Source organism: Manacus candei, unplaced genomic scaffold, assembly GCF_025592945.1.
Source record: "Manacus candei isolate 608988 ecotype Guabito, Panama unplaced genomic scaffold, ASM2559294v1 h1tg000043l, whole genome shotgun sequence".
Lineage (NCBI taxonomy): Eukaryota > Metazoa > Chordata > Aves > Passeriformes > Pipridae > Manacus > Manacus candei.
Genome location: NW_026138091.1, coordinates 2,658,172 through 2,730,260, shown reverse-complemented (window position 1 = coordinate 2,730,260; position 72,089 = coordinate 2,658,172). Strand labels below are relative to the sequence as shown.

The 72,089-nt window shown below is 41.4% G+C and overlaps 2 protein-coding genes across 3 annotated transcripts; both read right to left on the bottom strand.

Annotated features, from left to right (window-relative positions):
- Window positions 1–15,820: 15,820 nt before the first annotated feature.
- PHLDA1 (pleckstrin homology like domain family A member 1) lies at window positions 15,821–22,633 on the bottom strand. The gene is made up of 2 exons (XM_051795933.1): window positions 21,592–22,633; window positions 15,821–21,493 (listed from the first exon to the last, which is right to left on the bottom strand). The coding sequence occupies exon 1, from the start codon at window positions 22,053–22,055 to the stop codon at window positions 21,597–21,599; it is 459 nt and encodes a 152-aa protein (XP_051651893.1). The 5' UTR covers window positions 22,056–22,633; the 3' UTR covers window positions 15,821–21,493; window positions 21,592–21,596.
- A 7,067-nt stretch (window positions 22,634–29,700) lies between these two features.
- Window positions 29,701–61,125, bottom strand: NAP1L1 (nucleosome assembly protein 1 like 1). Of its 2 annotated transcripts, none has more exons than XM_051795927.1 (15): window positions 60,999–61,125; window positions 44,290–44,324; window positions 43,505–43,593; window positions 42,812–42,914; window positions 39,361–39,502; window positions 38,822–38,902; window positions 38,434–38,562; window positions 37,872–37,943; window positions 37,094–37,233; window positions 35,250–35,395; window positions 35,141–35,160; window positions 33,816–33,938; window positions 32,769–32,801; window positions 32,308–32,358; window positions 29,701–30,424 (listed from the first exon to the last, which is right to left on the bottom strand). In XM_051795927.1, the coding sequence occupies exons 2-15, from the start codon at window positions 44,304–44,306 to the stop codon at window positions 30,389–30,391; spliced, it is 1,182 nt and encodes a 393-aa protein (XP_051651887.1). In that variant the 5' UTR covers window positions 44,307–44,324; window positions 60,999–61,125; the 3' UTR covers window positions 29,701–30,388. The 2 variants fall into 2 exon arrangements, with proteins under 2 accessions (XP_051651887.1, XP_051651889.1); XM_051795929.1 differs by having other exon boundaries at window positions 38,434–38,559.
- Window positions 61,126–72,089: the final 10,964 nt, after the last annotated feature.

The window sequence follows — 72,089 nt, the reverse complement described above, 5'->3', positions numbered from 1 at the left end:
GAAAGGTCTGGCACTAAACCCAGTTGGCCTCATATGAAATGCATCTTCATGGAAGGCAGAGCGATACTGAAATACTCATAGAAGCCCACATCCCATGCTATGAGTGGAAAGAAAATGATTCAAGGCTCGAGAAAAATCATGGCATCTTCTGATTAGAAAGACATGATTCATTTCTTCAGTGCCACAGTATACATATTCTTATTGTCGATGTTTACAGTAGCAAGAGTAAAATTTTTGGCAGAAAAAATAATAGTTTACACCAAAATAGTTATTTGGTTTTTTATTCATTTCTCTGGATAGATAATACACTTGAGGTAAAATGCCAACATCTTTTTCCAAAAAAACCCCAATTTTTTTCCTCACTCTATCCTAGCCTTTTTTCTCCCCATTTCCCCCTCATTCCCCTAGCCTCATAATAAAAAAAATTAATGTGGAAAGTAACAAAAATCAAATTATGCATTTAAATAGATGGAGAACTTCCCAGACCCTTTCACAGCCCAGCCAGGATTTTGGAGTAGGGTGAAGGGGAATGGAAGCAGGTCAGTCCAGGTTACTTGTGTCATGTTATGCTCAGGAATTATTGTTTCTTACTGGAAAACAGTTACTAGGTAAAAGGAATTTCAGGGTATACCCACAGCCCTTACAACCATATATTGTCCTTCATGAATCATTTCCTCTGAAGTTGAGGAGATGAGGTACACAATTGTATCATTGCACACGCTTGCATAAAAGGTACAAAAGGCCTTTTCTTTTGAACTTAATAGCAGGAGAATGAAATAATCTCTTCTTTTTTCACAAGAGAATAGTTTCATTGTTCTGCCCACATACTTTATTTGTTGATCTGACATCTGCAATAGTGAAATGGAAGAGGAAAGGGAAGCGGATGAGAGAAATAAGTGAATTAAAATATTTGGGATAAACTTTTGGAGAACACTATATGACTATGCTAAAGTAAACTTGACGTGATCTAAGTAATAGCACAAACAAGTATACAGTGAAGGAAAAAGTCCACTCTGATCTGGTTGCAAACATTGACCTCTCTCATATCATCATCCTTCCTAGTGTTATTCTAATTTGCTTATAAGGCTGTTCCCTGAAGACCCAATTCCCCTTTGTACATAGACAAAATTTCCACTGCTGCCTCAGAGAGTTGGTTTTTACTATAATGTGTTTGTTTCTGACAGCAGCTCCCTGTGCTGAGTTAACTCCTTCAACTCATATTTAGTTCCTCATTTTTAGATGCCCTGTGGGATTCACACCATACTGCTGTGGACAGTGCCAAAAATATCTCGTCTTGTCTTTATCTCCAACCCAGAGTCCAGGTGAGGGGGCAGCCCCATGGCCTTGCAAGGTATGAACTAACACGTGGGTGAAGAGAGCCTTTACATCTCACTTCTGCCAGAGAGAACCAACACATCTTCAAGCCACCACTGCCAGGGGTTGAGGTCCTGCAACCATAAGCACCCTCATCAGGAGAATAACTCACACAGAACTGGACTGTCTGGAGGGCCAGCAGTCATCTAACTTGGTGGCCCTGCTCCTGCCACCAGGTAGTGGAATTTGTGGTGTAGAGAGGAAGGAGACTGAACTGCAATGAAAAAAAATACTCCAAGTTTTGCAAAGTTCTGCTGATAAAGGCAAAAGTCTTTGCGTTCCTTCCTTGTGCCAAGGACTTGTTGCTGAACCAACAAAACTGAGGACCTTGCATAGCAAGTTAAAAGAATTTGGCACTGTGCAAGCAAGCCCCTCAAATTTTGCCAGTATTCCTCAGCAATGTCTCTGCTTGTTAAATATTCTCTGGGTGTAATGCAAGGGATAGGTTAATTAGCACGTACATTTTTATGTGGACCAGCTGTCTACTCTGTCCACTGTCAGAAATGAAAAGTCTTCTGGGAATTCCTATGAGAAAACACACTTTGTCTTCTAGGAATAGAATGGTTTTCTTTTAATATCCACTTCAACTGTAACTCATTTAGCTTAAAAATGTTGACAACTGATTCTGGCCACTGATATACTGTTTTCTTATCCTAAGCCTTTTTTTTTCCCTTTGTCCTTCCTCCTTAGATACCTTATAGTCTGTGTTTAATGTGAAACACAGCTGTCTCTGCCAGCAGGAATGCACATTATAAAAATCACCAAGATTTACACAACAGGTGTTCTACCAACCCACTGTGATAACATTTTCTCCATGCAATGAAACAATATACTGGGCTGGGATAAAAAAATAAATCAAAGTATAAGAAGAAGAAAATATTTGCTGGCTGGAGATTAGACTTTGTGCAACTTCAGCTTAAGAGCCAAGTCTTTATTTTTCTCTTACAGGAAACCTAAATATCTTCCATATAAGTGGATAGGTGAAATTGGGCAGGCAGAATATACGTAAAGGAGTAACAACCCTGGGACAAAGCTTAGTAGAAGGAGGCTAATTGGGAAGAATTTTCTTTTAAAATATATGCATATCAGTTGCCCCAATGCCACTTAATTGAATAGTCCAGGAACACTTACAAAGCAAGGCCACAGACTAATGCATTTCAACCTCTTGCAACTTTCAGTCCTGTAAGATATTTCCAGTCCATGATGTGCAGAGCACTGGGTAGAGATTTTCAAGTCTACAGTCTTTTGCTTTTTTCTCATAGTCCCTTTTTGAAGATCCTTCAGTTATCCACAGACCACAGGTTTAAAACCATTGCACAGGTCAAACAAGCCTCATGGCTGACAAGAGCTCCTTGCATCCCCCAAAAGCTGAAAGCAGCTACTAATAGTTTTAAAATATATACTGTGTGTATACAGTATATGCATGTATATGGAGTCTATATATAGTGTAGAATGTTATTATATTTAGACACGTGATAATATTATAGCAAAAATGCCCCTGCTGCCAGGCAGTTGCAGAGAGGAACACTTTAAGTGTTTTATTCAGTGCAGTAAAGAAGCATTCAAAATTTCATTTAGTATGTATGTAAGGAACACATTGACACTTGGTACTCAAGCTTTCAACTGGATCAGATTAACTGTCCCTTAGGAGACAGAGTTATGAGCTCAGGAAATGCTTGAGCACTTATCTGCGTGCTTTCTTCTGACAATGTGTTGGGAGGCAGAAAGTGGAAACAGAAAGAGAAGCAACCATTTCACAAGGGAAATGCACAATACGGAAAATGGCACCTACGTTCTGGGAGTGGAGTCCTGATCTTCACACCTAAAAGAAAGATGTATTCATAGATCAAAACCCTTTGCAAAGAGGATTATCACCCTGGGCACGTCTACATATCTCCCCAAGGGCAATGCCAAGTACTTGAAAGGCCTTAATTCACACTCGGGAGGACCACACTCCCCTAAGAGTGTGCAGTTTTAAAGACAGGTGAAGTATTTCACCCTGCCTTCTCTAAAGAGATCTATGACAAGAGATTTCAAGCAAAGAAAGAAGACAAGCCAAAAAGGAAAGCTGAAAAAAAAAATCGTCATTGGCTTACAGACAGATGGTTGATTCAAAGAGTGATCACACAGAATAGACAAGACAGTGCTGATCATGATATGTGTCTCCTCAATACTAGTAACATATTTAAAGTACAAAATCTCAAATATTGTGTTCAAATCAGAAGATTCACTATCAAGTCATGTAAAGAAAGACATGCCAAATAACTGTGACTAGCGAAAAAAAATTAAAATGTGGAAGGACTTTTGAAGTACAGTCATTTCATGTTACTGACTTGTGGATACCCAGTGGAAGATTGTAGTGCCAAGAAACTGGGAACAGTCCAACCTGTGCAACTTCAAAATTATCTCATATCCCTTCCTCAAGTACTGCTGATGGCTTAGTAAGGCAAACCCGCTGCCTTTCAGTAGGCACAAAGGAAGCAAAAGCTCCAAGAGTTACTGTGCACTTGAACAACAGTATCAATAAGCTCCAGAGGGAAATAAAAAGAGCCAGCCAAATGTTGACTGTGAAGATTTAAAACTCTGCTGAAACATGGGTTTCACATTCAAGCTTTTCCTGTGAATTAGTTAGCTGTTCTGAGGATACTGAAGATATATGATAAAGTCTTCAAGTCCTAATCTGAATAGAGGGGTTGTATTTGTTAATACTGTTCCACAGAGCTCTAAATCGCCGTGGATGAACAATACCTTTCTGCATATGTGACAATTGCTGTTGGGATTTGGGATGCCTTTTTGCTAATCCCAGTGCAGTCATCAGCACCAAAAGCATTCAGCACTGCATGTTGCATTATTAAGATAAACTTTGTGTTTCTGTGCTGATCAGTGGTGGCTATGAATTGCTTTCAGAGCAAGTGATCTGGCCTTCTAGATGTGTGAGATGCTGAGACTTCATGCTGCCGGTGTCAGTCACCATCAGCAAGGCGACAGCGAGACCCACTCATCTGGAGGAGCCAAACTGGCACCTTTTGTAGGAGGCCACAGGTAGGTACTTCATTTTGTGCTTTCTGTTCTTAAATAAAGCCTCCTCTCTCCACTACATGACATAGTCAGCCTCTCTGGAGGCTGTCACAGGCAGGATTGGACCACCAGCAACCCATCAGGCAGCTGGAGACTGCCAGCAGCCACGCTTCTCCTGTGGCCACACTGCATTGGTGAGCACCATCCCTGCACAGGGATGTGCTGCAGAAGATGCCCAGCAAAGCTCTGCTGCAGTGGGAAGGGTGTAACACACAAGCACAACTCTTTCCTGGGCAGCCTCCAGCACTGCCCAGGTAGGTGGGATGCCCAGGCAGGTTCAGCTGGCAGCATCCCATCGGTAGCTGTGCAGACCTTCTGCTGCCAGGGTCCTCCTCCTGGCTGACAGCCTTCGGGGTCACTGTAAATGGAAGCTCTTTGGCCAAAGATGAGTTATTTCTACTACAAATGTATTCCTATGCACTGCAAGGGCAGCCAGAGGTGCTGCCAGTTTCCTTCATGCTCACTGCAGCAAGCAATGTGCTTGGAAGCAGCCTGGCAGGAGATCTGAGCCTTCCAGCTCTACCACACCTCAGAATGAGTCCTCCCCTTGCCTGCCTTTTCTGACTATGGAGAGGGAGTGCACCATATGTTATCCCCTTGTAGCTCATCTCCCTTTTAATTAGATTTCCTATCTTAAGCTGACAATTAGTGCTGTAGGGCCATGGACTTGTGGTGGCTCTGCAAAAGGCCAAGCAGAAAGTACCGTGTGGCTCCAGGATGATGTTCAGACAGATGCCCTGTCAGGGAAACAGGTGGGAATATTATTTGGAAGTGGGTCACCCAAGAACCGCCATCAGCTGACATACTCCCCTTCTACTTTTAGCCCCTCAAACCTCTGCCTTCTGACTCGACAGCAGGGAGATATGACTCCAGCTTCTGGGGTGGAGATGGGATGGGCAGGTTTCCCTCTCAGCTGTCTGGCAGCCGAGAGGGACCAGGCATTCGCAGCACAGACAGTTCTAGGACCAGCCAGGCTCTGTTCCACCAAATGTGGCCAGAGCCTGCCGAGCACTGGAGAAAACTCGGCCCCGCTCTCTCCACCTGTCCTGGCACTGCCAGCCCTGTGCATGCCGAGACGAAAGGGCATGCTGGAAACCTCTAAGGGGTCCAGTGAAGAAGGAGCCTGACTCATTGCTGCAGCTCCTAATAGTCATAATGACAGCAATACAGAGTATGGGGGAAACAGGGCAGAGAAAATAAACAGCTCTACTCTGAAGGAAGTTTTGAACATTTTAGAGCTTGCAGGTGGGCAGCTCTTCTGAAGAACATTTTATTACAGCAAACTAAATGTTTTCCCTGAAAGTCTGCACTAAAACTGGATCTCTTGAGTGAGAGGATGGATCCTTTGGGTGGTAATTAGCTGATGCTATTTCAAAAGTGTTGAGGTGGATCACGTACAACTTCTTCCAGCATCTCAGTCCTTCTAGTCTTTATGCTCTGCATTGTGGGGATGGGCTTCTTCCATGTTTTTGCAGCTTGTAACACAGGGGTACCATACTGGCTCCTTCATGTTAATAGATAGACAAAACCCTGCAGCAGGATCACTTCTGCACTAATACAGAAATTTCGTTCCAAGTGGTAATCAGTCCAGCCTCAACTACTCTGTTTTATCAGGTTACTTCCCTTTGGAAAACCTTTCTGCCTCCATAACAAACAGGCGTTTCAAACATAAGCCCATCCTCCTAACAGAGGAAGGCATCCTCTGTTCTAGGCATCCTAGGCTTCCCTCTGTAAGTAATTTTAAGTAACCAAAGATATTTGTGACCAGGGATGTGAAATAATGATGGTAACTTGCCTGCAATGTCTAAGGTCACTAAGGACCTGAAAGTCCTTTGCTTGGAGGTCACCACTTCTCCAGGCTGCTCTTCCATGACTCACTCCACAAACTAACCTCATTGCCACAGCCAGGAGGAAATGATTCACAAATACTGACCTTTCCCCTTGCCACTCCTGCAAAATGAGGTCTGTGTATAAGCACTCACAGAGCTGGAGCCATGGGAATTACAACTAGATAAACCATCCACTGACGGCAACATCACGCAACCACTTCCCTGCCTGTGCTAATGGTGGAGACGTTTGCTGTGAGCCAGGCACACTCATAGAAGAACATATTTGGGGCTAAACAGAAGAATTAGGCAAGGAGAAGTTGACCCAGAACAGGGGAGGTTGGAAGGGAAGGGTAAGAGCTGAATGAAATTCCTTGGTCTCCTCTTTGCAGATACTGTGAAGTCAATGTTTCATAGAAAAATAGGCATACTTACAGTTAATAAAACCGATATCCTTCATGCCAGTCTGTGTGATTCACAGTGTCAGATCAGCAGTCATTAAAGAATAACACTGCTTTGTTATTATTTGTAACTTCCTCAGGACATGGGATGCCCAGCCCCAGGTTTGCAGACTGACATCGATGTGCTGCACAGACATGAGGTGATGAGGGGTTGCGACCCAAAGCCCTTGCTCCTATCTTGGGAGTGAGCGGAGCAGATGGGAGGTAAATGCAAGAGGGAAGGATGTATTCCTCTTGGTCTCCCTTGGGAACCATTCTCATGACCTACAATGTCCTTACTGCTTCCAGACAGACCTCTCATTGAAATGTCTCAGTTTAAACATCCCAGAATTTATTTCAGTCCAAATACAAAGACAATCAAAAGGACCAAGGCTTTCCATTTCTTTGTCACACCCTGTTGGGCTTCAACTCTGTCCAGCAGAGCAGTATTCCCAGGGTTTGCAGCATGCCTCATACAGCTATTGCCAGAAATAGCTAATTAAACTGGCAGAAATGTCACCAGGACCTGGCAAATGAGACTTTCTCCTTATTTTTAAGTCCGTACTTCTACGAGGAGTTGCCACACAGGAAGACAGCAATAGCGAACTGTTCACTCTCCTTTAGTGAGAGTTGCCTCTAATGACATGATGTGGGTACAAGTCACTCCACATACTAGATATAATCACCTTTGGACATGGTGAGTGTGGATGGAGGGTAAAACAGCCAACATGTGCTCACAAGGAAATCATCAGTCTTTAGAGGTGGGAATTTTCTCGCACTAAAAACATTAGGGCTGGTCTCAGCTGTGGCACATAGCTGTGGCCAGCCTGCAGTGGGGTGGGCACCTGGTCCCCAGTGTGGTAGGCTGGCATAGGCACTGCTCTGCTGGAGTTTGGGGTGGCAGTCTCCCATACAGCATTGCCCTGTCTTTCCCTCAGGCAGTCAGCTCCCCAACTGACCAGCCCCACAGCTGCCAGCATGGGAACAGGGACTTGCAGCAAGGCTAGGACATGTAGGACCATGCGGAAATCTCACACCATGCAAAGGCAGATTAAGGAACTGCTCCTGCTTCCAGCATCCTGTGATGAATTTGGACTTTCTCACTTTTTTCCCCCAGCACTGACAATGTCTTTGCAAAGGAGGTGGCGGCTCTGAATCCACTCCAAGTGTGGGGTGCATGGGGTGCTGGCTGCCCAGGTGCAGGCAGCTGCCTGGCAGAGCATCCCTGTGACTGCCATGTGGGAGAAACAGTGTCGCCTCCTCCATGGCCCTACTCCCTCGGAAGCACCCACCCTGCACAGCTCTCCTCACGGGCTGTGTGGGACAGCATATCAGGGTTTGCAGCCGGCCTCAGGGATAGCATAAATACAATTCTGGTTTTGAGTGCTGGATCAGAGGCAGGGTGAGCAACAGAGAAGAAGACAGCTCAGTAATTATTTATACTGCACAGAGAAAAGACTTATTAGGCAGCTGTTGGCAAGCAGGCAAGAGGTACTGAGATGAGCCACATTTTGCAATATGAGAGCAGTTCTGAGGAACCAGTGACCAAAAGCAGTGTTTCAGCTGCTTGGTGCTGTATTGCACCCACCTCTGCCAGTACAATAGAGGTTTACCTTCCTCTCTGCTGCCCTAGAGAAGCACATTCCCAACTGCAGCATCCCGTTGGTAGAGCAGCACCATCAATGCCTGCCACATGAGGAAGGCCAGTGGGGCTGGAGTTCCCACAGCCTGGGGAGCCCATGCACAGACAAATGGGCTGTTTGGGCACAGTGCTTGAGTCACCCAAGGATTCAATGAGACCAGTTCTGGGCTTTGCTCTGGCACGTGTGTTGCTGCATGAGTGCATGGCAGCTTTGCAATGCGGAAGCAAACAGACTCAAGCAGGGACAAAGCTACACTGCAGTCAAGAGGCTGGGGAGACAATTCCCACCCCCAGGACAAATTTTGAGCTTGTGTTTGCACACCAGGATTCACACAGGTTTCACTTAAGAAGGAGCAATGTGGGTTTGTTGTTTCAGACTGCTTGTTCCCTTTGGTACATGCCTGCTCCTAGGATGCTGTCGAATGCTGCCACACTTGTTTTTCCTCACATTTTTATTATCAGTATAATGAGAAACACCTCATAAAGCTCTGTCATTTCTGGGTTGTTGCTGAGAAGAGGCCAATAACTATTCTGCAGAGAAATGTAAGTAAAGAGAAAGACAGCAGAATTTCATCATTAATGAGCAATACCTATTTTTTTACCACTGACAAATTTTGAATTCCCAAAGATAATTGGGAAAGTTGAACTGTGTTGAAATGGCTGCTACAGACTTGGGTTCAGGCTAGTTATCCCTTCAAGAGTACACAACTGGGTGTCATGTGCCAAAGAAGCTCTTTCTTCATCCCTCCAACAAGCACTGGAGCTTCTTCTGGGACCCACAGGACGCGGCTCTCAGAAATCACCCTTTCAGTGGGTGAATACTTGAATACTATTCCCTTTTTGTGCCTACCTCTCCTCTCAATAACTGAGTAGCTAAAGCAAATAAGACAAACACAACTGAATTACTTTAAAATGTCTTTTTCATACTGGCAATTGAATAGGATACCAAATTTCTCATTTTGATCCCAAATTTCCTGAAGTGACAAGTCCTTCAATTAAGTCAATAAAAATCTGTCACAGATTTCAGCAGTGCCATAATTTCACCTCTAGAGTTTTACCCTTTATTTTCCTGAATGCCCCATTCACTTTAGCCATTCCTTCTAAATTTTGTGAAAGGTTTAATCAGTGTCATTACCATTGCAAAGGCAGCTACAGAAGCATGCTTGATCTGGGTGGAAGGAGTCTCCACAAGGCTGGGTGGCACCCATCCGAGGAAAGCCAGGTCTGGTCTTTGCTAAAGCTTCCACCAACGTGTTTTGAAGTCTTTTAGAAAGACTCCCTCAGATATGGGTGCTATCTGATTACGAGGCCAGGGTGGGGCAGGGAGAGGCCTTGGTATCCCGTATCCTCCAGATCTTTCATGGAGCTGCTCCTTTTGAGGTCACTGTGTTCCTTAAGCCGTTTCACCAATGTGTTGCTCACAGCAGAGGACTGAGGCTCTCCCTGTGCTTAGGCTGAAGTGCAAATGTTACGGTATGGCATGCCCTTCCCTCTGGGCCAGCCTGCATGATTAGGGGATCATTTTGCCAAGGAGGCCAAGCTGTTAATCAGAGGAAGAGGTGTGAGTTATGCAGCACCCTCCACTGTCCACTTTCCATCAACGCACCAGCAGCAAATCCATCCTCTGCAGAACAGCCTTGCAGAGTGCCAGGGGACTACAGACGAGGAATCTTGATTCTCCATCAGGGACTTCTCCCCTTTGTGGGCAACTGGGCTCTGGTAGGCCCTCTATTCCACCACTCCCATGATTCACCCTGGGGATGCACACATTTCCACTTTGTGCACGCCTTCATGCACATTGAAGTACAGGCTTTAATTTCTCCAGCGGAGTAGACCCCAGAGCTTTGCAATCATCAAATATGAAAAATTCTAGTAACAAATACTTCCTATGTCCCGAGCGTCAAGATGTAGAAATATGACAGCTTCCCAAGGGTGGGCAGTTACTGAACATCTCTGGCTGCTGAATGAACTGATTTTTCCTCAGTCCTAGCACCTCACTTGCACATACATATGTGAACATGAAGGATCTGAACACTCTGAGTAGATGGTGTGCAAACCCGGGGCTGGAGATCTCTTTGAAGTTGCTGACAAACTTAGGAGCAAGGTTTCTTGGAGAGGGGAGGCCAAGTATACAAAAATTGTATGCCAGTAAAGGATGTGAAGGAAGAACAGTGACAGAGTTTGTAAAATCTGAGGATTTTTATGGGCTGGGAGTGGACAGCAACTAGAACAGCTCACTGCAGCTCTGAGCTATTTAGCTCACTGATATTGTAGCATCTATAGCAACACTGCTAAATAGACCAACACAGTAAATTGCAGATACAGCTTTCCAGTGTCATGTAGTCAACATCTGGGAGCTGAAAACAGCTGTATCCCGATGCCTTCATGCACAGGAACATGGGTGATGCTCGAGGGGCCCTAAATCTGGGCTAGCCCTGCCAGGTCCAGCGAATGCTGTGCTATTAGGAATCACGCTGAACAAGGTGCTGGCCCTCTGATACTTATTTCACCATGAAGTGGGAATTCTTTGTTATAAAAGCATTTTTCTTTTCCAAGTGGTACATACAAACCTTGCCACCCTGACCTCTCCCAGCCTGCAGGTCAGTGAGCTACTGGATTTTACAGCAGCTCTGTGAGGCCAAGGCTAAAGAAAGGCCACACACACGCGATTTAAAGACCCATTAAGAGCATCACATAAATAACCTGTGCTTTCAGACCATTCCTTGCTTTCAGTGCACCTTAACTCTTGCCTGGAGCAGAAACACAGCAATGATGGCAGCAAAGGCAAGCCAGATTTCACCCTAATCAATCACATGTGGAAAGCAGTGTTAGCAGCTGTGAGAGGGGGAGCACAATTCCATCTCCTTAATGTCTGGGAACGATTTTCATCGACTGCAACAAAGGTGTAATAAAAAAAAGACCCCCGTGAAGGACACCAGTGCAGGATTGCTATTGTAGGGCTCTGCCTATCAAGTACCCCTGGGCCATTTCAGGGCGGACTGTGACAGCTGAATTACGAGCAAGCTCCAGCTATGCTGGAGTTTCATTTTACAAGGGCAAATCTCACAGAGGATGGCTGCATACAGACTGAGCAGAGGACGTATCTGTGGCTGCTCAAAGGCTACCATATCTTTACAGGACGCTAGTCTCCTCACTAAGGCACATGTAATGGATGGCAGAACAGCTGCTATTATCATGGTTTGCAAACCTCTCCCACTAAATGCTGCATGCTCAACTCAGAGATGAGGAAAGGAAAAATGAGGGCTGGAGAAAGACTAAGCATAACCAGAGCTCAGCAAAACTAAATTACTTCTCCCAAATTCAGCTTGATTTAAGGTTTCAACTTCAAGTGAAAAAAAATCCTTAAGTGAATACTCTGAAAACCAACCATTAAATCTACTCAGATTCAGTTAAATTAAAACATTAGGAAATCAAAGACAGCAAAATGATCTTTGTAGCCATGACAGATTTGAAAATACACATAAACTTTACTTTTATGCAATCTTTGCATTGTGTTAGATCCCTGCCATTGCCCAGAACAAAAATTAAATACTACATTAAGGCTACCTGTATAAACACTCACCCTTGCTCAGTGCATTTTATCAGCAAAAGAGATTGCTGAGGATTTTCAGCTGACAGGAAAATCGACCAAATTATTTAGAGTTACTTTCGAGAAGAAAATACACTTTGGTAGGTGGCTCTATGGCTGAAATAAGCAGAATTAGGGAAAACCTAGGAAGGAAGGAAGGAAGACCCCAACCCTGCAAGTGAAGGTGCCACCAAGCATGGTTGCCACAGTCCCACCCTGGGATGGCTAGCACCTGGCTCACTGGGCAAGGGAACCTCTGTCCTCGAGGTACGTTTACCACACACCTTCAGCTCAGAGCACCATTTCCCCCCCCAACCCCAAATCAAGACAGGTCACTGGAGCTGTTTCTGAGGTTATTAGCAGCAGAGCTGCAGGGTTAAAGGTGTTCTGGAGAGCCCTTTCAAGCTTTCAGACTTCATTCAACTGGTCATCTTCAATGTTAGAGCTCACAGAACCCTGGCAAGGAACAGCAGCACTGGTGAAGCCACCAGCAAGGCAGTGGCAAGCACAACCCCAGAAGGCCAGTGAGTGCCTTCAATGTCAGTTATGACAAAGCTTGTTCCTCTTCTGTGTGAACCCCCATGGAGCAAAGGTGGCCCAGGAAGGCTTCTCTGATCAGATGTACCCAGCAGCAGGACCACAGAGGTGAGCTCAGAGCCCACAGCCCACCCATCTGCCTGCCCCAGAAGGCAGCTCCTGTCTGGGAAGCACCTCCTCAGCCTCCCTCCCAGATGACTAAGGATGATGGCGAGGAAGGCAGGCAGCTGATTGCCCCATGGCTGCAATTTCACAACTCTAGCCATCTGTGGGCCACAACTGCAAGCTTCTTAAGCCTCAGGAAAACACATAGGAACAATTTCCAGATTGTTTGGGAGTGAGTGCAGCAGCTTCCCTGGGGCAGCAGCAGCTAAGTGCTCCTTTGCAGCTGCTGCTCTCAACTCTCTGGGCTAAATCTTAAGCATGAGAGCAGGCCCACAGAGTAGCCACAGAAATGATCTCAGTTCATCCCAAACACACCCACCCCGTGAGCTATCATCTTCCCCTTTTATGCAAGGTACTCTCTCTTCTCTAACAATGAGGATGGGAGAGAAGGGAGGGAAATGGCTAATTGTTGATAATTATCATCATGTTATTATGTGTTACTGCCATCTCAGCTATCAGATACCTCTCTCTCTTTGCACCCAACAACTCAGGCTGTACCTGCAGAATCATAGCAGTTGCTTTGGGCTCTACAGCTTTATAGGTCTGACTCTACCTCTGCTCAAAAAGAGATCAGCTGACCATCCCTCTCCATTTTTCTCAGCTCTGGAAGGACAGTCTATTTTAGGGGCCCAACCCCCAAACCACCAGCATTTTCCCAGGCCAGCTGGGTGCCCTGGTGAGGAATGCCAACAATCTGCCATCCCAGAGCAGAGCTGTCAGCGTTACTTCCCTACTGCTGAGCCCTCAGTCATCACTCGCATAAGGGATAAGTATGCAGCCCGTTGCCTTGTGACAAGAGCTGTGACTTTGTTTAGGAGCCAAGCACTAGGAAAGAGTACCAGGGAAACATGGCTTAGTGGAACAGGAAATATTAACGATTGGTGATAAAAATAAAAGACAAGCAGCCAGTGAACACCTAACTCAGCTGGAAGCACTGCTCTATGACTGGCTAAGAGTAGCCACAGACTCACAAAAAGCCAATAAAGAAATAGTTTTTCCAGTTCAGGTCTGACTTTTATAAAGAACAGAGTAATTTTTCATGTGTTCATCTGTGTACAAGAAAAGGCTCTAAGCAAAGTCATCTGCATATTGCAGTAGCTGCTGGCACAGGAAAGGGCATGGAGGAGTTTTCAGCTCTACAGATGGTTTAAAGAGCTGTCGTGAAAGCCCACAAAGACAGACAGCTCCGTCACCCTCCAGCAGCAGGTTAGGATAAGCAGGTTGGGTATAAGCTACTATAGCTTTGTGCATCAGTCATTTTTAATTTTTTTTTTTTCTGGTAGAAAAGCACATGATTGGGATGTTTCCAGTTACAAGGATTTCTCTCAAAACTCCTGTTTCTCAGTGAAATGGTTAAATGACAGCAGAATAGTAGAGAGAAGAAAATTATTCCCCCCCACCTTTTTTTTTCTTTGTGTGTTTTGGTCAAGGCAGGTACCAGGCTGGAAAAGCTACATTAACACTGGATTCATATCTACAGAGTCCTTTCAAGTTATGAGACTGATAACCTCTCTTTGTCCTTGCCATCCGCAGTAAACAGAGGAGCTTAATCGCACCGGAAACAGGGAACAACTTGCAGATCCCTTCGTTCATAGTACAGTGTTTGCACAACGCCTGGTGCTGGGAATAATCAGAAACTGATTTAATAATCCGAAGTCATCCAAAGACTCTGCTAAATCCCATGTGAAGGCTAAGTGTTTTTGTCTTGCTCTTGTCTCCAAGGGGTGAGTAGCTGCACCATGATGAATTTTTAAGGCTGAAACTTGGCTGGCAGGGCAGTCGCCCACTGGGGTCTCCATCCAAGGACCCATGGCACTGATGGGGGATTGGACACTGCATGTGCAGGTGGATGTAAGGAAGATGCCTACCAAGCACAGAAAACGAAGCAGCTTCTGCTGTGAGAGGCAGCATTTCTCCACAGGGACAGGGCCCCTGCCTATGGAACGCTGCTCTTCGGCTCCCAAGGCATGACCTTGGGCAGGCGGCATGGGCTCTCCGGTCCCGAGTTTCCTCTTCTCCAAAACAGAGATATGATATACAAGTGGGCTGAGAGCCTTGCAGAGAGGTGCTATCACTGGTACAGGGAGTTATCATCCCCAGGCCCAGGTCCAAAGCACACAGCAACATGGAGAGCTGTTCCCTCAAAGGACCCTGGCTCTGGCACCCAAGCCAAGAACAGGTTATATTTGTTCTCCAAGCTGCAGGTTCACTGCTGTACTTTTACCTTTGTAAAAGGCAGTAGGTGCAAAAGATCCTGAAAGCTGAGCCTCAAAACCCAACAGAAATTACCAGTAATGAAATAATCTTCTCCTAGATGGTATATGACCCAATTCTCAAGCCTCCTGCAAGTTATAATCAAAGCCATATGTACAGGCATAAATATCAGAAATATTTACAAAACACTGACAAGATCTTAAAAACAAAAGTAGTGATTTCTTCATCTCACTGGAAGCCTTACAAAACATGGGGCAAATTGTCTTGATCAAAACATTCTGCTGACCACAGAGCGCTCTATGCTTCATTGTAATGGTTAGTCATTCTATACGTATTTACTTGTTTGGTTAATCTACTATGGCTGCTCACAAACTATTGCAAGGCAAAGATTATGAAGCAGGGTCATTAAAAATTTCATTTATGCAAAATCCACTGTGGTCATAGCACAATACAACACAATGGTAAATCAAACCCCCTACCCAAATGACCATTTCCCCTGCACTGGCAGCTAGCATTGCCAGAGACATCTAATAGAATGACCAGGAAGGGCTGTAAAAGTGGCTAAAGTGCCTGTGATAAATCTATAATGGGGTAAATGCCTCTGCTTTGATGTTTTCCTAAAAACCTGAACAAACCAAGAAAAATCCTATGCACTTAAGCACAGAAGCCTCACTTTGGCTTTTTCTAAAGTCTCTAAGGAAAACTTGTAGGTGTTGCAATCCAACCAGGCTGCTGAGCAGAACACGAGCTTCATGTGGGTGCCAGCTACCAGCATGGGCTCGTTTCCCAGTGCTTCACCCAGAAGCTGACGTCCCTTTCCTTGTAAATTCAGTGTGTAACATTAGGCCAAGACCTACAAATAATCGAGTCCCACTCTGAGGTCCCAAACAGCTCCCAAGTCCTTTGGGTGTTAGAACACCTTGAAGATGTTCAGTTCTTAGCAGGACCAAAGGCACTTCTGCTCTGCTCACCTTCAGTGCAGAAGGCACAAAGAAAAGTTGTAAGGAGTGTGTATGAGGTTCCTTACCTCACACATCAAAAATCCCCCAGTGGAAAGACAGAAAAAACATTATCACAAACACCTAAAGTACTGTTTATAACTTAAAAAAAAAAAAAAAGCTTATTTCAAATTTATAAAGGACTTAAGTTGAAAGTCTTCACAACAGTTAATTTTCAAAAAAAACCTATGTGTAGGTGTGGAAAGTAATTCAGCACTTTCTAGGAAGGGCTAGGATGCTCCTAGTCCTTTGACTGCCAGAAACAAGCAGTCAAAGAAGTAAAGGTTTTCATTTAGTTCTGGTCTGGGTTAAAGTACAAAAAAAATTGTTCCATTTCAGCTGTGCTGTGAATTCAGTGAAATTGCTAGAAACCATTCTGGTCTAGATTTCATTTTGGGGGTGGGGGGAGGGAAGACATTTAGACTGGTCTTCTTTCCTATTTTATTTTGCTCAGAAAGCATAAGCATTATTTCATCTTCCTCTTCCTCTCCCCCTCATTTCATTGGAAAATACGAAAGACCAGAATGTCAGTGCTATCCTAGTCACACACCATTGATACTGGCACAGATCATAGGCAAAGGTCTTGCTCTGGGTTTTCATTCCTGGGTTTTTTAAACTGAAAGAGAAGCAGCCACCATTTGTGAAAAAGGTCGGCATCTGTCCTAGTCTGGAAAAATTCCAGTTGATTTCAATGAATTTTGAATCAGCTCCAGATTTCCTCTCTGTACCCTGCATTGTACTTCAGATCAGAGAAAACTTAAGAGAAAACCCTAGTAAGACAATATTTCCCACTAGGAAAATAATGGCCCAAATTTCTAGGACCATTTCATATGTGAACAGTCTTATTTTACATCCTCCTAATCAAAATTTAAAGCAGAGAAACACTTTTTTTATGCACTTTTATAAAGATGTCACCATTGCTGCAGGAGCAGAAAGAACCACAAATTATTAATTTCTTGTTCTACTACACTTATGCCCTTACAGAGACACTTACTTATCACTGTTACTAAAAGCTCATAAGGGATATCTCTAACAGCTGTAAGCAACAGTGGGTCCTTCACTAGATAATAAATCCAGAGATGTTTAATTGGCTTTTCAAAGCTGCTGAGCACCAGCGCTTGTGAGGTCAGGTCTTTAAACTATCATTTGCGTATCAAATATTAAGTTCAAATGCCTACATTTTAGATGTTTACTACTGGAAAGAGAACTTGTACTTGTTACAGCAAAAGCGTTCTTATGGAAGAGGTTACTGAGACCTCCCCAGTGAAGGCAAACAGCACCAACAAGTCTAGGTCAATGCATACTTTGTCACTGAAATTAGTACACTTTTGGAAGATGCCTGAAAGTGAGGACCTGCTGCAATACAAATACACCTCAGGGGAGTTCAAGGCATCCGAGCAGCTGTAGCTCTTGGAGACGCCCAAACAGCAGAAGTCATCGTATATTTTTCTTGTCATACCTCATTTCTTTTCCCACAAAGCTAGAAAAGAACAGGTCGGAGCTCACGCCGAATGGTGGAAGTGTTCTTTCTGGACTACTTTCAGGTAATTTGAAATTCAAACAGTGCTTAAGATACATAAAAAAGAGCAACAAGGCACATTTAATGCTTCGGTTTAGATTCCTACTGTCACACAGAGCAAGGCATTCACAGGTAAAGATTATGAGTCTGAATTCTGCGTCCCAAAGACCTGCTGTATGAGAACTGTGATGCCGAGTCTTACAGAAATCAGCTGGACTCAGTGTGGGTGCTCACACATCAAGCACAGCAAGGAGCAGAACTGAGGACTGAGACTCATAATTGTGCTATATATATATATATATATATAGATTAAGTGGAGCATCTAAGTGGATCTTTTTTTCAGAGGGTATCTACACAGGTTCAAAGCGTTCCTCTTAGGCCCTTAGATTGAGCTTGACATTGGAAAAGCTTAGATCAGGCTTTAATCACAACAGATAGCCCACCAAACCAACCATTCTTCCAACATATCGAGAGCTCTTTCAATAGATACCTCTTTATTTGAAATGGAATGTATCTTGAAAAATATGAAAAATAAATCACATCTCTCAGAAATCATTTATGAGTCATATTTACACACAAATTTTTTTGACGACACTGATATTTCTTCTCAGAATAGGATATGCTAGAAAACATTTGGTACATCATTGCAGCTATAATTCAGAAGCTGGCGTTTGTATATCATGAACCTTAAAAAGGAGGAATTCCTTCTGGATGTCTTGGTCACCAGAGTTTAGATTTTCTTGCTGAATCTGCCCCTTATTCACTTTCTCTTGGTTTTTGTGGTTTTGGTTTTTTGGTTTTGTTTTTGTTTTTTTTTTTTAGTTAAGACACATAATTTTGACCTTTTTATGAACTGACTGTCCCCACTTCTGGTACCTATATCAAGCATTAACCTGTGCTTTTCAGCATTTTTGTTTATTCTCTAATGAATTTACTTCAGTCATGCGCTGTTAGATTTCTTTTTTTTGGTAAGGGGAATGACAATTTGATTTCTTTACTTTCAAAGCTCTGATAAGATGGAGCATGATCTGCTGGACCTATTTTCATAGCCATTGCTTACAAGGCAGTAACAGACACTATTTAATCCAGAAGTTCAAATGAAGACCATGCAGTAGTAGAGGGACAAGACAAAAAAAAGACCAGAACTACCTTTTATAACATCAAACAATTTCTTGGTCTAAAATTACTATCAGCCCCCCCCAAAAAAAAAACCAACAAAAAACCACCGTGGAATTTAGAGCATGAGAAAGTTGTCAGACTGTCCACAACAGACAATTTAGCCTTATTTATACCAACAGGGCATGAGCCACACAGTCCGACTGTCCCCAGGGGACCCCAGCCAAATTGTTCCCACTCAGTTTTGAGGAGACAGTCCAGAGACACAAGGGGGAGGGATCCTTACACCCATCCCACCAGCTCAAGGGGGATTTTGTGATGTGACCACCTCTCACACTAGGACTCTGGCTGACACCAAGGTTTTTAAACAGGTAACAGAGCAGGCAATGGCAACCAGCAAAAGTCTGTTGGTGAGCTACCTCAGTCCAAAAGCTTTTCAGAGCATCCTTCAGACCAACTTAAAACAAGAAACATAAGGTGAAATGGGACATTGACCTTGAACTGGTGAAAAGGAGCAGCAAATTCAAAATGAAAGCTATTTTCTCATACCTTAATGAAAATTTTATCACTAAAATTTTCATCTTTTGTTTTCAAAGTACAAGTACTTCCAGAAGAATAGTAAAATTTCAGCTTTAGACTACATCCATAGGCTTTTGTGGCATTCAGAGGCATTCACTGAGGACAAGAATATCTGCCTCTCTTGGAGAAATACGTATGTCTCTGATCACACAGGAATTAATTTTCATCAGTTACATTTATTCTTCAGTAGGCTAAAATGTATTTTAGTAGGTGAGATCAGTGATACTTCTATGTATCTGAAAAGGTGGATTAGTTATTCAGTAAACTGTAATTAATTGCTCTAAATAGAGGAGCCAAATTACAAATTACAGTCTATTTTGTAAGTCTTTGACTAGCTCATTAGAGAATCCCCTTGCAGCTCTAACATCCAAGCGTTAGCAGAATGATAATGGCAGATGTACAGAGATGTGGAAATTGACTGTTATGATTGCCAAGACAGCAACTCTAATCCTAGAAGATGTGGGGCACCTTTGATTTTAATTAATCTCAAAATAATAACTTTGTTAGAACAGCCGTAATCTACCACCCCAAGTTCATCATGCAACCTTGTCAAGGGCCATATTGGAAAGAAGCGCTCAGGAGTAACTACAGAGAATCGTCAGGATCCGGGCTTTAATTCTGTTACCATGACGCGCTTTGCATGTCTAGGTATGTGACTCCAAAACCTGGGGGCAAGGGACAAAAGAGGAGGGCTAACACAGATCCCAACTTTTTCCTTACTGACTGAGCTTAAGCTTAGGGTGCAGAGGAAGGGACTGACACGCACAGCAGCCACTTCTAAGATCTTCCTTTGAGTATCACTTCAGCCTTTTGCTTTACAGAAACAGCTTGAACTTACAGAAACAGCTTGAACAGAGAATGTGGGGCTCTTGCTGTTAATTTACACCTCAGTTACACCAAAAAAACAGTCCTGGATGTGAAACTTTAAATGATTCTGTTTACATTCATGTAACTTGTAAAGGGGCCAAAAGTAATTTTCCTCACCACACTAATTAAAATAAATAGCTCCATGGCTCTGACTTTTTATCTTGAACCAGAGATAACTGGCCACATTGTTCTGTTCCACTTACAGCCTCCCCACTTCATTTAAACCAGAGAACCTGCTGTAGGGGCACACAATATGAAGCCACCCATCACTGAAGAGCCCAGTCCTAGAAAGCTCACCGGCCCACGCCCAGCTCCCTCCTCTACACCAGCAAAGAGCTCTGACCCATTACCGCCAGCATCGACAGCCAAACTCCCACTGACTTTTAAGAGACAGAGGAAGACACAACAGCTGTGCAATTAGCCCTTTGTTTTCCAACTTCATTGCTTAGTCAGCGTTTTCAGAGGCAAGATCATACGCCTCTCTCAACATCTGACAGTGCTAAACACCAAAATTAGCCTAGTTCATCTCAGCTAGAGAGCAACCTTATGAAAACTGTGACCAAAATAATCCATTTGCACACCAAGACATATATAAAATGGATTTTAAACTATGGGCTGCTTTAATGCAAGACATTTAAAAACCGCCATGAAAAAGCAATACAGATTGACAGCCCAGATCATTTAAAAAACAAGCGTGCAGAGGGAGCCCTGAACTTGGACAGTAAGAAACCTTCGTGAACGCCTCAGCTCTAGCCCGCCAGCCCAGGAGCAAGCACATCACACTGATAGCTGGAATCCAACTCAGATTCCTGCATCACAAAAGAAGTTGGTCAGGTTCTCCTCTGCTCATACATTAAACAGATGGGTTTTAACCTCAGAATAACAAGCAACATTGCTTTTTGAATAGTCAAGCATGAATAACTTTTTACCATCTTCCACCACGTTTAATATTTTAAAAGGCAATAATTTAAACCTCAGACTACAATTGTTATTCTCATTAGAGAAAACAGATTTCATATGCAGTATAGGTTTCACATTTTCCATGTTAGTGGAATATAGTGTATTTTGGATAAAAAACGGATAACTTTCGTCAAATTGCACACAGCCAAACTACCCAGAACTTTTTTAGTTCCTTCAGGGAGCTAACATGCATATTGTTTTTTCCTTTGCTTTTATGATACAGCCTACATTCAGAAATATCCTGCAAACAAGCCTTAAAAAAAAAAAAAAAAAAAAAAAAAGAGGAAAACAAACCCAAAAGAAAACAACTCTAATAAATAAAATACATTAAAATAAAGTTACAGTACATCATGTCTTCTAGAAATCCCATCGCACCAAAGTATCCTTTCCAAGGTTCATAAATAATAGATTTGAAATGCTTCTCGGCACCGAGGGCGGCAAAGCAGCAGCAGGCTGGGGTTCAGGATTTTGAGCCGCTTCTTTCCGGTCTACCTGCCCCTCCGGCGCTTCCCCAGTTTCAGACCCCCTGGCGCAGGTCCGCCACGAACGCTCTCAGTCCCGCTTCCCCGAAGCGCTCCGTGAACGCAACCTGCAGTGAGACAGAGAGCAGAGGGCAGCCCGTGAGGCGAAGCAGCGGCACCGGGAGCGGGCAGTGCCCGGCGGGAGCGGCGCGGGGCCGGTCCGTACCTGCGCTAGGCGGAGTTGGACGCGCCGCGGAGGCGCGGGCCGTGGGGCGCCGCCAGGTGTTGCTGCTTCTGCCGGGTGGAGCGCACGGCCAGGATGGCCTGGCGGTTCTTGTACTGCACCATCTGCAGCGTGATCGCCGCGTTCCAGCCCTGCTCCTGCGCGCACCGAAAGTCGATCTCCTTGCCCTCGGCCATCACCACCGTGAAGTATACGTACTTGCCCTTCCGCTCCACGCAGTCCACCGTCTTCATGTTGGAGAAGTGAAGCTCCTTGATCTTGGCCGCCGGCTCGGCCGGCAGAGGCGGCTGCTGCTGTTGCTGCGGCGGCGGGGGGTGTTTGGGGGGGATGAGGAGCAGCCCCTCCTCGGTGAGGATGCAGCGCTTCTTCTTCCAGAGCTGCAGCAGCCCGTCGCTCCTCTTCTCCAGCATGCCCTCCTTCACCGCCTTGCAGCCGCCCTCCAGCATCCTTCTGGCAGGGTTAGGCGGCCTCCGTCCGCAGGGGCTGGGCTCGGGGGGCAGCCGGCACCAGCCGAGGACTCTCCGCCGGGCGCCGGCTCCGAGGCGGAGGGCCGGGAGCGCCCCGGCCCGCAGGAAGCGCAGCGGCTGCCGCCCGTGCCGCGGCGTGGCGGGCGGCGGACGCTGCCGGTGCGGGCGGCCGGGGCTGTCGGCGGGCTTTTCCCTGCCCTCCGCTTTTGAACGCGCCTCTCCCACCCCAGAGTGACACCCAGCGGAAACGGCGGCTCCTCCCGCCCGCCGGGCGCGGGGAAGCCCCGCACGGTGCAGAGCGGAGCGGAGCCGAGGGGCGCGGCGGAGCAGCCCCGCCCGCGAAGCGGGGCCGGGGGCTGCGCTCCCAGGCAGGGGGCCCTGCCCGGCTCCCCGCCCCTCCTCCAAGGTGCAGTGGCCACGGCAGAGCTCGGCGGTGCTGAGGCAGGAAGGGTTTCCCCGCCGGTAGACTAATGCAGGGAGGTTAACAGGACAATTCAAATGCTCTATAGCGCTCGTTTGCCTTCCTCGGGGTGTTCCAGCAGCATTTGTTTGAAACAGATTTCCTCAGCCTGACCCCGTGGGGAATAGCAGCAAAGGGCCCTCCTTCTCCGTGTTTTTGATTCAAGCCCAGTATAACCGGTGCCAATTTTTAGCAACACCCTGATATTTAAGGGATCATCGCTCCATTAAACAAAGGAAACAGCCTGACACACACAACCTGGTACAACGGCTTGATCCCTACGCTTCCGAACGGCTTCCCGCTGTGCTGGGGAGAAGCAGTTTCAAATGTGTATATATATATAAAAAAACCTCTACTTCCTGCAGCACTTCCAGTAATATCTAAAGAAAGCAAGTATCCATATCACTTCCCGAAGTAAACAGTAGAACCTCGGCACTTGGAAATTGTAAAAGCAGACTAGGGAAAACAAACAAATAAAGAAACAAACCCAAACTGGCAACAGCTACGACCATTTATCTGCTTTGTTGCCACACATTTGCTTATTGTTCAGATTCTCCCCCAAGGTTAGCTTTTCAATAATTTTATTTGAGCAGAAAAGTGACCTAAGGTTAATATGAAACTATTTTTTAGTCCTTTGATGTATTAGATGTAAATCAAAAGCCCACACAGCTGAATTTGACAGCACATTATGGCCAAAGTAAACTGAATGCTGGAAGTTTCATACTACATTTGAGAGCACTGTTTTTAAACATGCATTTATCATGGCCTCAAAGAAAACCTCCTTTGCAGTAATCTTGGCAGCTAGTAAGCAGGTCATGCTGCAGCATGTGCTGTGCTCTAATAGCACATTAGGGAAAAAAAATCAACATTAATGATAGCTTTAATGGAGTTTATCTTTGATAACATTTTTAAAGGATTTCCTTTTTAAATCTTTTCCTCTTGACGTTCAAAGTTAATTTTGATAAATTGTTGAGGTGTAAACAATTAAGGTAATAACAGCAATTAGAATTTAGCTGGTTCACCCTTCCTGAGGTAACTGGAAGACACTCAAATCAGTAACAAAAGCAAATTGGCTAGCCACAAACTAAACAAAAAAAGAGAAATGAATATCTTAAAATATCCATTTATGTAAAGAATAGTCCTGTCTCCTTAGAGCTGAATAGATATGCTCTAAGATACAGTTCATTCTCACAACCATCCTATGCCCATTTTAACAGAGGCACATGCTGATTTTCCAAAGATTTGAACACCATTCACTACTGCCTCAATCTGCAGTTCAATACCATTTGAACCTAAATTCCACAGCACAAATATCTGCACCTTCAGCTGCTGGTGCATATACAAGGTGCCTCACAAATGGCCTTAGTGACATCCCTTTTCACCTGATATGTTTTGCACCTACTCCTTCACTCCTAATTAAGTCTCTGCTCATGTGACACACTTAACTTTGAAAGTGTCCAGCTAAACCAAACTGGTTAAAATGCATTCACCTATACAGAGCAGCTTAATTAAAATACCAAGTTTACATAAGGCATAGGACACTGGCCTACACCTACGCAAGACCAATTTCTAACAATTCACCTGTTCAGTTCTGGTTGCTGCTCCATCGCTCTAAGTGAACAGCCATTTGATTCCTAGTAAATGCATTAACCAGTAGTGTGGAAATTCGCATTAGATTCAGCAGTCCCACATGTGACACTGTGTAACAAGCATTCAAGAACTTTCCCACCCTCGCAGAACACTGCACTGTAACACTTAGGGACAATAGCACACAACCTCTATCTATATACTTTAATGTGAGCTTTTTCGCTTGTTCTCAGTACTAAGAGTAAATTGCAGTTAACCAAAGGAAAAAAGTGAGACTAGTGTGGAAGGACAAATGTTTTCATCAAATATACTGGAGAAAGGGACTAAATTCATTCCACTTTGCCCTTTCATGACATAAAGTTCTCTGAAGCATTGAATGTGGGATTTTTAACCCAACCCTAAACACTGAAGGACATACTCTGCTTATGTATAGACTTACAACAACTGTTTATTCCTGGTGAAATTCACCTAAGCATGTGATCAGAAGCAAACATGCAAAACATCCATTTAAACTTGTACTCTGTAAGCCAACAAATATTAACAGCCATTTAAAATACACTACATTTGACTAAACCCACCAAAAGCTAAGAGAATGGGGTAAGATGAAATACTGACAATTACATGGTAAAAGAACAAGATAACCCAATTTAATTGTGCAGAGTTTGCTAGTAAAGGATAACAAACTTCATTTTCCTAGATGCAAGTCAAAACTGAACTTTTGTAAATATTTGTTACTATTTTGAAAAACCACATTCAGTACAGTTAAGCACACTACATTATCCCAGTGAGATTTTACTTTCCTTGTAATATACATTTAAACCACTACAATTTTATTAAATGTTCCACATCTGCTACCTTTATTGCAGTTTCACTGAAACACCATGCAGGTTCTGCATCCACCCAGAAATGGCTGATGAGAAGATGCCTCCTACTGTCAAACCTGAGATACTACAACCTGAAAAAACACCTAATCTGATTCCTTGAAAGCCTCTACCATGTGAGATATATGTATTTCATACTGAATTTTTCCTTTTCTGTGTTCAAAGTTGATACTGGTAACAGAAATGCTTTCTTGTTAAATACTCTGGTCTCCTGTATCGTAACCTTCCTAACTTTGTTGAAATTTTGTATGTGCAACCTTAATTAGAGAATAATTATGGTTGAGTATTTAAAGTCTTCTTTTTAAATCCCGAGGCAAGTTAAACATTGTTTTGGGAAGTGACTGTGAAAAACTAAAAAGCTCATATTTTCCTAGTGTTCTGCCAGAATCTGCAGACAGCAGCTTGACATCACCTATCAACTATTAGTTTCAAAGGGATGCTAAACGTATCCTGAGCGAAAACCCTGAAGCATCATAACTTCTTCTGAGAAGTGACTAAAACAGAAAAAGGGTTAAGAAGGAAACTTAAATGAAATATGAGCTGGTCATTGCTAAACAGAAGGAAAATGAGGGAGAAAATAAGTCAGGGGAAATTTCATGAGAAATACATGACAAATAGATGTGTTGCAATATGTCATTAAAGCAAGTGGACAGTAAGTGGCTAATCCTTAATGGATTTTCTTGACCATTACTATCTCCCAGTAATTTCACTGGAACTTGCTGCTGACAGAACACTGAAACACTGAACAGGTGATCTCAGGGAGAGACTTTTCTTTTTATGAACTCCATCTCACAGACAGCTGTATATACCTCCTTCTTCCAAAAATATTAAAAAAGTACTTAAGCACACATTGTAGAGAAAAACTAGTCTGTAAAGGGATTTAAGTTTCTCAGACTTGACCACCACAGTAAAACATTCTGCAAGTTCAGAACATACTGTTTCTCCACTGCAGGGCAAACATAAATTTGGGCAATTACAACACTGAAGGACATAGAAGCCAAGTTCATAACAGGGTTTAAGCACCTCCTGTAGCTGCAGAGCCAACTCATGTTGTCAATTTACATGCTTTAGTTAAATGCCTGTGAACAAAAGAACCCTTCTGCCGCAGCCCCTCACGCCTTGTACACCCATTTCTGGTATACACCAAGCAGAGCCAAATATAGAATAGCTTATCTGTACTTTGTGTGTCATCCTGCCTGCTTTACTTGTTCTGATTTTCCTAAAAAGCTGAGAAACAAGTCACATGTGGAAGACTACGAGGCCTTGCCAAAGGTCTAACAGGAGGATTTAAAGAGCAATGAGATAAATCTTGTCCAACATCCCACATGGACAAACTTCAACTCCTCTTGCTAGTGTATAGAAGTAAGACTTACTATTTCCAGTAGGGAATTTATGTTCTCTTCAGGTAAGCATTAGGAATTATTTCGACACCTTTTTGAAAACTTGAGGGGAATCAGTGCATCTCAAACAGAACCAAGCAGTTATTAAGAAACAAAACTGGAGGTGTGGTAGCAACAGTTTCTCCAACCTGCACAAGAAAGTCTTGGATTGAAGGAGGACACATCTGCACAGAATAAAGGAAAAAGTGCTGTAGAGCTGAGTCTACCTACTTCAATATCCATGCACCTGTAGCCCCAACCTAGCAGACCATGAAGGCTGTTCCATACAGAAATGCCTTCATTATCAGGCTGCCCCCTCTGTACAGAGGGGTTTAGCATTTTGCTTCCTTAAGCCACTGAGAATGCCACACCAGAATCCTCTGCCCAACAGGAAGCATCTGAGAAACAACTGCTGCATAGATACTTTAGGAAATAAAAAACTTTCAGCAGACAAGTTAATCGCCCATCCGTATATAAGCTTCCCATCGATTTCCAAGTCAGGTCTACAACAACTAGCCTTAAAACACAGGGAAAGTTGAAGTACCAGCTGGAAGGCAAAGATGAACACATTCAATTTCTGTATTTTTCTATATTCCAATGAGGTTTTCACTTAAAAACCAAAACATGTCAAAATTACAGTATCTGCCATTAGCTTGGGAAACATCAGTTCCAAGAATCCAAGTAAGAATCCAAGCTTATGAAGCTAGTTAGCTGTAGGAGACATTGGTAAGCAGCGTTGCTATGATAGTGTTCATGTAACCAAAGGTAACACTTCGAACTGCACCTGACATCACCCTTCTCCAAAAAGTAAACCCTCAGAATACTAACCTTAAATTTGGTCTCCTTTATTTCAGGATGCTGTTGGGTTTTTTTAATTATTATTTTTTTTAACACAACCAAAATTTTATCAGACAGGCAAACTCTTTAGTGCTAATGTAATCTAATCTGGATTGCTAAAAGTATAGAATTATGAAGAACCATCCCCTCTCCATCAAGTATAAACTCTGAGCACACTTCACTGTCATTCAAGTCTCATTAAATTCTCCTACCTCTTCCCTCACCAACCTCCCACTTTTCTTCAAGATAAGTCACCCTTTGATACAGCAACCAAAACTGGACAGAAGACACCATTTACACAGATGCTAAACTTTGGTGTGGTACTGCAACTACTGCCCAAGAAATTCCATTTCAGTGACATATTTTCCTAGCATGAACTTCTTAACATGGTAACTTATCCTTCTCAAATACGAAATGAGGACATGCTCTATGTGAAAAGAATGAGTCATAACACTCCAATCAATGTTGAAAGTTTAATGTTCCTGCTACATACTGCCTTTCAGAACTGCTAAACAACAGTGTCGTTGATAACAAAACTATGTTAAGCACCAGAAGTTTTTATTTAACCAATGCCATAAGAAATGGCACCTTATTTATATTTTATCCTTCCTTTTCCTGCAGTCTGGAGACCACAAGAACTGCTGCTTTAGAACTAGCAAGTCAATCCAGAGAGAAGCTTACCAAAATCTGTCAGTAAAAATGGATTCATGGCCCTGGATCTTGCAGGCTGCAGGTGTGCCTTGACATGTACCAACTCCCCTTTTGAAATATTGTATCCCACTGTATGTTATGAAGATGTTAAACGAGAAAGCAATCAAAGAACAAGCCAAATTTGTTAAGTACAGTGAATTTTGAAACTTAGACAACTTTTAACAGTTCATTTTCTTTTTAAGATACGGATTCCAGATGCTGTTAGCAAAAATGGGCTAGATCTAAGTAAGGACTTCAGAGACTTCGCATGTCCAGAAGTATGAATCCCGAAGCCCCATATTAATGACTGCTCAAGCTCATAACATGCCAATAGTTTGGTCTCCACATACCCTGAAGTTTAAACTTAAACCTGGGAGATGCTCAGCAAAGAGACCATGTGAAACCCAAACACCTGGCAGGGTCACCGCCTCAAAGGACACGCATATTCTGGTATCACAAGAACACAACTACACCTACTTTAACACACAGCTACTAGAGAACGATTGTTAACCTTTCATAACCGCGTTTTTCTATGCTATGATATATGTGTTACCTAAAAAACACCCAAGATCACAGCTTCAACAGTCCTATTTTATATACAGCTATAGATAACATGAGCTCCTTTTCCCAAATCCATGGATATCCTGAGAGGGACAAAGCCCGACAGGGATTCTGAAATGAAGCAGTGTGATATTTAAACCTTCAAGGCATTAAAAATAAGAACAAATAAAACAAAAAACAGTTTAGTCAGAGGACACTAGGCCCACATCCTCTCAGGGGGCCTGATGATTCAGAAGGGCACTTGGGATAAGGTTCATTCTGCATTACTTACCCTCCAAGCAAGAGACACGCTAGAGAAACTCTTCTACCAGCCCTATCCTCATGTTATTGACTCCTGTTTGCCCTGGTCTTTCCAAACTAAGTCAGTATAGGAGTGGCACAAAAAAAAAAAAAAGTAGCTACTGCAGAAATAAATCCACAGATAGCTGGACATTTCTTTCCAATCCTACAAGGACCCTTCTATGCCCAAAAAAGCTCTCTAACTACTTATTTAGAAGATCAGAACTGATATAGTTATCTGTGAAGGACAAGACTGCACAGAGTACAGTAGCATGCTACTGACTGGGAAAACTCAGCATCATCCAGCACCTCCACTAATAGGCTAGAGGCAAGGTTAGAATGAGAAAGGTCTTCTAGCCCCTGTGTTTCAACTGAGAATAAACATCCAATATGGACAAAAGTATGAACCAGAACGTGCCATAACAAGCACATGAACAGAACACTAGGTGAAGAAAGAGGAATTCTTTCCAGTTTGTTTCCTCCTCCACAGATGAAACAGTGAGGACAAACTAGAATAGAGCTAAGTGTTCTAGCACTCCCTTCGGCTGCAGGGTAGGTTTTGTTCAGGATAACATAGCTCTGTTCTACACAGACTGAAAATCCAAGGCACTTTGCTTCAGATTTCATACTAATATGCAATGCCTTAAAGTCAGGCACGGCAATACCGAAGTCCTTTATCAGATCTAGCCCCATTTCTAAGGACTTGTCTTCTCTAAAATGGCAGTGTGGACCAATCACTGGAACATCTAGCTCAGATTCACAAGTATCACACTGCAAACAGAAAGTACTGATCAAACTTTCCAAACTACTGTGTTTGTTTTTCAAATGCTATATAACTTACTTGTCAGTAATTATCAACGTTTGTTTCAAGTAAAACATGAACTGCAGCATGTAAGATACATCTTACCAGTTTACACGTGCAGATACAAACATAATAAAACAAGACTAGCTTCTGAAAATACTAGGTTTTATTCACACCCCAGTGGTAAACAATAACCTTAATATGATGACTAGGTTTCTTTTGTAGATCACTGTGTCACATAAAATACAAAACCCATAGCATAAACAAGCTGACAGTTATGAATGTTTAATGTGGTCTCATTGGAAATTAAACAAGTTATACTAGTCTTCTCAAGTAGTCAAATTCAAAATGCATCATCATCTCCTAGTTAGTACAAGTCACTGCCATTTCTATAACAAAGTAATGAAGGCACAGCTAGTGCAAGCAGACTTAAACCCGTTCAGACTACTGGGCTGAAAAATACTTTGGTTGGTTCTTCAGGAGAGAGTTTTCTCTAAACAAATATTGGTCTCAGTTAACAGTTCTGATAATCTTCACAGCTGCAGTCTAATAGCTACATGACAAAGACTTCACAAGAACCAAACTATGTAGCAATGAATTAACATTCATGCTTTAGGGAATTTACTGCATTCTACATATTGGCAGAAAATTATACTGTTAAAATGCTAGGTAGATTGAACCTACATTTTAAACTGGTTCTTATGTGTTTGATTTCTTTTTTTAACAAATTGGTTACTTAATTCTACCAAGATACAAAACATAAGGCTGTAAGTAACTAATAGTTGTGTTTAGGCTATTACAGTGCAGGTAATCCTCAAGGCCACATACACACTGCTTCACTGCTGCTTGCATTCTGCTGGGTTTTGATCCTTCTGTTGAGAAAAAAGGAAACATTAGTTTACAGAAATCTGAACTTTAAAAGAACTATCAATATTGCTAAACATGTGTTCATAAGCTGCAGTATTCAAGTTCTTCTTCCATCTTTTCCCTTGCACTAATTGTCTAGTATTAGCAATACTGCTTTCTTTGGACACAGCATTTATTTTGGCTTTCTTAGTGCATTGGTATACAATCCAGAACAAAAACCTGTTCAGAACCGAGTGTGGCAAAACACTCTGAAAGACACTGTAACTGTAAAAAGGAGAAGCGTTACATGTAGTAACAAACAACCCAGCTCAGAAGAAGCATCCAGGCCTTCTACTCAGTTTAAGACAAAACAAACTTCCTATGGGCAGTAAAAAGGGTATGGTCTTATTCCAGAAGCCACCCTAGAGCAACCACCCATTAGATCAGAGACTAATAATGAAGATCACTACATCTGTACAATTGTGAACAACTCAAAAGGTAGCTTTCGGGAAGGATGAACTGGTAAAGTTGACTAAACTAATGTGATTTGGAGAGCAACTCCAAATCACAGGATATTCTTAACACTCTGGAAACGTCTAACAAATTCCAGTTGTTAAAAAATTCTAACATGGAAAATTTCTTCTGTTACAGTGAAACAGAAAACCAACAATGTCACAGTAATACAGGAATTTAAGGAAAAGGTTTTTTGGGGGCAGAGTTCAAATGCAAGTTTTACTCTAATACCTTGGTCTGGATAGCTATTCTAGGACCACAGTGCTTTAATAAATTCAGCTGCCTTATAGCCTGCGATCAGCTTACAACTATTTATCCTTATGTCAATACTCTAATCGTACCACCACTGTTTCTAGCCCTCTGGCAGTTCTCTCTGAAACTGAGCATGCAGTCTTGCCCTTTCTCAGTTCTGTTTCTCTAAGAAAAGCAATATGCGAAATGGTCAAAATAAGAAGCCCAACTTGCAGATGTTTCATTTTGATTCCAAAACTTCCTTGACTAGGAAGCAATTTGAATACACTATAGCAGATGAAACATCACCAAGAGGCTGTACATTTTCATTAACAGTTCTTAATCTATGCCTTAGATTACGTAATTCTTTCAATAGTACTTTGATAGTAGCTCAAACCACTGCTACTGAAAAACACAGTGCCTCCTCATTTGAAATGGCAAGGATATTTTACAGCAGGCATTTCAGAGTACTTCAGACTTCATTTCCATGACTGCAACTTTCACCTATTACCACCAGATGTTTTTAGCTGGCCAGATGTGCCTTTCCCTCAACTATTAAAAAGGTATGAACTAAGTGGTTCACAATCATTTTTCCAGCCTGATTAGTGATTTGCCCTTCCTATGGATTAAGAAACCTGTCAATTGCGCTTGGCTCTTCACATTTTAGTACTTGGCTGAAGATACATTCCTGAACCTTGACTTTTGTTACCTTAAACAATAAAAGACTTGCTATTTATCTCCCTTGAAAAAGCCTCAGTTTTGTATTCTGCTGGGAAAATCTGTGCCAGAGCCAGCTTGTAATATGTTTCCAAAAACTGAACCTGGATACGCAGTTCTCTGCATCTCCTTACAATCACTACAGAATATTTACATCATTAGCAGCAACTTGCTGCAAGACAAGTTTATAGAAAACCAAGCCTGACTAACCTCAGTGCTCAAAGTCAAAAGTTACTGTAACAAAATGATTCTTGGAGAAAAAACTTTGTAGAAGTTTCTCTGTCAACATTAGTTTGTCCGAACCAGGACTGAAACGGCCTCAGCCAAAACACACTCACTATAGGAACTACTGATTAAATACTTAAACTAAAATAAAAATTTCATGTACATAAAACTTTAAATATCCATATGTGTACACAAACTTCAAACATTCATTTTAATTCCTTACTTTTGGGTCATAATCAGGATCATTTTCTTCATCTGCTTCTTCTTCTCCCTCCTAAAAGAAAACACTTGTTTATATTTCTCTAGCTTATTCACATTCAGCCTCCTGAGCCATTTTCGTGAAAATTAAGATGAAATTATATTCAGAAATACATTCATTACAACTTCATGCTATACATATTGTATTAGCTAACCCTCCACAAAGCATGCCATCTTTTGACATCAGTTGCAACTTAAATTTGTATGATACCTTACGGATTGTCTTAGTTTGGTTTCCATTTTCTTGTTATTCTGTTGTTTTTAAAAAATTATTCATCCCAGATCCACAAAATAATATGTTGTATCTTACTTCCTAAGTAATTCTTAAACTTAGTGTCCAGAGCTTTCAAAAACAAAAGGAACTCTTATTCACATAACAAACTACAACAGAGAAAACATTTGAACCAAAGGCATCTGTCGTCTTACCTCGTCATCTGCCTCTTCACCTTCTTCATCATACTAGGAGAGAAAATAAGTGGTTTTGAAAGCATCATAAATGCAGCCATTTATAGCTCAACTACAGCCAGATAACTCAAGCAGATGGCAAAGACCACACTGTATGGTGCTCTTGACAGAAGTTCCTGTATCTGCCAAACTTAAAAATGCTGTATGCATCAGCATGAGCAATGTTTAACTTCTCAAGCCAAGCAAGCTCCGGCAGAGGAGACAGCCAGAGCATCCCTTTCCGCAGCACTGGAGGAGCCATTAGACTGCGGTACCACTTGTGGCCAGCAGGAGGCCGTGCAGCCCACAGCAATCCATAGCCAGCTCCTCCCTCCTCTGCATCCCCACCCAAGGCTTTGGACCAAGGGCTAACAGTTTAGATTCTAAAAATTACATGTAAGACAGACATATCTAAGCTATCTTAACTGTCAAACTGTCCTTGCTTAAGGGGAGGCAAGGGACAGAAAATATTTTACCTGTATAAAATTCTAGGGGGCTTTGTGGTTTGTCGATTTCAAGCTTAGCTCTTTAAATGCACTTAATTTAAGCTTTTGCAGAACTTGCTTTGAGTGTTTTGGTATGCTTTGAATGTGCTTATCTAGCAATTTTTAGTAAGAGTGCACTCTTGAAAGGATGAGGCCTGAATCTCATGAAGCTTGGTATCCCAATATCACTACAAGCACAAAGAAGAGCTGAGCAACTAGATAAACAGACTGATTTGTTCTCTGGCAGTTCATTATAATTCTATCAAAGTATTGGGTACACCTCTCTACAAATGCCTTTACACAAAATTCTGCTAAGACATCCTCTAGAGGTTCAGCTTCCACCATTACTTTTGCCACAAAACTCTGAAGTCACTACTTCAAAGATGAATTACTTTCATGCTTCTCTTTACTCAACACTCTAGGAAGCTCTGCTGAAATCAACATTGATGCATCCCATCTAAAGATACCAATGTCAAAAATAACCAAAGTCTTTAAGCAGCAATATTTCAAAGTTTTTAGTGTTTGGAATGAACACTATACTTACGTCATCATCATCATCTTCAATAGCTTCTCCCGTGAAGTACAATACTGATCGGGGGACTATACGTTCACGCAAGAAATGACCTATTTCAAAGTCTGCAGCGAGGATTGCCTCAGAATCATCATCCTGCATAAAACAACATTATTTCCTAAACCATACGGTGATAATAACTACTTTTAACAGATAAACACAAATTGCACAGATTTTGATGGGGTCAGATTTATACAAATCCCATGTACTGATTTTTTTGTTTCAGGACCTGCTTTAGAGAATTGAAACTGAGGACCCAAGTTTGACACTTTAAACAGCCCACCTACATTATGCAGTGGGAGGCTGCTGCATCAGTAAGCTTAATTATACAAAATTCTGGAGTTTAACTTCTATTCTTCCCCCACCCCCGACTTCCTTTTGTTCCAAGTAGAAAGATTGTTTAATCTTAGTCCCATAGACTTCAGTTCATACGCACGGTACCCTTAAAGTAGCCAGGTGAGCCCATCTCAAAGATTTTACAACCTACTTCTGATTCCTACAGTGCATCTCCTCCATGATTCTCATTATACAAGCCAGTGTGAAGCACCTGAACACCTAAAATACTCTCTGATCCAGTCCCAGTCTCTCAATCCTTTTGTTTTCACACCAAGTGTTCCGCTGTCTTCCATCTGAGAATTATCTTCAATTCAAAAGGCTTCTTTTCTGGGTTTTTTTTTTCTTTTTAATATTGTGAACATAGTTTTTGGTGTCCATGCCAACTGGAGTTCTAACTGCATGCCTCTGGAACCTCAATGTCATTTCTCACTCACGCTGCATAAGGTATTCCTTCCCAACTGCTGAGTATTTTTGGTAGTTTTTCTCCTAACAAAACCACAGCTTATTGCCACAGTGAGCACACAGAAAAGTGGGTTCTCGCAGGTTTCTATTATTGTTTTACTACTTTCTCCAAGAGTTAATAGCTCGGGAAACTTTCAACAGAATAAAATACAACCAGATACATTCAACCATTAGATAAAATCATCTAAACAATGCCTAAAGGGAAAGACTTACAACCACCCATTAGATCAGAGACTAATAATGAAGATCACTACATCTGTACAATTGTTAACAACTCATAAGGTAGCTTTCAGGAAGGATAAACTGGTAAAGTTGACTAAACTAAAATCTACCACCCAACTCAACAAACACTCCTTCTAATAAAGAAAACTCAAATACATACTAGTCCTCACAGGTGTTATAAGTTAAATATGGAGGCAGTTAAAGCTGAAGCCATTTAACAACTTCCCATACAATTTTCACAAACACGCCATCACCATATTTTAAATAAGCCAACTCACCAGATCTCCACTTTCAGGAACTGTATATAAAAAAAAAAAGAGAAGAAACAAGTCAGTGAAGTACATTCTACATTATAAGTTAATGCAGATAAACTAGCGTTCAGCTTACCTTCAGGAGGACTAAAGAAGTTGAAGAAAGAGTCATTGGAAACAGTTTTTGTCACAGTTCTAACTGTTCCACGGCCCTTATGTTTCTGCTTCTTCTTAATGGTTTTCAAAGTAACATTCTTTCCTTTTTTCCAGTCTATTTGACAACTAAAAAGAAAAAAGGGAAAAAACCAAACAAAACCAAAAAATGAGCTGCAGCTTAATCACGTTCGCCTTGTTACAAGTACCTACTGAGACTATCACAACTGCAAGACAGTGCAAAGTAAATACTAAGGTAGTATTTATTCAGTGTTATCTTTTCATTCCTTTATATGTGGAGAACAAGAGTAACAGGCTCATTTTAGGATTGTTTCCATCCAGAAATTTTTCCTCTCCACTCAATCTCTGAAATACTAATTTTTATTAGATACCAAGTACTGCCTATTTTCCTATCAGAGAACAGTATCACACTGTTTTTAGAGCCACTCATCCACTATAATGTCATATTTGGTCACGTTAGTAATATGCCAAAGTTCACCACATCTATCATTACAGTCAATAAATCCTTAAAATAATGCATCAAGCAGGTGTGTAGTTTTTGGCTGATTTTGAGTTGTTTGTTTGTGAGGGTTTTGTCTTCTTGTGTTTATTTGGGTTCTGATGTTTTGGGGTTTTTTTTAACTCTATCCTGCTTACAGAGCCAAATCATACCCACAGACTTCTCTAACAGTCAAAACATTTTGGTGACATGTAAATGAAAATGTCATATCTGTGAAATTATCTGCATTTGCAGAAGTTTCTGATTAGATTCCTTTAAAGGCTCAAAGGAATGAAGCGAGTTGCTTTGGGACAAGAAAAGGCTTTCTTAGTTAAAAGACAAAACAAGGACTAGGAATTAACCATTTTCACAGAAGCAGAGTGTGACTGCACATCATACTCTGCCAGGATTCATGGTTTTCAAAAACAGTCCAAACTGGGAAAGACAAAACAGTTCGATCAAAGCTACTCAAGCAACTAAAACTAAATCTTACAGGAGATTCGCAAAATATGTTATATTAAGTGACTGGGAAATGAAGTGGTAAATAAGTCAGTACCAGCAACTGCAGATTATTAAAAGGGTAAAACCAACCATGACTTTACAGTGATAATTTGTAACTTAGTTGCTATCATTCAGAAGACCAGCCAGAACATTAGAGATATGAACATGAAATCAACTGAACAGGCCCAAATGTACCCGGATAATTATGTACAATTCAGGTTTCTCTCGTCCCTGTGTTCACAAAGAAAAAATTTAGCTAATTTAGAACAAAAGATTTCCCTGAAAAGGAGTGTGACAGCTTTTTAGACTAGTAGCCTGGAGTTAATAGATGACTGCTCTCCATTTCTCAGATAGACACTCTGAGGCAAACATCTGACACTTATAAAACAAAATGGAAAACTGCAATGTAAGTAGTAAAACTGGAATAGACTTCCCAAAATACTGCATGTCAGAAATACAAAAAGATTAAAAGAAGTTATCAAATAAATTTTGGATAAAGCTATAAAGGACTACTAAAAGATAGCACTATCCACCTTCCAATTAATCTTTAGTGATTTGCAGAACAGGATTTCTAAATAAATACTGATTACATGTTTACGTATATGCATATATAAAACATTTACACTTATAAATCATGTAATATAAATAATATATTTTCTATACTATATTGAAGTTAAAACAACTAAAAAATTCAAGACAAACCCAGTTGTTCACAAGTTATTAGAAGTATCTTTTCCAGCGCCTTCCCAAGATGCTGTAAAAGCCTACAGTTGGTTAATACTAAGGAAGAAAGTGTTATTGCCTTAAAGCTATCTGTTAGCACTTACCCTGTACAACCCATGATTTCCGGTCCATCAAAGGAGAAGGGATCAGAATCATCTGGTTCTGACCTCATTCTATATGTCTTTGTCAACACTTCATTTGTGAAGTAGTCGTTTGGTTCAAAATGAAATTCTAATGTGAAACTCTTAAAAAGAATTGCAGAGCAAGAACTTTAGTAATTTACAACACATACCTTTAATTTCTGAATATCTAAAATCCAAACCCGAGAAAAACCACATGCAACAGAATACACCCTTCTCCTCCAATACATCCATAACTTATTGTAGAATTTGCTACCCAAGTTGTACAAAAACTCTTCAAATATTTTAATTTATCATGTTGATCTTGTTCTTGTTAGTTAACATACTGTTTGCAGTAATGACAGAAGATCTCCTAGTGTACAGCTTTCCTGATGCTAATGTATAAGAGAGAACTTCTAAATTTAAAAATATCAGAACTTAGAAAGCTGCTTGATTTCTGTCAGGAAAATATATCAAATTGTAACAGTTACACAGAAAGTACCTAAAGGTATCAAAATGCAAAGGTGAAAGTCATCAGATATTAAGGCCAATCTCATCAGAAGTTGAAGGTTAAATTTAGTATAAAGTCATTTGCAGGGTAGAGCAAGAGTAGTACAAGTCCTTGTACTGTTTCTCAGAAGAAACAGCTGTATATTTTCTCATGATTTCCACAAGACAATTGGCTACCACAGACCATGTTGCTAATATACAAATAAGTGTTAAGATAACACAAATGTAATCTTGTTTAATAAATTAAACTAACCATAGGCTGTCCAACTTCTGAAAATTTCACTTTTATATCTTTTAAGTATTTCAGGATAGGTTCATCATGTTCCTGAAAAGAAAACACAGTGTATTTAATTTTCATAACATTACATTATACACAGATTTAAGACCCTGCAGAAACAAAAATGTTTAGAATGAGTTTTCCTTAGAATAAAAACCTTGTTCCAGTACTGAAATACTGTCATGAACGTGACCAGCAGATGGCAACAATGGCTGTACAGACTCTCTAATGCAGCACACAACCAAAATCCATGCAAACACCACGTACAGTTTTTAGCAGTGTCTAATACACATCACACACACTCCTATAAGCACAGAAAACGTACTAGTATGGTAAAATAGGTTCCAAAAATAAAACAGTAAAGAAATATTTCAGTGTTCTACACTCTCAGTTGAATGAAGTACCAGAGATGAGAGCCAAGTAATGGTTCCATTTTCACTCTTCAACAGACATATCAAGCAATGGAGTGTTCCTGCTCTTTTCTTAAAGACACTTGGATTAAATACTAGTACTACTATTTAAATAAGCCTGGACCTACCTGCACCATATCACTGAGCAAGTCCACATTCTTGAATACTGTCAGCCAAAACTCAGGAATTCCTTTGGGGTCTTCTTTTTCTTCATCTTTTTTTTCTTCTTCAAGCTTGGCTTTCTCTTTCATTTCCTCCTTAAAAAAATAAAAATGTTAGGTTTCCTTAATTTTAAAAGAGTGCCCATAAGGTTCACTAACAGTTTCATTTCAATACCAGTACAGCTTAAGCTTCATGTGCATGCTTTAAGCAATCATTAAGAATTAATATAGTTATTATAAGCAATTAATCATTAGGAACCCAATCTTTTTTTATTTTTTAAACTTCAGTTACTGTACTGAATCTTGTTTCATGCTAAAGCTTGAGATATTGATGAGAACCATTTAAGATACTCACTGAAATTTCTTCTTCAATATCTGCTTTCCATTCACATTCTTCTTCTGTAGGTTCATAAATTGCATTGATGATTTCACTTCGCTGGAAGATTAAACCAAGAATATTTTTGAATTTCCTAGCCATTTACAATCAGCAATACCCATATCAGTAAATTCTTAATCCTAAATTACACAATTAGTACTACATTAACTATTTATCAAAACATTTTCTTCTGGCTCTAGAAGGCAGACCCAGCAGTTTGGAGGTTTTCAACACACTAAAACACTGAAGTCCCAGAAAAGTTACAATACCATCTGACATCTGCTTAATTAAAATGAAGTCTGGTATACTGAAGTGATTTTGGTAACCATGGAACAGACTGAACCTCTCACTCCCTTAACTTAATCAACGTTCACAGGGATGCCGAAATTGTATCAATTGAATTAAATGGGTACATATGAGACCAAAGTAATTCTGAACTGCACACGCATTCAGTTTATTATATTCCCTTGTATTTTAGCTGAAGCCTTAAAGTACAAATCAGAGTAGCATTAAAATACCTTGTCAAATAAGGGTTGATAGAGAGCAGCATATTTTCTTTCCAGCTCATGAACTTCCTCATAGAACTTTGCTTCTATCTGTGCACACTGAACTTGAAGGTTCTTGAGAGCATTCACACGTCTTTTAACAACTTTAGGCAAGCTGAAAGATTCAGTGACAGAATTGTTATTAACTCTGCCTTCTAAGCACATACTGATTCTTCCTTAACCAGTCCCCTTGCAAGGTAACCAGCTTGTATCACAACACGTTTTGCATTCTACTTTAGCTTTAGAAAGCTGTACAAACCAAAACTATGACCTACTGCACCACAGATTGAAACCGTTAGCACAAGCTCTTAAACTGAGGCTTAATCTCAGTTCGAATCAGAGTATTCCATACCTGGGTCAATCATACAACAAACTTGAGCAATAAATCTCCATCCTAAAAACAAGTTCTACATTATCAATGAGCGGCACAGTAAACTCATAGGGTTGAGCATTATTAAGAAAGGTTTTACCATTAACTCCCCTGGTTTTATGAAAGAAAGTTCAAGACAGCTGAGTAATTCTTTGCTAAGGAATTTGATCTTCAAAATTCACCTTTTTGTTTCACTAAGCAAAGCAACTGGTAGAACTGTCTTCTAAAATACTCCCAAAGTGAGCCAGAACTGTTTTGCTAAATGAGCCACCATATTACAAATGTGTAAAAGGAAAGCAATTAATGCATTCCTTATTATAAATACTGGTCAGCTACAATTCCAGTATTAGTTTCGCTTTAGTAAACTATGCCAACACTAAGTTACTGTTAGGATACAAAGTTAGCTACACCGAGGCTACTGGTGAGACTTACAGGGTAGATTGCTGACAGCCTCCACTGGTGGACCAAACCCCAGCATATGACTACACAAGATTGTTATGTTAGCTTCCCATATTTATTTTATTTAAGCAGTTGAGCCGTGTTATTTACAACAAAGTAGTAAGCAACTGCTTTGAATTGTTAGGACCAGCTTCAGATTAGAGGAATTACCCAAAAATACATTGAACACTGAGGGTTCATAATAATTATTAAAGTTATCTTATCTCTATTAGGCAGGACAAGCACACGATCCAACATCCCTGTTCATTTTAAATGCAGAATCCTTCTCCCTGCCATCTTTATGAATATACTATTTCTGGTTACTAAGATAACATGCATTCCATCATTAAATCAAGGTTGCCCTTAACCTTCTAATTTTGGCAAAAGTACATCTGTTACACAAACTACGAAAGCCACATAAGTTTAGGCGTGTAAGCTCATACAGGGCTGATAGCATTCTTGTTATTCTGGTATTTTTCCAGAAGTTAGTCAAGTTAATAATTTGCTGTAACTTTAACAAGTACAATATCAGAACTAACAGCAATTTAAGGAACAACTTGAGTTAGAACAAGAAAAAAGTATTAAGGAAGAATATTAACATGACCACACATCTAAGTCATACAACAATCACCCACTTAATGCCACATGCATATATCTAGACTAAGAGTACTGGTCCTAGCAATTGCTTGTAAAGCACTATGAAATTTCTAAGATGTGGTGCCATACATGCAGCATGTCCAAATCTAGTTTGTCAAGAGTAAAGATTTCAACCTCTTTATTAGAGAATCTAGAATCTTTTGCATGTGTCAAGCTGCATTTCATTACATTCCATGTCAAGAAGTTCAAATTTCACAATTTATATATTCATACTTTTATAAACTTGGTACTTTTAAAAAAATAAAGGTAGTTTCATGAAAGAGACAGCTCTTACAAAATAAATCCAAAATGGAGAAGCAGACCAAGAAATCTGAGCTGGACTGCACAAATACAACAGCAACTAGAACCTGTTGCTCTGAATACATGCCACTAGCAAAAGTTATGATCACACAAGCATACAACTTCCTCTGAACAGCTGAGGGAAATTCAACTCTGTGAAAGTAAGTTTCATTGAAAGTATTGTAGCCAGGCACAGGTAAAGGGGTAAGTTATTGGACAGCTGCCAAGCAATTAGCATGAGCAGACAGCTGTTTTCCTGGAACCTGTTTAGCTTCCCACCAGTTTATGCATCTAGTTCCTTAACAGCCCATATAACAGGCTTTTAGGATCCCACATTCCTGCTGACTTCTATGCCATCTCAGTGTCTAGACTCTGTAGTCTAAGCTCTAAATAATACTTGGAGAGACATGTAAGAAAGAGGCACCAGAAAAGCACGGTTAAGTCAGCATGCACATATTGAGAAAGTGCAAGACTCCAGTTACATGTGTCTTCCAGATACTTTCATATTGCAAGTTAAGTAAGCATTTGGTAAAATGGTGAAGTTGCAACGCTTTTGTGGTAGCGAATGCACTGCTGTACTTGGACTTGGTGAAGAAACAGTACAGCAGCTGACCAGAAGAATGCAAAACAATGTTACCACTTTTGTTCACTTCTTAGATCAAGGACCTGAAAGATTAGTAGAGGTTAATTAATATCTGTTGAAAAACAGAAGAAAAATATTGTGAAAAGCCTATAGTGTACAATATCTTTGTTTTGGTTTATTTTTGTTTAGGTTTTTGTTCTATGCTATAATCTGTAACAGGAAAGTGGTAGGAGTGGGAACAGCAGCAGCAGCACCACTGCCTGTTACCCAGTAGCTGCCCCAGTTCAAACCAATAGCAATGTAGGACTCTACCACAGCAAGAGAGCCGTACACTTTACACTTCCTGGGGATGTGGTGAAATATTCATACACAATCAGAAATTACCCGAGAGTCAGAAAATTCTATCTGTTAATGCAGATCACGTAAAGAAAATTTTAGCAAGAGTTTATTGCAAGTGAGAATACCACATGAAGTACTGCTAATAATGTTCTTAATTTTATCAGCTACTGGTTACACTCTAAGCATAAAATGACTATATTATAGACACTAAGCCTCCAAGTATTTGTCCATAGTTTAAATAACTGATGTTTCATGTTTAAGGTAAAGCTACAAAAGAGATTTCAAGTAGCAGGAAAGTATCTTAAGAAGTGTGCCATACTGTAAGTGCAGGGGACAAGGTCAGCCACTGTGAATATTAGCATTCTTTTCTTCATAAAACCTGAAATAAAAACTCTTCAATTGTGAGATGCACTACAGACAGACTATATTAGTTTTTCTGCTATCTGAGCAGCACAGTGGTTTCTGACTACTAATGCCATAGACAACAGAATCACAGAATCATAGAATCAGCTGGGTTGGAAGGGACCTCCGAGATCATCAAGTCCAACCCTTGATCCACTACCGCCCTGGTTACTGGACCATGGCACTGAGTGCCACATCCAGTCTCATCTTAAAAACCTCCAGGGATGGAGAATCCACCACTTCCCTGGGCAGCCCATTCCAATGCCTGATTACCTTTTCTGTAAAGAATTTCTTCCTAACAATGTTCAGAAAGCAAAATTTATACCAATCTGCTCATACTGACCAAATGCCCGTACCTTTCTACATATCCTGCAGATGTTCCTACCAGACCATCAAGTCTTTCCTGAAGAGCTGCAAGAATCTGAGGATTTTGCATCATCTGCACAGTCAACTGCCGAGCTAAATTAAAAAAGAAAATTACATTAAGTTACATTACATTAAATATAAAGTATGAATAAGACTGTTCAGCACTGGCAAAACATGTATTCTGATACATGCTCATGTTTTTTGCTGGGGGGGGGGAAAGAAGAAGGATTTATTGATTTTAAGAGTGGTAAACACTAAGCATGATTTTTGTTCTGTTCACAGTCAAACAACTCAGCAGCAAATTACTAAGCAACTAATCAAAAAATAAGAGATACACACACACACATGATTTTTTTATACCCAAAGCTTCACAGGTGAAGTTTTTAACTGTTGTGAGTTTTGAAAGAATTCAGTCACATATCCACAACAATCCTGTCTTTTCCAATTATAGAGGTGGCCAGCACTGCCTGAACTGGTATTAAGCATGACTAAAATGAGTAACTGCAGACAAATACTAAAAATCACATAACTTGGGGAAAAAAAGTCCTTGCTTCAGAATTTAAACAGTTCTACACTCAAAATTGTTTTACCATTTATTGTTGGTTTTAGCAGTAAATTTCTTTTAATACATTAATTAGAAAGCACATATGCAGCTGTTTAGAAACCCTTGGTTTCAACATTACCTTTGCTGTTGGCATCTTCACCAGTTTCCTCTTCTTCCACTTCTTCAACATCTTCCATATCCTGCTGATCAAGTTCAGACTGTTCTTTGCTATTAAAAATATTCAATAACAGGATCAAGAATTTAACATTATAAAATACTGTAATGAGTCTAAAGAGATCAAACTAGAGATTACGAGAGCAGAAGCAAACTGTTGCATCTTTCATCTATGACAAACTAGCAGTCTTAACAGCCAAATGAAGCCAAATTTACCTTCATAGAAGTTTCATATCTGACAATCTTGGAACAACTTAAAGAACTAGTAACTTTCCAGAATTACAAAGTTTCCTTTTTACAGAAGAATTCCTTCATCTCCTGTGCTTATCAACCAGTCAAAGCCTCCTGCTCTACAGATCTCTTTATTAAGATATGCAGGCCTTGACAAGTGTGGGTAGGTTCATCTTAACTGTACTTCAATTGCACAAAATGTGAGCAATTCAAAGTATAGAAAAAACCTACATACAGTCAAACAGTAGTAATGGGCAATACTATCTGTTTTTCCCCTCCAAAATTCCAACTAACATAGTAAGTTGATTTGTGCCACTTTTAGATTTACTTCCAATTAAGATCCCAAACCCAGTTGTTGTGAGTAACTCATTTTTCTCCCAAATCCTATAAACCTCACATCTTGCCACAGTGCAAAGGTCAGTATCCAGACTCTGCCCATCAAGTGTCTGGAGATCCCAGCCATCTCAAGTACAGCACAGGACACGGTCAGAGCCTCAGTAACCTACAGATTTTACTTACTTGTCTATGTCTGCCATTCTGCTAGATTTCAAACACTAGAGGAAAAAGAAAGAACGCATAAGAACAGCAGCATTAGATTGGTGTTACAAACTCTAAAGTGCTCTAATATTTAAAGAAACACAAACCATGTCAGCTTTATGAAATAAATACATATCATACTCTGAAGAGTGGCACATCTGCCATGCACTTTTTGAGCTCTCAGTCTAAAACATACAGAAGCACTGAAAAACTTTGTTCTGGTTTAAAACCAGAATACTCACATAAATTAAAGTACCATAAAAATGCCATGTTGAGTTTTATATCATGGCACTGTACTTGTATCATTGACTGAAAACTAGTCATAAGTATAAAATTGAAATATAACTTGAGAAAAACTGAAGTAAAAAGGGTGATAGAACCCTTCTGGTAACTGTTTACTCATTTCCAGCATGTAATTGCAGAGTATACTTACAGCTAAATCAGTTTAAAGATGTCTTTTTGTGGCTTTACTTTTAATCCCAACTTTCCAAAACCAATCCGAGTAGTTCTTCAGAATATACATAAAATTCCAACATTTTACCCCCAGAAAAATTATGCCAGGTGCCAAGCTATTTAAGATGACTTTATTTCCATGTCCTGAATGATCAAAAATTTCTTAAATATCTCAGTATCATCATAAACACATTGCAGACACAGTAACTTTTGACATCAAGAGTATTGCAAATCTTGCATACCATGAAGCATCTATGTTCTCATATGTATTATGCATAATATTTTCTGCCAGCAAAACAGTACTTAGGAATCTAGTATCCAAAAAGATGTTTCAGGTGAAGTCGAAGATAATACTACGCACAAGAAAACATCCTGTTACTGCCATCTTAGGTCCAATAGTTCAGGAGGCTCCAACTACCAGAAATAATTACATGTCCACAGAGCATGGAAACCATTGCTTTAGAGTCCTCATTATAGCTGCTGTCCTGTAAGCTAAATAAATTCAAGTTTCATTCAGGAATTTCAACTCCTTATAATGCATTCCAATCACAATTTTAGCAAAGTGTTGGAGGGATATGTTCCAGAAAAAGTGAAAATTGCATTTGATCTGTCCAAAGTGTAACACAAAACCACAATCCCAGTAAGATCAGGATATTAACAGTCAATATGAAAAAACATGTTAGAATCTAGACTTCAGAATTAAACACCTACATTCTATGTAGACAGAATCAAAACATTTTTTCTGGTGTCATAACTACGTCCCAACAACTACATGGAAAGCAAGTGTTCGATGTCCTCATTTAGAACCACAACTTTACAGTGCCATTAAAGTATTTAGAAGACTGCATGTAATAAAAAAAGATTCCAATTCCCTAATATGCAGAAAAACTAGAGAACCAACTACCTGTCCATCTATTTCAGAAAAAATAATACAGTACTTGCTATCAAATAGAATAGCAGCACTGCTGTAAACCAAAGGACATCTAACAATGCAATAAGAAACAGAGGAGTTACAGTAGTATTCTTGACTCATTTTATTCAGATCTCATTTGCCTGTCTTATGATTTCAGGTTTGCACATGTATGCAAGCTGTCTATAAAACAATTGGTCTCAAAGCTAGCATGGACTGAAGACCTATAGAAACTGAGAGCATACTACAATTACAACTCTCATTAACGGGTCCGTTTTTTTTGAGCAACAATAACAATTAGCATTATTTTGTATTTATAGAAGACTTTATCCATTTTATACAGCTTTTTCCTTACATACTTCCTCTTAACTTGTTCTTAACTCAGGACCTTTTCAAGGAGATTGATAGTATTGCTGTACAAAAGAGCACAAGATGCACAGTTCCCCTGCTTTTCACATATTTTTATGCAAATGTGACAGTGATGCTGTTCACCAACTATTGCTCCTTGCTGAGACCAGCATTTCCACTCTCCATTCTTCTCATCAAATACTGCTTCAGTTTCCATACAACTAAAGGCAGTTCTTTCAACAAGGGTGTGACCAGTTGCAGCACAAACCCTGTGGTCTCTCCAAAGCAGTGGGCTAAATGAAACAGCAGCTGAACACTCAGAGACAGGTTTGCTGAAAGAGACGGACTTCTACAGTTCATTTAAACATTTTTTTTTTCTAAATGAGGACAAGATTGGCTATGATCAAATGATGCCTAAAAACTTTAAGAAGCATCCATCCCATCTCCAACACCGGTCATTAGCCGATGCTTTGGAAAAAAGTAATGACATGGTTAAGAATTCCCCCAGAAATCCTTCTAGCTTTTAATCACGTTCAGAAAAAAACACACTGGCTCAGAAATGCAGGTATTTGACAATGTCATAACTGATTTTTATTTCATAAACTAGTCCTCATTTTCCTCAAAACCATGCAGGTAAGCTGATGATATCAGTCAAGTATCAAAGCGCTAAAATCCTGCTTCTGAGTTGCAATATTCAGCTCAAAGTCAGATTTTTCTATACTGCACAACCCTATGGCAGAGGAATTTTCACCAGCAGTCTCTCTGTTCCTGAATTCCTCAGAGGGCCCTTGTTTTCACCATTCTGAACAACTACTTGTCATCAGCAACTTTTGTCCATCCTTTCACTGATCACCCTCTTTCCAAGATCATTTCTGACCATGCTGAAGGCATTCATCTCACTACAGCACCCTGTGGAATTCAGCATCTGCCTCATTGCAATGGGCAGTTATCATCCTCTGCTTCCTGGCTTTTAAACAATCCATGCAAGCACTGTATGTTTTCAAATTATGACCCAGTTTACTCAAAGACTTTGAATAACATTCTTCAAAGATTTTTTTGAAATTAAAATAGACTGTATCAAGCAGCTGTCAACTTCAGAGCCTCCCTCTAGTGTTCGCCTATCTCTCATACCACTTTTTCCCATTTTTGCGTCAGTCTTTTTTATGACCCATCCTTTAATCTTCCCTCCACTTTTTACACAACTCAGTATCAGAACATTTACAGTTAGAAGAGTTCTTCTGCAAACTGAGGAGATAGTACTGTTTGTCATAACACTGACATCTGCCAGCTCTAAACAACAGTTTTTGGAATGAGAGCTGCCAACAGAACTACACTGGCAGACATTTAGACTAATCTGTGCAGCCCACTAGCATGGAAGGTATATAGTTGCATCACATTTACTTTACTGTCATTTACCTAAACAACATAAGCTTCTCTGCAAACACAGCTCTACTGGTAAAAAAAAAAAACCAACCAACAAAAACCAACAAAAAACCCTGAACAGATAAAAATAACAACAAAACAAAAATAAATCACTCCAAAAAACCAACTGTAGAAGAAAAGCAGTGAGAAAATGCATTCCTTGAGAGTAAATAACCTCCACTATCTTTGCACAACGCCCAGTACAAGGTCCCAGTCTAGTCTCCAGTATTTTGAATATAATATGTACCACAATCAATAGTACTAAAATACATCACCCCAGTATTTATTTTCCAGTATCTCCCCAATACTAAATATTTCACTATTGTACTGGTATCACTTGGTGTAAGACACAGCTGTCCTTCCCAGTTCATTTCATAGGTGTAATTCACAGGTGCTTTCCAGATTGTAAACAGCAGCTGCAACTTGGCACATGAGCATCAAGAACCACTCTTGGCACTGGCATCACTCCCTGAAGCAGACCCAGAGAGATACCAATTCACCAGTTGTCAATGCAGAACGTCTGGCTACAGCTGGTATGTTACCTCAAGTGCAGTGTCTGGGCAATTGCTTTGGGCTGAGATATTACTTAGAATCTAGGCCTCCTGACTGCAAGAAGAAGCTTATGAGTACATAAAGGGTAGCCTACACCCCTGTACAAAAACCAGCATGCAAATAACCTCCTTATTAGTAAAATATTTTACTTCTCTGTTACTTGAAGAGCTACGGCCAGTAGCACTGCATTACAGTCAGAGGTGCCCAGAGGCTTCACTTACAATGTTTTGCTGCTCACTGTAAAAATATGCAGAGAAAAAGAAACAGTTAGGGCTTGAAAGTGAGCACATAGGAAGTTTTCGCTACAAAAAAGCAAGCAAAAGTACAGAAAAGCAAGCCACAACGCAAATTTTCTAAAGGTTGAAGTGTAAAACCTCTTTCATATAGGCAGCTTAAGCTTGCCTGCCATCACAAGAAAATGTGTTCTTTATCGGAATGGAAAGGTTAGGAAACTTAATCTGGCACAAGCTTAGCCACAGTTTTGAGTGCATTCTGCAGAATTACTGAAAATTGGAAAAACCCTCTTAAAATTTACATCTTACCAAAACAGTATAACAATTTGCTATTTTCATTATGCTTAAAGGACTCTTCCCCTTTTTAATCTGACATGTTTTTCAAGAAATGTAGTTAGATATATGCAGAATCTAATAATGATATTGCCATGTATTCATCCTCAAGTTACTCATTAGTAAGTTTCCAGGGGTTATTGTTTTTTCACTAAGTGATTTTGCTCAAGTGAAGGTAGAAATATAAACCCTAAGTGTTCAACACTGCCTAATCACTCCTTCATCCACGCAGAAACTAGTCTGAGTTTGCACAGCAGCAATCTAGGACACACACACTCTGGTGAGAAGCCTTTTCTTTTTGAAGATCAGCTTTAAGTGTCCCAAGTAAGTATGCCAGTATTAGATTACCCGGACATCCGCTCAGCCTCGGGAAGACAGGTCACAGCAAGGTGAATTGTGAGTCAGCTGAGGAAGCAAGACATTCCTGAGACACAGTTGTTCCAGCAAAACAACAGCTTTTTTGCAACAAGCCCTAAGGCTGGCAGGCCACCAACATATTTCAGCTGTTCAGCATCTCTGATCATACCACACCAAGAAGAGTACCCATTCCCTCCCTTTCAGGAAATACCTTTTCCCCTTCTCTAGAGGAATTGCTCCCACGATTACCTTGGAGTGGCACGTAAAAGAAATTTTGCAAGTTGTTCAAGAAACACAAATAGGCTTTTAGAGGCTATCTGACCCTTCCTACATCCAAGCCATGTTAACTCACATTTTTAAAAGAAACCTACCCTTTTGCCCCAACTTATTTCCTCAGTAGTCAGTAATTCAGAGCACAGCAAGTCAGCCTGTCCATATAACAGCATATCAGCCTCTTCCTGTCTCTGGCAAGCCTTGGGCAACTGAAAGCAATACATTAACAGAAAATACCTAAAACAAGTGAGCCCTACATGGGATTAAGAAGCTGCAATGTAAGATAGCAAACTAAGTGGTGCACTAAGTCAGATGTCAGTGAAGAAAAGAGAGGTCCAGCTGGAGGACAGCTAGTTGTATTAAAAATATCATCAGGATTAAGTCCTGTAAGCTATTTGCAATGTGTGCAAAAACGAAAGGTGCCAGACAAATGACATCATACCAGCCAAGTTCAACTCTCACTACACAGACTGGGAAACTTGAGAGCAATATATTCATTAGAAGTCACTTCAAACTGATGTTCTTGTCTAGCATTCCAGAAGGACAACTTGTAAGATTTCCCTTACATAATCTTCACCGAATAAAGAAAACAAACATTAAAATAGCAGTGTAGAGATCCATCAGAAGATACTCTTTGACTGCAGATGTTCAAAGTAATTGTTTGGTGTACTTTGCTCAAACCCTCTAAGAGAGGTTTGTAACTTTAGAGAGATCAGATACTCTGATAGTGATCTTCAAGGTCTTTTCCAACCTAAATGATTCTAAGAGAAATGGGAGAACTGTTTAAAAAGTGCACAGTACATGGTAGAGAGTTTCACACTTCAAATGTCTTGGTACAGCAAGACAAAAAAATACAACCCCCAAAAATATTAATCATTTCACAACTGTTAGTAGAAGCTATGGTACTAATTACCAGGTGGGAAAATTGTTACATGAGAAAGGATCATACAGTTCAGTAGTAACTAGGAGAACATTTAGCTCCTCTTCAAAAAGCAGCAATTGAATAATGTATCGGGTTAAAAATGTCATTTCAAAAGGGAATAAAGCAGAAGACCAAGTGTGTCCCTTATACTTGTGTGATTCAATTCACGCATCCATTATCATTAGTATGAAAACTGGTCATGAAACAAGGAGATATTGTACCTATTAATATCCTGAGGGGAGACCTCATCACTCTCTATAGCTACCTGAAAGAGGGTTGTTGTCAGGTGGGGAGTGGTCTCTTCTCCCACGTTAACAAGGATGAGAGGAAATGGCCTCAAGTTATGCCAGGCAAGGTTTAGATTGGATATTAGGAAAACTTTCTTCACTGAAAGGGTTGTCAGGCTGCCCAGGGAAGTGGTGTAATCACCAACCCTGGAAATGTTCAAAAAACGTGCAAACGTGGCACCTGGGGATACAGTTTAGCAATGAACATGACAGTGCTGGGTTAATGGCTGGACTCGATGATCATAGATGAGAAGCCTTTTCCAACCTAAATAACTCTGTGTTTCTATGATTAACATGGCAGATAAATTACATAATCTGTAACATGTTTAGCTTATGGAAAAATATGCCTTCTTAGGAAAGCTGAAGGTGAAAAAAAAAATCAATCTCAATTAAGTGAGCAGAGTAGCGGAAGTCTAGAACATAAAGATACCACATCTATTTGATGAAAGACATTATCAGCCACTGAACTCCAGAGACAATTTCCTTTTATTAGTGCCTCAAAGTTATTCTGTTAACAAAAAGTTTTCTGATAATGTAAGAGCAAAAACAAAGTTTATTTAAATTTTCAAATATAGAGTAGATAATTAAAATTGTCTGCCTGAATACAAGCACAGAAGACAAGAGTATGATACAATAAAGAAGACAGCACTAATATAAAAGTTATCAAGTTTTGGATAGAATTATAGAATCAGCTGGGTTGGAAGGGACCTCTGAGATCATCAAGTCCAACCCTTGATCCAACACCGCCGTGGTTACTAGATCATGGCACTAAGTGCCACATCCAATCTCATCTTAAAAACCTCCAGGGACAGAGAATCCACCACTTCCCTGGGCAGCCCATTCCAATACCTGATTACCCTCTGTAAAGAATTTCTTCCTAATATCCAACCTAAACCTCCCCTGGCACAACTTAAGACCATGTCCTCTTGTCTTACTGATAACTGCCTGGGAGAAGAGACCAACCCCCACCTGGCTACAACCTCCTTTCAGGTACTTGTAGAGAGTGACGAGGTCTCCCCTGAGCCTCCTCTTCTCCGGGCTGAACAACCTCAGCTCCGTCAGCCTCTCCTCATAGGACTTGTGCTCAAGTCCCTTCACCAGCCTTGTTGCTCTCCTCTGGACCTGCTCCAGCACCTCAATATCCTTCCTGAACTGAGGGGCCCAGAACTGGACACAGTACTCGAGGTGTGGCCTCACCAGCGCTGAGTACAGGGGAAGAATCACTTCCCTGGTCCTGCTGGCCACACTGTTCCCAATACAGGCCAGGATGCCATTGGCCTTCTTGGCCACCTGGGCACACTGCTGGCTCATGTTCAGCTTCCTGTCAATCCAAACTCCCAGATCCCTTTCTGCCTGGCTGCTCTCCAGCCACTCTGTGCCCAGCCTGTAGCGCTGCAGGGGGTTGTTGTGGCCAAAGTGCAGGACCCTGCACTTGGCCTTGTTGAATCTCATCCCGTTGGAATCCGCGCAACTCTCCAACCTATCCAGGCCCCTCTGCAGAGCCCTCCTGCCTTCCAGCTGATTGACACTCCCTCCCAACTTAGTGTCATCTGCAAATTTGCCGATGTTACACTCAATCCCCTCATCTAAATCATCAATAACGATATTAAATAGAACCGGGCCCAGCACTGATCCCTGGGGGACACCACCAGTGACCGGCCGCCAACTGGATGCAGCACCGTTCACCACCACTCTCTGGGCCCGGCCCTCCAGCCAGTTCCTAACCCAGCACAGTACCCCTGTCCAAGCCGTGGGCTGCCAGCTTTTTCAGGAGTAAGAGACTAAGGAGCTAATGGTCAATGGAAGCAAGGAATCCAGGTTCCTCAATGAAGTAAGAGAAAGGTGCCACTGGACCATTGCAGTAACTCAAATCCCTCTGTTTTGATGCAATTTATTGTTCAAGTACCAACTGATCCGCTATGTCCAAAAGACACGCACAGTTAACAGCAGAAATGCTAACTGGCATGGTAATATTTAGGAATCTTTAGCAAAAGCTTAGGTAGGGTCTTCTGCACCAAGCAGAAAAGGATAAGAAATTCAGACGAGGAGCAGTTTCACAGAACACACTCAGAATTCTAGCTACGTGCATGCACTTAATTATTCAAGATGGGAAGCACTCATAGCACCACGTGGGAGATGTGTTACCTTTGTAAAGGGAACACCCACTTTCTCTTCTGAATGATCTTCCAGTTAGATAAAGCAAATACAATTGGCAAATCCTGCTGGAAAAGCTTATTGTAGTTCTTCCTTAGCTATGCATACCCTTTCCTTTCAATCAGCAACATGTGAATGATTGTAAAGTTAAAAGAAGTTCTAAGTATTTCCTTATACAGTGTTAAGACCTGCAGTTGCATAAGCAATAGCAGGGTCAAGAGATGGAGGTTGCCACAGGCAAGTACTTTTTGTAACAAGTCATGAAAAGGGTTGGGCAAGTTTGAATTTACTGCAGAAACTGTACTGCTACATCTTACCTTATGGTAACATGGCAAAATGCAGAATCTGGCTGCAGAGAATAAAAACACTAAAACACAACAATGATGAATCAAGTAACATAACACAGTTACTCAAAACTCTGCTCTCTCCCGTTCAAGTGGTATTTTTTTGCACTTCCTAATGGCTCCTGAGGTAAAGGCATCAACTTCAGCCATTTGCCAATGCAACCATTTCATTAGTGCTTGCAGGCCTCTGCACAATATACGTATACACGTTACAGCATGAAAACACATTTTCCACATTTCAACTTTAAAGCGCTCTATGCTTGCACTAGAACACAAGTTACTTGATGGGAAGAAGTCAAAGATTCTTCAAAACAAAATGGAATAATAATATATATAAATAACTCTTATTAGTAACTGCAGGACTTGTTTTCAGTCATGTGGAAGGAAACCCTTGTTAAGCTCTCCCCTTGACTAATTTTTCAATTAGGAAATAAAGATTCAATCAACAAATACGGAACTCCTATGTTTGTAGCAATTTTATTGAATTTTAGATAGTGCTTGTTTACTCTTTCAGCAGAAAAGAGTCCTCATAATGAGAAGGAGATGGACTACAAAATTACAATTTAAAAGAAGGCCTAAATTATATCTTCGTGTTTGTCTCTGCTACTGACCTGAGCTCCCTCATCAGGTTCTAAATATAGGGTAATTAACACACAATGGTGCCTTTGTTCTGGATGCCAAGATTCTGTAGCAGAAAACCTACCAATTTCTATTTAAAACAATCTTTCATTATTAGTAAAGTAACAAAGAAGTTTAAATTCAAATCTGGAAAAAATAAACAAAGATTTTTTTTTTAAACGAACTAGTTGGCTTATTACAGGTTTTACTTTCCATCACTGATAATGGGAAAAACGCAGCCATTCTGATGGGCTGAAATCAAAATCTTTATGTATAAAGAAATACTTAAAATCTCCTAAGAGTATGTCTTCATACTCAGTTTGTTTAAAAGTGTCAAAGTAACAAAAGTAACAAACTGTGTTTTAACAAAGTTCTTCAGGTAGCAGAGTGCACTTTAACAGTTTAAAAGATCAACCTGTAGTGTCACAACATCCAACAAATGAAAGGAGAGCGTCTGTTGGCTACGAAGATCGCCACATAATTAAACACAACCATACTGGCAGTTACACTGCTATCTGCAAAACTCACACACTGCAGCATTAAAGCTTTTATCCAATTTGACTTCAAAAACATCTAAGCATTCTTATCTGAAAAGAAAGTTAAAAAACACTGAAAAAAATGTGTACAGGTTTCAAAAGTGTGTGTTTTCACTAGAACATCTGATGAATGCAACATTTTAAATTCATTTACTCCCCAAGAAGCTACTGAAATTCCTAAAATACATCAGCAACTTTTTTGTTAGCTTCATTTCAGGATTTTTAACATGGAAGCCAAGCCACTAAGAACCTACCACCTTTAAAACATCCAGTTTTCAACTAACAAGCTAGTTTGCACTTAAAAAAGAACACAGTCACAACTTGACACATTTTGGAAGCTCTTAGGGGAGAGATGTTACAATTGGCAGTTAAGACCAAACAGAAGTATGTACATGGTTATGGTTTCAACAAGTCACTTTCAAATGAATACAGATGGTATAAAAAGCAATTGTAAATATGTACTACACTTAGAGAGTATTTGAACCATGGAAATGAGCATTATTTACGAAGTTATCTACATAGAAACTTCCTTGTGAATTTCACTCAATCACGTTTTTGGCCCCAATACCTCTTGGGAATCTGGAGAGGTCCCAGCTGACAGGAAGCTGGTGAACCTTGTCCCAATTTCCAACAAAGGCAAGAAGGGGAACCCCAGAAACTACAGGCCTGTCAGTCTCACTTCAGTGCCTCGTAAAGTTATGGACAAGATTATTCTGGGGGGTATTGAAAAACACCTGAAAAACAATGCAGTCATTGGTCACAGCCAGCCTGGCTTCAGGAGAGAAAAGTCATGCTTACACAATCTGATTTCCTTTTATAGCAAGGTAACCCACCTAGCTGATCAAGGGATCTTTTTGGATTTCAGTAAAGCTTTCAATACTGTCTCTCACAGGATCCTTCTGGACAAAATGCCCAGCGCACAGCTGGATAAACACATCATGTGGGGGGTGAGCAATTGGCTCAGGGGTCAAGCACAGAGGGTGATAGTGAATGGGGTAACATCAGACTGGTGACCTGCCACTAGTGGGGTCCACAGGGCTCCATCTTGGACCCTGTGCTCTTCAACATCTTCATAAATGACTTGGATGCAGGACTGGAAAGGATACTAAGCAAGTTTGCAGATGTCACAAAACTGGGAGGAGCTGTTGATTCTCTCAAAGGCAGGGAGGCCCTGCAGAGAGATCTCGACAAATTAGAGGACTGGGCAATCACCAACCATAGGAAGCTCAACAACAGAAAGTGACAGATTCTGCATCTGGAATGGGGCAACCCTGGATGTTTGTATAGACTGGGGAATGAGATGCTGGAAAGCAGTGCCATGGAAAGAGTCCTGGGGGTCCTCATCAGTGGCAAGTTGAATATGAGTCAGCAGTGCCCTGACAGCCAGGAGGGCCAACCGTGTCCTGGGGGCATCAGGCAAAGCATCGTCAGCGGTCAAGGGAGGGAATTGTCCCACTCTGCTCTGCACTGGGGCGGCCTCACCTTGAATATTGTGTGCAGTTTTGGGCACTGCAATATAAGCTATTGAAGAGTGTCTAAAAGAGGGCAACAAAGATGGTGAAGGGCCTTGAGGGGAAGCCGTATGAGCAGTTGAGGTCACTTGGTCTGTTCAACCTGGAGGAGACTGAGGGGAGACCTCATTGCAGTTACAACTTCCTTGTGAGGAAGAGGAGGGGCAGGCACTGATCTCTGTGGTGACCAGTGACAGGACCCAAGGGAATGGCCTGAAGTTGTGTCAGGGGAGGTTTAGACTGGATATCAGGAAAAGGTTCTTCACCCAGAGGGTGGCTGGGCACTGGAACAGGCTCCCCAGAGAAGGGGTCACAGCACCAAGCCTGACAGAGTTCAAGAAGCATTTGTGTGATACTGTCAGGTACATGGTGTGACTCTTGGGGATGGTCCTGTGCAGGGTCATCCTGTCCAGAGTTGGACTTGATGATCCTTATGAGTCCCTTCCAACTCATCATATTCTGTGATTCTGTGAAGATGGTGATAAAAGAATCAAGAGGTTGTGTCATGAATATCTCACCAGGTCAAACAGAGCAAGCATGTTCCTGATGATGCTACCCTGCACACGCATAAAGCACCTACACCAGCTCATACTTAACGCTTCAAAGTCAAGATGAGTAATTTCCAAAACTGGGGTGTCACAGAATTAAGAACTGCTTAAAGCAGTGACCCAAGCAAGGCAAAATAAATAGTATTAAAACCTAAAGTAACACAAATCAAAAGATGCAATTCCAACTAACTTAGAATTCAAAAGGTCAAATAATTTCTGCGCAAAGACATATAATTGCATGCAGCCCACTAAAGATTTTTACTCAACATGCAGAAGTAGCAAGATCTGAAATGAATGCATGGTGACTAAAACACACAATGCAAAATATGATCATTATACACTTCGTTAATGTATCCTTAATAAAAACACTGTATTCACTGTTCAGGTTGCAGAAGAGAGGAAATAGCTCAGTTCAGGGCCTAGCAACATGAATACCTGAGGAACATAAGCAGTTTATGTCTTATACTAATAGTATGAGAGGTGAACAAGAAATGACACAAAAATACCTACATTAACAAGAAGTTCAAAAACAACTGATTCAAAATTGTTTTCCATGTAAACAGTTAATTGTTTTATTTCATGTCTCCTCCCTGTGTTCCTCAACTTGATCTTTTAATGCTTAAGTCAAGTTTTTAACTAGGGTCAGACCTAGAATGACCTTCTCCCTTCATGGGCAAGTCATTCCACAAGCAATGTGAAAGAACTGCCTTCCTTTAAGCATCACATATTAAACAATACCTAAATAAAGTAGTGGACTGAACTAACCTTAGTGCAGATGGTCAGAAAAGATAACAAGCATTTATGATTCTAACCTGGGTCTTAGAAGTTTAGGTGTTTGTCCATTCCAGATTTCAGGCACCCACTTAGTCAAATCTCTTAACCAGAATTTTCAACACTTCTAATATCTCTCATGTTTTGGGTGGAGGTTTCTTCATTGTTTGGTTGTTATTTGGGTGGTGGTAGTGCTATTTTTTTAAAGAATAAATGTAAAATCAAGCAATCGAATGCTTTAAGGTTACAGGTACATCCAAAAACCGGTTTTCACATCTAAGATTTGCTTTCACCTTCTGATCATAAAAAGCTACTAAGGATAAACTGCTAGTATTTTGTTCTAAAGTCCTCAAAGACCAGGTGAAACAGCTGATGTAAAACTGTCTATTTATTATGGCAAGTTAAGCTTTAAAATTAGACATCACCATTGTAAATCATGTCTGTGCAGATTTACATTTAAGCACACATTCAGCTCCCAAATGCATTTGTATTCTCCTGCACTAAAATCACTAAAATCTGAACAGCTTTCCATTTAGGGAGATCTCCAGTTTAACCTGTGACAAGTAGTTAAGATGTAGATGATGTTTTCATTCAAGCAGATGATGTAAGTTCACCTAAAAGAATAATCTTTAGGAAGAACATAAGTTACTTCATATCTGAAATTATTTACATTTTTAAACTAAACATAGAGTATCAAAGGTAAGTTATCAAAACGGTCTTTTTTTTTTTGAGTCAACTGAAGTTTTAGTCTTCAATATGTGTAGTCTTCCTGAAAACTTAAGGTCAAGGTTGTGGCTAAATACCATATCGGTATTAGATTTTTTCCCTTTGCATCAACTTTGTTGAATCACAAAATCATAGAATCATTTAGTGTAAGAAGTCCTCAAAACCCTCACACATTGCTTCAAAATAGCTTAATTTTTCAGAAGGTCATCAAATGAATCCCCAAGCAACTTCTTTGATGCCTTTCAGACATGTCTGGTTTTCTAGACAAACACATTATGACACCAGACCTACTCTCCAGATTAACAACGTTAGGTGATGAGGAAATGCACTAACCCTGAGCTGAGTGAGAATCAGCTAGATTGAATTAGCTTTAATTATAATCACTTTTGAGCCCTACGTAATTTACAAATGAAAACTGACCTAAGCATTAAAACTATCATCACAACCCTTCCTTGGATTAAACACCACTTGTACTAACTATGCAGTTCTACTCTATTATTTACTAACTGCTTCCCTAACGAGAAGTTGGATTGCAGTTGCCCAGACCAGATGCTAACTCAGAAGATTCCTCAGCTCTAGTAAAATAAAACCAGCATTAAGAAGTCTTGTTTCTGTCTGCAAAGTACTGTCTTCTGTGCAAGTGCCTGTTAGTACCACACAAATATCAAAGCAGTATCAATTCATGGAAAAACACAGAGCTGAAGTTCCACTGAATGTATACACCGATGCAGAAAAGCAAACAGGCACTGAAAGAACACCTGCATCTCCATTTTCTGCAACCTAATTCCTGAAGTTTCTTCAAAGAAGCAAGAACCAGATCCTTAGTTTGAGATACACCATGTTTGCAGCTGTTTCACAAGAACCTTAACGTGAACTGGGTTACAACTACATTAACAAAAAGGTTAAGATATCACACACATGTCCATTATACCCCCTGGTCTACTGGAATAAACTGGCTTTCACCAAAGGATTGAACCAAAATTAAAAATAAAAGATTCTTAATTTATTCCCCCTGAGATTTTTCTCTATTGAAACTAATATCCTCAAGCTATATTATTCCCTGAAAGAATACAATCTCTGCCACAACAGGATAAGCTATGTTACAATTGCTTCAACTTTTAGCTTAGTGAATCAACACCTTTTTACCAAATGTACAGGGTAAGCCAAAGTTTTCTTGAAGATCTGGAGTTATGTACTGGAGAAAATGAAGACTCAGGTCTCACTCAGGGTTGTGAAAACTCAGTTGTTAAAGCTTCATGACATCCATGCCCACAGTGCTTTGGTTTCATTCTCACTTGTGTGCCCATACTCACTGTCAATTACACAAGAAGCCAGGAGAAAACCAGACCACCCATTTCCAGGATGCTCAGTAAGCAGGTCACCATAACTAGTACCCCACCTCCTTCCAGAAATAGTTTGTGAGGCAGGGGCTAGATGACACACAAGGGTGGCAGGAGCATTACTCTGCTGTACACAAAGACAGTGCTGCAGATCTGGCACTTTGGGCACTTCTTGCGACACTGGGCTGGCAGCATAGATGCAGCATGGTGCTTCTGCGTGCTTCCAGCCATCCCAGCACTTACTTCCTACTCCTGTGCAAGTCAGAAAAGGACCAGGGGCTCTGAAAAACACCAATCTACCACCTGTGCACAGGACCATCATTCTACAATCCTCTGTCCTCAGAAACCAGAGCACATGATATGCAAGACCTGTCACAAAACAGAGAAAAAGTGGAGGGCAAGGAGACTGCTGATATATATCCCTCCCACAGGACTAAGTGGGCCACAGAAATGTAAGATCAGGTATCAATGGCTTATTATAAGCACTTAAAACAATGTTTGAGGTACCTGAAGCCTGAGTGGCCTAAACTTTTGTCTGGTACAGAGGTATCCAAGTCACTCAAATTTCCATGGATGCAGATTTTAAATTCTTATTTTGCTCTATGGATTAATATCATTTCTGTATTTACGAGGGACTGGAAGCCATTTAACTTGCTTCAATCCAAGTACAGTGTTTTTCTCATTCTTTAATGAGTACCATTGTAAAAGGGGCACAGCAGGAAGGCTACTAACAGGCTACTAACATTTTTGTCAGAAACTACCTACAGCAGTTCACAGCCTTAGGCCTTAGCTCTTAAGTTTCATTTCATGATTGTAATTAAAATTATCAGGCATTATCTCCTGCCAGATTAATGTAACATCTACCAGTAGATGTTAAAATCCCAAGAGGGGCTGAGCAGCAGAGTATTTGTCATACCTTGCACACACGGTGCCCACTTCTCCTACCCTCCTCAAATGAGTTAAAATGTGAAACACAGGTGTATCTCAATAGGGCTTCAAACACAAACGGACACGTACACAAATCTGCAGTATGCTTGGAGATGAATGGTGGAAGGTGCCATGTTATTACTCTATCAGTCATTTTAAAAAGTTTTGTGTTTTCTTCTGCAAGTGAATGAGGAAAGTTTTTATTAATTATTGAAAGCCTCACAAGTATTGGAAGTGTAAGTCCCCTCCTCATTTAATAGGGAGTAGATAAGAGTTTTATATGTAGGTAGATATTTATGAATGCTGAACACAAGACACTACTTCCACTTTTAGTTACTGAACCTTCCAGGTAGCTTCTTTGCCTTCTTTGGTGACAGGCTCATTTTGGATGATACTAGCTAGCAGACACCCGGAGAAGCGACATGTTGAACTCCCGAACACCGCTCTACCCTGAGGCAGGAAACGGGACTTGCTCGTCCTCTGGCTGAATCTCTGGGTCCCCCTGCCAGCAGCACAGCACAGCACACCCGAGCCGTGGCTCTCCACGGGAGCAGGAACAAGGCGCGGGAGGCGGCACAAGGCCACGACTCACAGCCATCGCCGCCGTCCCCCGCTCCGCCATGTGCGCGCACACGGCCCGGGCCCCCACCGGCCCGGCCCCGAGACCCCCGCGCCCGGTCGGACACGCTCATCCGCTCCTCCTCCCCGCGCCGCTTTCCGGCCCCGCAGCCCTGCAGCTCCCCGGCCGCGCCGGGCAGGGCTCCGCTCTGCGCCCACGTGTTGCGGGGCCGACCCGCCTCCCCCCGGCCCGGCCGAGCCGCACGCCCCAGCCCGGCCCGGCCCCGGCGCTCCGCGAGCGCGGCGGAGGGGTGCGCGGGAGGCGGCGGGCAGCCCTCCGCGCCGCGGGCCTGGCCGAGCAGCGGCGCCGCCGCCCCGCGGGCCGCACGGGGGGAGCTCGGTGCGGCGCGGGCACCGCCGGCCCCCCGCGCCCCGCCAGCCGCGGGGCCCCGCTAGGCCGGGCCGGCCCCCGCGGGCTCCCCCCCCGCGGGAGCGAGGGCCCAGCGCCCCCCGGTAGCCCCCCGCCCTCCCGGCCCAGGGCGGCGGCGGCAGGAGCGCCCCGCGGTACCTGCGCGGCCCGCGGGCCCGGTGACTCAGGAGCAGCGAGGCGGAGGCGCCGCGCGGCCGGCGGTGAAAGGACCCGCGCTCCCGCCGCTCGCGCTCATATAGAATTAACGTCACCACGTAACCCCCTCCCCCGCGCGCCCCGCGTCTCGTGGCAACGCGCGCGCCCTCGCGCCGCCCGTTGGCCGAGGACGGTTGGGCCCGAGCGGCGGCGGCGCGCGCGGAGCCGCCCCCGTGCCACCCTCGGGCCGCGTGTCCGGAGCCACCTCCGGGACGTGTGGCCGCGCACGTACCGGCCCCGGCCCCGGCCCCGCCCGGGGGAAGGTGCCCACACGGCCGGGCACCCGCCCGCCGATCCGCCGGCAGCTGCCGCCCCGCCCGGGCAACTGCAGCGCCTCCGCCCCGGCGGACCTGCCCGCGAGTCAGGGTGTGATGCTACCCCGACCACTTGGGTGCTGCCTTAAACCCGAACTCGGGGGATTTCTGAGGGCATCCGACCAGAAATAGAAGTTACTGGGACAGGTAAACCCTGTTCACACAGGCTACAGGTACCATAAAACCACAGTCAGCATTCGCTGACCAAGCTGAGCACCGTGGTGGTTCAAACCTTCATTGATCAGAGTTTCAACCATTCCTGCCTTGGCCGGGATGGGCAGACCAGGCAGCAACACCTTCAGCCCTCCCATTTTAATTTGCCATACTTGCCTACCAGAGCCCTGTTTTCTGACAAATGCCTGATTGTGAGCTCCAAGCAAAGCCTTCCCTAAAACTGGTTCTAGGGTTTCTCCCCCATACTCATAGTCTTGAGTAATAGCACGGAGCATACTTGGAGAAGACATCTGAGATCTACACTGAACTTCAAGAAATGTCTTTGAGACTTCTGGCTTCCCTTGGCTGGAATGATCCAATGATTTCAAGTATGATTAGGTGGGATGGTCAGACATGGTGTGATGGCATAAGAGCAGTTTGCTGAGAATATATTGCGTAATATTAATGGGTATTCTTCAGAATTTACCAAGTTCTTCCATCTGCTTGTCTAAAGCAGTCTACTGTATAAATGTAGCTACTTAAATAATGAAACTGAAAGCAAAGCAAGAAGAAAAATGGTGGATCTACCTAGCATCTGCAACACAATCTATGTTAAGAACAAACAAAATACAAAGGTTCCTATTCTGCACTGCATGGTGCCACACTAATTTTGTTCCAGTGTTTGGCAGTAAAATCTCAGCCCCCGAAAGTGGATGTGTTTGTGGCAAAGAAATCCCATCTGCAAGACAGAAGTTTATGGAAAGAACTTAAGAATGCCCTATTCCCCAGCACAGTGAATTTCAGAAGGTGGGCTTTTTTATATCATGCAATTTTAAAAAATGTAAAGAGGAAAAAGAAGGATCCCGGAAAAAGGTTGCACAGCAGAATCCAAGTGATAAGAATTAGGGAGAAACAGGGATGGAGATGCTATATGATTCTAAAATTAAAGTAACTGTACCCCCCTTGCAACCCTCAGATTTTAAAATTGTACTAGGTACTAATGTCTTATTTATCCGAGATGTTCAATGCTAGGGAATATGAAGAGGACAGTGATGTACAGAAGGCATCTGGTGAAAATTAGCAGTCAATTGCTTTTATTGCAACACGAATTATATGCTATTGCAGGTGTTCTCTTTATTCAATCAACTAAAGTAGCAATCAACTGTAAAGAAGTGATTCACAAGGCAGTGGCTCACCTTGCTTGTCTTTCTGAGATCTACCACCTGAGGTGGCACCCAGTGACCCCTGTGAAGGAGCACAGAAGAAATGGGACGTGCAGAAGCCAGCAGTGTGGAGTAGAGAGGACAAGCCAGTCAACAGCTGTGCCAAGGAGTGGGCACAGATCTAAGGACGTCTAAGCTGGAAATGTGCCTCTAGACTGGAGGGAAATGCCTTTTCATCCCAAATTCAGAGATGTCTTTTAGGGGTTTTGCATTAGTCAAGTAAGTTAACCCCTTCTCATGAGACCAAATAAAACCAAAGTCCTTATACTAGGGCTTTTAAGGAGTTTTTGAAGAACAGTTATGGAAACATTTTTCAATAAGAAGCAGTTTTTGTCAACAGCTAAGTAGAAAGGGACGAGGAAGAGGGCATAAGGACATCACTCCTGCTTCTACGTGGCACCTGCCATCACACGTGTATGGAAAAAGGAAAAGACCAGCTTATTTCTTACAATACCTGAACTGTATGCACATGCAAGCTTTCTAATTTGGGTTGTTTTGCTGTCAAAACAGTTCAACTTATCCTGACATTTGTACAGTCATGAAAATGATATAAAGAAGCTTCAGTTAGACTTGAGTTTTAATGGCCCATACTTTTTTTTTTGTTTCCTGTGTGTTTCCCATGAGCATACTCAGAACTATTTGTTTCAGCCTGTCTGGATCATTGAAGTACTGTCATGGGATTGCACAAAACATCAAACTAACACCATTGTTTGAATAATGAGAATCAAATCACCTGAGAATGCATTAGATATTGACACAGGTATATTTTCCTAATAAACATGTTGTTTTTTAAAAAATATTACATCTTGTAGCTTTTTTAAAAGACTTAGAACACATTTGTAAGAAATGTGCAGGTGTGGTCACTGAAAGCCCAGAGACACACCATTTTCTCCAAGCTGAATGAACTTGGCACTAGGAGAACTGCTCTATGGCATAGTAGCTGGGGCTTGTCTCCTGGGGACTGTGACTTGAGGTCAAATTGCTGCTCCAAACCAGGGGAAGAAAAGTTTGAACTGGGTCCCTCACAGGCTAGTTGAGTGTCTTACGGAGCTGTACCACAGCAGGGAATCTAACCTCTCCCTTGGGTGCATAGGCCTTATCAGCAATGCTCACTTTTGGGTCCTTCCCACTGATTTATATGTTGGCTGTGGAGGGGGGCTCAGGCAGGTGCTGTCTCTAGGCAGGGGTCTGGACGGCACTCAAGGACAGAGCACAGCCCTGGGTTTGTATGTGGAGGGGTCTGAAGGTCAAGCACTGGTGATGTTACAGGAGACTGAACCAGTATTTCTCTAACAGCCTGTTGCAACAAGTGAGTTTGGCATTCAGATCCAGGCTCAATCTTGCTAAGCACAGTATGCATCCAATGTGGCTGAGCTGCATTCAGGCTACAGCTAAGCTAAAGCAACAGTGCCTTAGCTTAGGAAAATGTGTTGGTCATGGAGCTTGGTGTGTTTACTTTGGATCAAGAACTGCACTGTGGCAGGCGATTCCTTGAACATTTAAGCTCTTTTCAGTCTTTTTTGTACTAATAGAAAAATGCAAAAATCCTTTGTATGAACATGTATCTGATTACCTGAACACCTAGACACCCCTTCAGACTACTAGGCCAGTCTTGGCACCTACTAAAGGCTCAGTTTTACAGGATTCACATCCCACTCAACACTGCAAACCTTCAATGTATGAAAAGCTATGAATATACATTCTTTTCTGATCATAGCTGATTTCAGATTAGCTCACACCTGACGGTTTTCCAAAGTGCAAGTTCCCTAATGTCACCCTCTCCTGAAATCACTTGGCAATACTCCTCATGTGAGCACTGAGTTACAGCAATGGATGATATGAGTGCTCCTTGTCTGCTCCTGCCTTTGGTAGCTGGCTGAGCTACAATCACCATGGAAGTTATCATTAGTCACTGAAAATGAGAACGCTCACTGAACTATTTACAGAGTAAAAACCCCAAGTACCACAAAGAGATGCCTTTTCCTTGGTACAGTTTCAAACCCCAGTGAAACCCTGTGCAGAAGTACAAGGCTTATCAGTACATGATGAAAACAGAGAATCCAGAGTATTCCTTTTAAAAGTGGGGATTGCTTTCTTATGGCTAAAAACAATTATTTCAACATGGCTGAAAGCAATCATTTCAACTCTTACTGAATGATTATTCCAAGTTACATGACTAGAATGATACAGCACAAAGCTGATTAGTTTTTTCATGTACTGCTTACTTTTTGAGGAGCTACTTGTTTTATGAAGGAAAGTACATCATTCCACAAACAAGTCATAGTTTATAAACAGTACCACAGGCAGCACAGAAAGTTCTGCTGAACTGTCACATGACAAATCATGCAAATCCCCCTGTAGAGCTGAGTGAACACCTCTCTCGGATTTCTGGTTTGCACTTGCTTCTGCTTTTGTGAAAAGAGAGCAAATTTTCCCTCGGGGAACACATTTGCAGGAAGGGATAGCAGCAACTAAAGAAATACAGCATGTGTAACAATTGACATACTGTAATAAAAGGCAAATAAAAGTTACATTGTTTGAAAAAAGTGAAATGCTGAAATGAGATTATATATTTTTTGATACAATAAATCTTTAACATCTTTCATTTCTCAATATTTTTAACTGTCCACAGACTAAATCATGACTCTTGTCTTACATTAGAGGGATTGCTCATAGATACAGAAAGTATAAACCAAAAAGGAAGAAAGAAAGAAAGAAACAAAATAAAAAAACCATGAACTTAGGGGAGAGATAAAGAAAATAGGGGCAAAAAAGTAAATGATTCAGATGTTTTGAAATCAATGAACAAATGTATATACAAGTACTTTAGAGGTAGTACAGAAGGTAAAATCTCAAGTACAGTGCACTTGGTGTTTTTTAGGGTCATTGCTGGGGGCTAGAACTCACTGAAGTTTGGGGTTTTTTTAAATATTGCACTTACTGTGAAATTTTGAGGAAAAAAAGCAACAGTGCTAACTGAAATGTCACTGTAGAATAGACTTTAAAGAAGCTGTATGAGGAAACTGATGAATTATTAAATCATTACATTAGAACATCTTTTTATAATGTATATAAATTAGTTAAGTAATAAAAAAAAAAGACATTCAGTAGAATAGATATGTATCCCTTGTAGTGCCTGCGATTGTTCCTAATGTATCTAACTCTAATACAACAGCAAAAATATGTCCAGAGGGATTTTTGTTTCTAGTATTATTGGTCGTATAACTTGATAAAATAAAATGCCAAGAAAATTGATAGTTATAGTCAAGGGGTTTGCTTTGGTCTCATAAGGATGTAAGTAATATATTGCCTAAAGGGTGTCCAATACCTTACACATGAAAGGATAAAGCTCACTCCCTTAAACTACTCCTGGTTCTTTGCTCTTCAAAGTTTTAATGCTTTGGAGTTTGGTTTGATTTTTGTTTTTTCATGGTAAGAGAGTGTACTAGCCACTGCCAGAACTCTCTGTTACTGCTAAAAATGCTCACAGAAGCACCCAGACCAAAGCAGGAAATGGTTTGGAGTATGAAAAATTAGCATCCCAAATAGGGGGGAAAAGACAATAACCCATTCTTGTGGATTGCAATCCTTCCCTCCCTTTTCCTCCCTAAAAAAACCCAGAGATGGAGCAATTACAAACATTCCATTTAGACCATCTTTAATTATTTAGTTTTACTTTTACTATTTCACTGTAAGTTTACTAGCATTAATTCCAATGTTTGCAATTAAAATCATAATAAAGCCAAATCTTGCATTTTATAATTTAAAAATATCATAGAGAAACTCTGACAATTTAAGCACTTTTGTCCCATATATGTCTTGAGTTGAAACATTTGCTAGGACTAACCCTCTTGGATGAGCAATTTATATTCAATGAATTGACAATTACCAATTTAATGTATGTCCTTGACCTTTAAAATAAAAAACACTACTTGTTTTTCTCAATACATTTTTCTAAATCTTTGTTTTCTTCAGCAACATAAACAATACTCTTTTTTTTTTCTGAAGGTAGGTGCCTTGGCACCACATAGCAGTGCAGAATATGGGTGGAAAGAATTGCATCTAGTTCAGTCAGCAAAAAAATTAAGGGTGCCTCAAAATTATAGTTCAATTACAGTTCAATTACAGCCTTTGGTGTGCAAAGACTGATCAGCTGCATGGCAGAAGCTGTCTGAAGAATGTCAACATAGGGATATGAACAAGCTGTATTAAGTAAATTTGTAAGAAAGGGTGCATATTTATTTTTTTTTTTGTAACACTCATTTTCTCTCTTTGCTCCTGTACTGCTTTCTCTGTAGCTTTGACTTGGGGCTAGAGCTTAGAGGAGAAAAAAGGAAAGGGAAGGATATTTTAGCTGAAGATCTTTGAGTTTGGGTCAATGGCTGCAGTACCTTGCATTATGTCTGCATGTTCCCAGACATGGATTCTCAGGACAGTCTGTCAGGGACTGACACCAATTCTGTTCCAGAGGGTGTCTGGAAGAGTTTGTACTGATGGGGTTCTAATATGCTCAAATCCTGTTTATTGCAATAGCCAAAGCAAACTTTTGATCAGAAGACCATGCTGGATATTAACATTGCTCAAGGCCCCCATCTACCAACCTGAACTGCTGTCTAGGGAGGTTTTCTACTTGCTAGAGGCTTAGTGACATTGTGGAGACACTGATGTGGCTTGTCCAGTCCTCAGAATATTGATCTCTGCTGCTCTTCTAGGTGGACACCAGTGCTGATACCAGGGGAGACATGGAGTGTATTGAGCATGTCTACATGACTGAGGGTGAGAGCATGAGGGCCAAATGGTTTTGTCTTTGATCCTACTGGTTAGGGCAAAGGACTTTACAAGGAGTGAGTGAATCCTTTGGATCAACAAGTACTGTGCAGCTCGTGTCAATACAGGGATTATTTTTTTATGACCGTGGGTCCTTTGTGAGAATTAAAGATTGTTGGGGAAGAGGTGGGATCCCACCTGTCTAGGCAGGCCAGAAACATCTTTGACAACAGGCTGGCCTACTTGGTAAAGAGATAGGAAAATTGGAAAGATGGAGGAAGGAAATGACAACCCATAATCAAGTGAGGGGTTGAGCTGGGCTGACAAGAAAAAGATGTAGCGTGAACAGGAGAGACCTTGAAACCAGCAGTGCAGGACTGAAGGGGACCTAAAGCATATACACTCAAATAAGGAAGTGCTAAGAGGACAACATTATAAGGGAAACTCTCACACTTTTCCTGGGAAAAGGCCTGTTTAGGGACCTTCTTAGAGGAATCCAATAGGAGATGGACCTGAGGAGAAGAGAGTTCCAGGTGAGTTTACTAATTTTTCAAGGACCACCTCATCCAAGCTCAAGAACAGTCCATACTGATTTGCAGAAAGCCAAACAGAAGTGGCAGGAGGTCTTCACAGACAGACAATGACATCCTGATAAAACACTCTCATGTAAAGGAAGCATCACAAGAGGCGGGAATAGGGACAGGTGACCTGTGAGGAATGTAGAGATGCTGTCTGGGCATGTAGGAATAGCATTAGAAAAGACAAAGCCTACCAGGACTTGAATTGGTTAAGCGACATGAAAGGCCACCAGAAGGGTTTCTACAAGTGTCTCTGCAGGAACGGCCCTATGTTGAATGGAACCAGGCAACTGTAACAAATTACACAAAAATGGCCAAGATACGCAATGCCGCCTCTGCCTCAATTTCACAGATAAGATTTGCCTTCTGGAAATGTAGGTCCCTGAAAATAGGGTGAAAATTTGGAGCAAGGAAGACTTACCTTGGTGGAGGAGGATCAGGTTAGGGAACATTTAAACCAACCACACACACAGAAGTCCATGGCTGACAGATGCAGCTATGAGTGCTGAGGGAGAAGCTAATGTCATTGCAAGGCCACTCTCAATTGTCTTTGAAGGATGTTGGCAATTAGGGGAGGTTACAGAGGACTGGAAGAAAGCAAATGTCACCCTTCAGGAAGGGCAAGGAGGAATATGCAGGGAACTATAGGCTGGTCAGCCTCACCTTGATCCCTAAAGAAACTGATGGAACAACTTGTCCTGGGAACCGCTTCCAAACATGCAAGACAAAAAGGTGACTGGAAGTAGTCAGCATGGATTTACAAAGGGCAGATTGTACCTCACCCTACCAGTAGCCTTCTACAATGAAATGACTGGCATGGAGGAGGAAGGGACAGCAGTGGATGTTTATTTTTGCTTATGTTGAAAGCACACTTTCAACACTGTACCCCATAACATTCTCATAGACAAACTGATGATTAAATGGTGAGATGGACTGAAAACTGGCAGTATAACTGGGCCCAGAGGGTTGTGATCAGCAGCAAGAAGTCCAGCTGGAGGTCAGTTACTGGTAGTGTACCCCAGGGGTCAACACTGGGGCCAATACTGTTTCACATCTTCATTAATGACCTGCGTGGTAGGACAGCATGCATTCTCAGTGAGTTTTCAAAACTTGATCTAACACTGGGAGGACTGGCTGATATATGAGACATTTGATCTGCCTTGAGAGTCTGGGTAAATGGGTTGACAGGAACCTCATGAAATTCAACCAAGGGAGATTTAAAGTCCTGCCTCTGAGGAGGAACAACTCCAGGCACCAGGACAACCTGGGGAGTGACAGGCTACAAAACAGCTTGGCAGAAAAGGACTTGGGGATCAATACCAAGTTGACCATGAGACAGCAATGTGCCCTTGCAGCAAAGAAAGCCAACAGCCTCCTGGGTTGCACCAGGTTGAGGGAGGTGTTCCTTCCTCTCTGGTCCACTCTGGTGAGATATATCTAGAGTGCTGAGTCCAGTCCTGGGATCTCCAGTAAGACATGGACATACATATCATATCCGGAAAAGAGTTGTTCCGGTTAAGGAAGTGGGGTATTTCTCATATGAGGAGAGGCTGAGAGAGCCGGGACTATTTAGTCTTGAGAAGAGAAGGCTCAGGGAAATTTTATCAATATTTATGAACACCTGCTCAGGAGGTAGTAAAGAAGACAGAGCCAGACTCTTCTCAGTGGTGCCCAGTGAAAAGACAAGGGGCAATGGATACAAATTAAAATGTAGTAAATTTCATTTAAACATATGAAAAAACTACTTCACTCTGAGAGTGATCAAACACTGGCATAGGATGCCAGTTTGAAGCCTTGGAGATATTCAAACTCAATTCAGTACAGGCCTCAGCAACCTGCTCTAGCTGTTCCTGCTTTGAGCAGGGATTTGGACTAGATGATTGTCAGAGGTGCCTTCCAGTCTCAGCCATTCTGTGATTCTATGATGTTTACATAAGAGCCTTGTTGACATTTGATGTTCAAGGATATGAGATTGAAAAGTTGCAAAAAACCTCTTGGCTAAATTTTTCATAAGGAAAAATGCAATGTAATACCATTAGTTTAAAACTACCAGAACAGCAGCACAACATGTCTGACATACACAATGCTCACACATCTGATTAATTCAAAAGTGTTCATGAAGAAGGCAAATCCAAATTATTCTCTATGGTTTGCATGACAGATTTGCATGGGGAAAGAAAGCATTCATACTTGGGGAATTGGAAGTTGACTATATCCTCTGTTGCTTATTAGATCTTTTTCTAGAAAGCCATGCTGAGTCCCAGTTATAAATACAGCATTTTAGTGTTCTGCAGAAGAGTAGACTGCTTCTGCATCATTTAATCTTATAATCTCTATGCATTTCAAATAATATCTGCAGCCTAATTTAGGCTGTTTTCTTATAAAATATAACAGTATTTAAAAGGTGATAGTACTGATAAAACTGTTTTGGCTTTTTTGCTTGTCATTCTGTTTTGTTGCTTTATTTTGATGCTTTTATTTTTCATCTTTCTATGTCTCCCATTGCAATAAGCAGGCCTGGCATTCTTAAGAACTCTCTGGTATTACTACCTCATCTGAAAAAGGATGAAGGGCAGAAACTAGGCAGAAAAAAATAAAAGGAAGTTGCAAAGGATGGGAGAAGAGCAAAGGAGAAGAAGTTTGGTGAGATTTGTGGAATTCGCTAAGTGAAGGAACCAAAGCCTTTAAAAATAAGGGGTGGAATTAATTCCACCTCACTTCAGATGTTCTCAACTTGAATCTCTCTACTGGGTTGCCTTAATAGTGTAGAAAGATAAGCCCTTGTACTGTGTAATTCACCTGGGCTGTTTCAGTTGTCTGCTTGAAGACGGGAGGACTTGCGTCCTAGAAATACCTCTTTCTGTCTACTGACAATACAAGGCCTAGAGGATGATCTCAAAAATAAATGTGTGCATTTACTGAATGAACATAAATTCTCTAGTAATATTTTCAGCACCTAAAGTGAAGAAAAGGAAGCTGAACATCAGAAGCAGTCTGGGCAGCTTGTACCTGACTAAGTGGAGTGTCCTAGAGCACATGGAACACAAATTACCCAGTATATTTATTTTGAAAGTTTCGTGCTGGTTTTCCTTTCTGTTTTCTCCAGTGGTGTCTGTGTATGAAATGCAGAGAGTATGCATAGCATCAGGTTGTTTGGCTTGGGTTTAGGTCTGTAAGGGTAACATCTCCCAAGTTCACCTGGCTGCCTGAGCCCTTCTTCCTCAGATACTCTGGAATTACTTGATGCAGCTTGATGATGGTTGCAAAATTCCAGATATGAGAAGATATGCAAATCTTATCTGATGTGTTTCTCCTTTCCATTAGCGCAGGTCTGTTGTTTCTTAGTATTATTACAAATGCCAGAAGAACAAGAAAGATGGTTAAGATTCCTGGGAGGTCTAGATGACAGCCTAGAACTGCTACGGTGAGTATGTGTCCCTTGGGTGAACAAATCTGCATTAAGCTAGAAATACTTGGTTTCAAAGCAGCATTTAAGCCTGGGGGATTCATCCAAACAAGACACCTTACAGGTGAAGAGGTAATCTGATCCAACAGTGAAGCTACGCAGAGAGAAAAGACAGAAAGCAGATTTGTTAATCCAAAAGTGCATGTGTTACATAAACAACTTCTTGAAAAAAGATCACTGTAGAATAGCTTTTTTTTTTTCAGCTCAAAAGGAATAATTAATAGTGGATAAAATAACAAGGAACTCAAAAGAAGTGGTGAAAAGTGCCATTCTGCAAAATCCCTGAAGGGATTCTGAAAAAAATTTTCCCATATGTCAAAGACCCAGGTACTGATTCTCTGATTTCTTCTTAATAGCTGATCAGCCAGTCATAAATTCATTGTTAATGCACAATGAAAAATAACATGATTTCAACATAAATAATTTATAAGAACCAGCCATCATCGGCAATACAGATGTAGTTATAAAAGATTCCTACCTTCTATTTAGGAAAGGACAGACATAATTAAATCTGTTCTCTAAAAGTGAGGTGT

Excerpts from the sequence above, each read along its gene's own strand:
- PHLDA1 (XM_051795933.1), bottom strand. The coding sequence starts at position 22,055 with ATGCTGGAGGGCGGCTGCAAGGCGGTGAAGGAGGGCATGCTGGAGAAG.
- NAP1L1 (XM_051795927.1), bottom strand. Across the intron at positions 35,396-37,093 it reads GAAATCATGGGTTGTACAGG|TTGTCAAATAGACTGGAAAA; the intron begins GTAAGTGCTAAC and ends TTTTCTTTTTAG. Across the intron at positions 30,425-32,307 it reads ATCCTGATTATGACCCAAAA|AAGGATCAAAACCCAGCAGA; the intron begins GTAAGGAATTAA and ends TTTTCTCAACAG.